The sequence below is a fragment of the Helianthus annuus genome, chromosome 3 (assembly GCF_002127325.2).
Source record: "Helianthus annuus cultivar XRQ/B chromosome 3, HanXRQr2.0-SUNRISE, whole genome shotgun sequence".
Lineage (NCBI taxonomy): Eukaryota > Viridiplantae > Streptophyta > Magnoliopsida > Asterales > Asteraceae > Helianthus > Helianthus annuus.
The window spans coordinates 174,111,952-174,184,040 of NC_035435.2; the positions used below are offsets into that span (position 1 = coordinate 174,111,952).

General features: G+C 35.7%; 2 protein-coding genes, 1 long non-coding RNA gene and 1 pseudogene across 4 annotated transcripts; 3 read left to right on the forward strand and 1 right to left on the reverse strand.

Annotated features, from left to right (window-relative positions):
* Positions 1-3,645: 3,645 nt before the first annotated feature.
* LOC110930997 (40S ribosomal protein S15-4) lies at positions 3,646-31,145 on the forward strand. Of its 2 annotated transcripts, none has more exons than XM_022174388.2 (4): positions 3,646-3,775; positions 3,855-4,003; positions 4,072-4,129; positions 30,882-31,145. In XM_022174388.2, exons 1-4 carry the CDS (start codon positions 3,773-3,775, stop codon positions 31,128-31,130), a joined length of 459 nt encoding a protein of 152 aa, XP_022030080.1. In that variant the 5' UTR covers positions 3,646-3,772; the 3' UTR covers positions 31,131-31,145. The 2 variants fall into 2 exon arrangements, with proteins under 2 accessions (XP_022030080.1, XP_022030078.1); XM_022174386.2 differs by lacking the exon at positions 30,882-31,145 and adding an exon at positions 5,977-6,432.
* On the forward strand, positions 8,704-9,515 carry LOC110930998 (40S ribosomal protein S15-4). The gene is made up of 3 exons (XM_022174389.2): positions 8,704-9,061; positions 9,143-9,291; positions 9,362-9,515. The coding sequence occupies exons 1-3, from the start codon at positions 9,059-9,061 to the stop codon at positions 9,456-9,458; spliced, it is 249 nt and encodes an 82-aa protein (XP_022030081.1). The 5' UTR covers positions 8,704-9,058; the 3' UTR covers positions 9,459-9,515.
* Positions 31,146-41,570: 10,425 nt separating the features above from the next.
* Positions 41,571-41,949, forward strand: LOC110928374. The gene is made up of 2 exons (XR_002586326.2): positions 41,571-41,633; positions 41,715-41,949. It is a non-coding gene; the product is annotated as an uncharacterized LOC110928374 (long non-coding RNA).
* A 10,693-nt stretch (positions 41,950-52,642) lies between these two features.
* LOC110928372 lies at positions 52,643-56,271 on the reverse strand (annotated as a pseudogene).
* Between the last annotated feature and the right edge of the window lie 15,818 nt (positions 56,272-72,089).

Consider the following 72,089-nt stretch of genomic DNA (forward strand, 5'->3'; position numbering starts at 1 on the left):
GTCATCTTGAAGCTTGATTGGATGGTTGGTGAATGATGAAGGTTGGTGATGGATGGTGATGGTGGAAGGATTAGGGTTTGTGGAATGATTGAGTGTGTAGATGGTGATGATGATTCTTAATGATCTTTAATGATGATGATGATGATAGATGGAATTGGAGATGTAATGGTTGGTGAATTAGGCTCCAAGATGAAGTTTCAAACTCAATTCCCCGTGTAACCCCCGTATTCAATGCTAGAAAACCAATCAAATTCGAGATTAACCCCCAAAACTTCACAATACGCGTTGCTGATTTTGACAAGCCGTCGCCGACGGCCCTCAACCCGTCGGCGACGGGTTTTGGTTTTGTCTCCTGCTCCGACGGCCTAAATACCTGGATACGGAAAACATGTGCCTACGGGCTTGTCTGGAAGGCGTCGCCGACGGTCTGGACCCCGTCGGCGACGGGCTCTCCTTTGTGGATTCTCTATTTTTCGCTCCCGACTCTCACGGTTGATCCATGACGCGTTCTGGTGCTTCGGTTTTCGACCCGGTGACCTGTAAAGCTCCCGAAAAGCTCCTTAAACTCCATCAAACCTGCACAACACATTCTTGATTAAAAGTAGGCTATTCGAAACTAAAACTTACGTAAAAACGTCAAGTTACACAATAACGAGCGCCGGTTTACAACCACGTATCACATCCCCACACTTGTCTTTTGCTTGCCCTCAAGCAAATCTGTATTTCACTTTCACGTGGGTCGAACAACGGATACACATCCCATTCTCGAGACAGAGGTTAAGGTCTATTGTCATACAAAAGTTCAAACTCTTTACAAATTTCACATATTTACCGGTTAAGTGAACAATCACATATACTAATGGTTATCCAAGACTAACCCGCCCGTAAAACTAACAACTCATGCATATCCCTCACAATGTGCTCTCCACTCGACTTAAAATTTGCTAACGTGTATAATGTATTAGCATTTCAACAATCAATCGCTCAAAACCGATTAGAACACGTACCCGTATAGGCTTGCAACTCAATCATTCTCCACTACCGAACACAAATACTAAGCACAAGTCAAAAGGTCTTTGAAGGGTTGTAACGGGGCTAGGCTAAGGGTAGGGAATAGGACATTTTAAAGTGGCTATGGCGATGAAAATTCGATTTTTATTACAAACCACTAAATTAAACAAAACTAAATATAAACATCAACTATGGGCAATAATCTTTCACCCTTTTATTCGACAACTACTAACACTTCTTTTTGTGTATTTCTTCAACAATTTTCAATTCTTTTTCATAATATTTTCTGTTTTTCTCTTTTTTTTTCTCTTTTTTTTTCAATGCAAACAATCAAGTATAACTATACAAATGCGATTCCTATAATCGAATTTTCATCACACGGGTTTAGAAAGAAAAGGTTTAAGGTTTATGGGCTATAGGGTGGCCAAACGAAAGGTTTAGGCTCAAAACGGGCGACTAGGGAGTTTGTTCGGGTAAGGATAGCAAAATGGTTTTAAGAGAAAAGGTTTACCTAATGCCTTAATCATTCTCGTGCTTGTATTTGGTCTATAGTCTCAAACGTATCAAAAGTTGCAATTTCTACAATACGCGACTAATGGTCCACTCAAACAAAGAAACATGTAAATGTAAATCTATGATATATAAGTGGCTCAAACCTCACGTATAAGGGTATGATATGTGATATGCATAAATTGCTAGTTTCTTAGGCGAATTATTCCCAAATAACAACCCGCTAAATACCCGTTATGCTTATTAATTTGAACTTGACCATGACAAAAGACCAAATGGTTTGTGACATCCCTCGTTGACTTGGTTACTTGTGCTTTTGAGATTGCTTTGAAAACAAGACATTTTTGAAATTTTTTTTGAAATTTTCCCCCATCCCCACACTTGAGGTAAACATTGTCCTCAATGTGTAGTGTTTAAATGAACGGGTCAAAATCGAAAATTTTTACTACTCCCCCATCCCCACACTTGAAGTACATATTGTCCTCAATGTGTAAGAACTAGAGTTTTAGAAATGCACAAGGGATGTGACATGACTAACCTTCCCAACCTTTCACCCCGGAAATTAAAATACACATTACAATCCACTTATTCTAAACTACCAATCAAAGTAAAAAGAAACACATGCACCTGATTTTTATCGCTTGATGCTCATATCCTTCATCTCTTCATAAAAATGGTTGTCCCGCGAACCCGTTATACCTACAAATTCTAATCCTTGTGTAGAAGCATGCTTCTCACAACCATCAAAATTTGTTAGTTACTTAGTTCTACCCTTTTTATGAAAATGGTTGTCCCGCGAACACATTAAGGCTGATCCTGTCAGAGTAGAACCGAAACGACTTAAAACTTCAAAAAAGGATGATTTTAAAACTTCAAAATACAAACGACTTTAAAAAAGGATGATTTTAAAAAACAAATGGTTTAAAAATGAACAATTTTAAAAACCATAGATGGTTTAAACAAAATGTAAAATAACAAATTATTTTTTAAAACGACTTTTATTAAAATAAACGGTTAATGAAAACACATATTTATTTGTATATTTAAAACGTATTTTGTTAAATAGTAATCGTAATTTTAAAGCGGGAGCAAAATTGTGAATTTATTTTTAAGTTGGGGTAAAAACATAATTTTAAAGTGATGACAAAATCGTAATTTTAAAGCGGGATAAAATCGTAAATTTGTTAGGGCAATAGGGGAGTGTCAGACAGCTGCCTGGCACTATTTCTTTTGCCGCCTATTTGACCGAATCATTGAAAAAGACTATTACCACATAGAGAATGTAGATGTAGTAAATTTATATAATATGAAAGAGAAAGGTCGGTGGCCACAGTGCCACCAACCTAACTCTAAATACTTTCACACATGCAAGTGTCCTCTATGGGCCCACAACCTACACCATCGCATAGCCACTCCACATTCAAGAAACCTTCATGGCTTCAAGTTTGACAAAATCACCCCTTAACTTTTTTAAATATACAACATTCACTGCTCAAATTTCTAACTTAATAAAAATGACCCTCTTATTTTCCAACTTGACAAAAAAGACCTCCCTACATTCTAACTTCTCTTTAACCCTCAAACTTTTAACATGTAACCCATTCTACCCCCAAACGTTGCTATAATGTCAGAGGTAACCCTCTAAACTTTGAAAATGTCATTTTGACCCCCTCAAGTTTCTAAAGTTTCAAACTTACCCTAAAACTAATTTCTTAAGTTTTTATTTTTATGGACATTTCGGTATAAAATTCGAGTTCGTCTACGCATTAGCGTAATTTTTGTCTGAAAATGAGTCGGGTCAATTATAAAATGTTTTTTATGTATGTTTTGAGTTGGACTACGATTTGACATAAATTCTATTTGGAAAAAAATCAGGTCAAATGTAATACATTTTGATTCGAATGTATAAATCTGAGTTATCATACGATTTGACGTAAATTTAGTTCGGAAACAAGTCTGCTTGATTGTAGTATGTATGTATGTTATCATTTCGCGTAAGACGCCGCCGCAACGCGCGGCAGGTAAAAGAACTAGTAAATAAATAAATAAATAAATAAGGATGTGTGGCATGCCATTGTGGTATGAGCAACTTTCTAAGCCCAAACGATACTAAAAATTAGGCCCAACAACCAACTGTGATCCAAACCCAAAGCCCTCCTACTACACAAGGAATCGATCTTCCATCAAAACCCAAACGATAGATCGTCCTGAAACCCTAGCCTCTGTTCCTAAACAACAACCAAACCACACTATGGTTGATCTAATTTCTTTTCTCTGTTTGAATTTGTTTGTTTTATTGTTATGAATCTGAGCGTAATGTTATGTTGTTGCAGGCGGAAGTTGAAGTTGACGTTGCGGCAGCCGGAGCACCGAAGAAGAGGACGTTTAAGAAGTTCTCGTTCAGAGGAGTGGATTTGGATGCTCTGCTTGATATGTCTACTGATGAGCTTGTTAAGCTCTTCACTGCTCGTGCTCGCAGAAGGTTTGTTATTCTTTTTAGTGAAATTGTTTTGGATTTGTTTTTTTTTAATTGAGTTTGTGGATTGATAGGTTTCAGAGAGGTTTGAAGAGGAAACCTATGGCTTTGATTAAGAAGCTTCGCAAAGCTGTATGTTTCTTTTATTATTTTACGTTGGAATTGTGTGTATATTACTGTCATTTATATGTTTTGCCAGATATTATTATCATCCTCAACTAGGTTACAAATAGGAAATATTAAATAGTTACTAGTTTGTAGTGAAGCTTTAGGAATTATAAAATGATATTTTGAGTTAACTTATAGATAGGGATGGGTAAACCCGACACTTTTGGGACTAGTTTTTTTGTGGGTTTGGGATTCAATGACATGCTCGTTTACCTGACCCGATTACCGATAAAGTGTACCCGATTGTATACCCGATATAATTTCTTTAATATATTTAAGTATGTATATATATACGATACATTCATTTTTTATACATATAGGTATTTTATTCCGTATACATTTTAGTTATTTGATTTATTGTTATAGTAATAATAATACTAAATGTAACTGATTAGTAGTTTACCTGATGGATTTTTTTAAATTAACGGGTATACCCGATACCCAATGGGTATATACCCGCTAGAAACCTGACGTGTTTGGGGTTGGGATTAACTAAACCCGACCCATTGCCATCCATGCTTATAGAATATGAATGGGCGAAATGGGAGAAGCGGGAAAACTACACTTGGGCTCGCATAATTGTGACATGTGACGCATCCGATCTCTTATTTATTAGATATAACTTCGTTTTAGATTATATACAATATACAATTTCGGGAACATTTTTTCATTGGCAAATTAAAGTTTGAAAAATGATTTATTTATGCTTATCTTCCTTAAGCGGTACACAAAATCGGATTATGTGGGCAAGTTAATTAGTAGTGGATTTTGTAAGCTATTGGTTTACCCTGAAAAACTTAGCATTGAATATCATCTATGTTGTCAAAAGCTCTTTAGATGCTCAGGCACAGCCCAGCGCACTAACTGGGCTGCGCCTAGGGCTGCAAACGAACTGAACTTTCAGCGAACAGTTCATGAACCGTTCGGCGGGAAGTTCGTTTGTGTTCGTTCATTTAATAAATGAACGAACACGAACAAAAAATTTCGTTCGTTTAGTTAAATGAACGAACATGAACAAAGGCCGTGTTCGTTCATTTGTGTTCGTGAACGTTCAGTAACGTGTTCGTTTGTGTATAGGAATATATATATTATTTAATTACCCAACTTATATTATATTATATTTTATGGCCTAACTTATATTTTATTGGTTATTTGTTAGATATTTCATTATCACGTAAGGTCCACCAAATGTTTTATTGGTTATATGTTAAGCTACTCAAGTTTGGATAATTAGCTTGGTATACTTTGGGTGGATCTACTTAGTGTTTTTTTGATATGATCATCTTCGAAAGTAAATATATGTTCGTTTGTGTTTGTTTATGTTCATTAACGTTTGTTTGTGTTCGTTGCGTCCGTGTGCGTTCATGAACGTTCGTTTGTGTTCGGTACCTAAATTAACAAACGAACACAAACGAACACGAACAAGTTCATTTCCTTAACAAACGAACACGAACAAAAAATCTCGTTCGGTAAGTGTTCGTGAACACATGAAATCCTTAACAAACGAACACGAACAAGGCCGTGTTCGTGTTCGTTCGGTTCGTTTGCAGCCCTAGCTGCGCCCTTAAATGTGAGCTTTCAGCCGCTGCTTCAGGGCATTTTCCAGCCAAAATGGTGAAAAAAAATCCCTGTATAATGCTGGAATCAACCTAAAACATGTATAAAACTCTTAAAAATGGTGTTTCATAAATGATTTGATTTTTTTTTATTGTTTAATTCAAACACCTTTTTTCATATAATGTTATTCTTGTTTGATTGTAAACTGATGTTTTTATGCTGTAAATTCTGAAACTCAAATGAAATTTGGATAGAAACGCGAGGCACCAGCTGGTGAGAAGCCAGAGCTTGTGAAGACTCACTTGAGAAACATGATCATCGTTCCAGAAATGATCGGGAGCGTTGTGGGTGTCTACAATGGCAAGACTTTTAACCAGATCGAAATCAAGCCTGAGATGATCGGTCACTATCTTGCGGAATTTTCTATTTCATATAAGCCTGTCAAGCACGGTAGACCCGGTATTGGTGCCACCCACTCTTCCAGGTTTATTCCATTGAAGTGAGGCTATGATTTTTCTCTTTTAACTGTGTTCCGAATGTTAAATGTTTTTGTTCGCTTTTTTTTTTAAATTGCTTGTTATACCTTCTTTCAGTGTTTTTAAGTTTATGTTCTGTTATAACTTCTCAAGTTCCGGTGGATCCCAACATTCGGACCGACCGCTCTTATAGCAAGACTGAAACACATTAGATCTTTTTAGTTTTTTGCTTCATCGTGGTATGTCTGAAAGTGTATAAACAGTAGTGAATAATTATTACTCCACAATCGTCATAAAAATTCTTGAATGGTGATGTGAGCCTCTGCCTAAATCCCCGTCATTTGCCATTTGACTAGGGATGGCAATCAAACCTGAACCCGATAGGTAAACCCGAAATCCGACACATTTGGGACGGGTTTGGGGTCGGTTAATCGGGTTTGGGACGGGTTTGGGAATAGTTTTTATTTTTTTCGCGGGTTTGGGACGGGTTTGGGATTTAGTTATATACCCGTTTACCCGATCCAATTACCCGATACAGTGTACCCGTTTACCCGATTGTATACTCGATATACATTCTTTTTATATTATTAATATGTATATATATGATACATCCATTTTTTACACATATAGGTATTCTATTCTGTATACATTGTAGTTATTTGATATATATTTTTATAATAACAATACAAAACCGGTTAGTAGTTATCCGATAGATACCCAATGGGTTTTGAGATGAGTATACCTAACGAGTGATCTTTTTTAATTAACGGGTTTACCCGAAACCCGCGGGTGTATCCGATACCTGATGAGTATTTACCCGATATAAACCCGACGGGTTTTGGGACGGGTTTGGGGCAAGCTTATCTAATCGGGTTTGGGTTTGAGATTACCTAAACCCGTCCCAAACCCGACCCATTGTCATCCCTACATTTGACTTGATGATGATACTTACAAAATCTTACTCAAGTTTATACGGGAACTGTTTTATTTGTTTTTTTTAAGCTTGGTTTTTAACTTGTAATAACACTTGTAATTTTTTTTTTTTTTTGCAAACTTAATGTCTCTTCTTGTAGTCTTCTTGTATCACGTATGTTCCTAGATCACATATTGTATCAGTTATGCTCCTACATCACGTATAAAGATGTTTGAAGGTGCATCTTCTTTGTTGATTGTTCTTTAATGTTATTCTGATTATGTGTAAGGTTGAAAAAGACATCTAATCCATCAGCCACATATACGGCAGTCAGTGTCATCAATTAAAGCAGCCAGTTTGACAATAAGACCACCCGTAGTGGTGAACTTTTTGGGCATTTTTTGGTTCAAAAACGCCCCACAACGGTGTGTTCTCCCCCTCTGGACGTTGTTTAACAAAAAAAGGGCTGGAGCATTTTAAAATCAACGCCAGAGAGAACTTGATTTGGCCAATGACCGTTGGTAACAGTTAGGGCTGTAAACGAGCCGAGTCGAGCCGAGCTCGACCCGGCTCGAGCTCGGCTCGAACTTAATTCGAGCTGGCTCGGCTCGAGCTCGAATTTCAAATCGAGCTGAGATTTGAGGCTCGAGCTCGACTCGATTAAAATTCGAGCTAGCTCGGCTCGACTCGATCTAGCTCGAATTAACAAAGAACCACAAAATTCACTACTTAAAAATCCCTAAAAATGAATCTTTTTATAGACTAAGGGCCATAATTGCAATTATATTTAACCAAATGGCTAAATATGCAAGTATAAATAGATAACTCACTTTGTACATTTTCTTTACTTTCTTTTATAGATGAGATACTCCTTTAGTTTTTATCTCCTGAGCGATGTGGGACCCAAAAATGAAGGATGTAAACCTTATCGAGCTGGCTCACGAGCTCGCGAGCCGAGCCAGGCCAAGCTCGAGCTCGGCTCGTTTACAAACCGAGCCGAGCCGAGCTGGCTCGTTTACAACCGAGCCGCTTTCGAGCCGAGCTCTTTTCGAACTTTTTTCGAGCGAGTTTCGAGCGAGCTGCGAGCCACGAGTTTTTTGAACACCCCTAGTAACAGTCATGATTACAACGCCTATATTCGTTTTTTTTATTTAACTTTTATATAAATGCTATCACCCTCATCCATTTTATACAAACCACAATAAAAAAAAATCTTTCACCCACAACTTCAAATATCAAATTTTTTTTATACAACTTTCACCCATTTTATAAAAAATGGATTCCCCACCTCCTCGTCGTCCATTGCAAATTATTACTACAAATTTTTTTTAGCGGATGAGGGTAACTCCACCAATGAGGAGGTCGAGCAAGAGGCGGTTACGAGTGCGTGCGAATTAACAACTCGTTATATGAAACATTGTAGCCAGCCTTAACAGAAAACTTAAGAGCATTTATTTAGAACAATACTACATAACCCTACTATCATTTGATTCAACACCTTCATACACATTAATTAATTATTAATATTAAACTATATATCAGAGCAAGCTAAAGCTCTCCACCGCAATGTTAGGAAAAAACTATGAAAATGCCCTTCATAACAAAGGATTGCAAACCTTCACTAGTGGGTCCGAAAAGAAAACAGGATGAGTAAACTTCTTGGTTTTAATTTGGTGTGAACCAGCTGGGTCGTGATTCAACACGAAAACTGAGATAACAAATCAAATACTTTCTTTATTACTGACAGGCCCAACAATACACCATTGGTGAATTCATAATTCGTAAGGCACCATTTGCATAAGCCCAACTACAATAAAAACTAACACCAGGCCCAACAATACTTGTCCAAACCCTAAGCCCTCTTTATATAAGAAACAAACAAACCCTAGCTAGCCTTCTTATTTGTTTCAGATCAGCAGCAACATCAGTTTCTTCAACAAATCTACAATGGTAATCCTATTCCCGTTACAATGTATCGATTTCTTTACACCAATTCAATCTAATCCTTATTATCATCTTCTGTTGTTGCAGGCGGATGTTGAAGTTGATGTTGCGGCAGCCGGAGCACCGAAGAAGAGAATGTTTAAGAAGTTTTCGTTCAGAGGAGTGGATTTGGATGCTCTGCTTGATATGTCTACTGATGAGCTTGTCAAGCTTTTCACTGCTCGTGCTCGCAGAAGGTTTGTTTTCAATTTTGTAAAATGATTGTTAATTTAAATTTATTTAATTATCTATTTTGTGGTTTTATAGGTTTCAGAGAGGTTTGAATAGGAAGCCTATGGCTTTGATCAAGAAGCTCCGCAAAGCTGTATGTTTCCTTTACTATTTTACAATGAAGTTATTTTAATTATCTATTTTGTTACTAATTAGTAATAACCACCCCCGCGTTGCGGCAAGGGCATGTATAAATTCTTTCGTAACACATCAATTGTAGCAACTCCAATTCTTTCGTAACATATCAATTGTAGCAACTCTAATCAATTAGGCCATAGAACACACTATTTTACATGTATCTGTAAAAAAGACTTTAAACCCTAAAACCAATCAATGAAAAGTATAGAGAAGTAAATTTAATAAGATTGTCTGCATATTTGCAATGCATTTAACAATTAGCTATATTCAATGAATTCAACGGCTAGATTGTTGTTTGTCTTCCACCGTATAATATAATCCACTCCAATTCACTTGCTAAATCTAAAAGTAAATTTGGATCAAGATATAATGATCCATCCTTGGTTGGTCACCACCGAAGATTGAAGTGGTGTGGACCTGGATTGTGTTGTGTATCGTTTGATTAGATTTTGTGGAAGTCCACTCAACATTCTTAGTTCAATGCTCTGAAGGATAAATTATCATTGAAGTATTTTTTTTTCAATGCATTGAGAACCAATTTTTCCTTTTCAATTCATTGAGAAACTCCTACATTTGCAACTATATTTTTTATTTATGCGAAATCATCATCAAATTATCTTGATTTTCTCAAATCACCGCCACTCGTGATTGCCACCACCACCCTCTCACGAATTTCGGTGAACCGCTTCATTCACCGGCAACTCCTCTTTTGCTATCATACGCTGTTTCCGATGACGTCAACCCATTATTATCATTCACCTTTTGATGTGCACCCGTTTAAATACACCCATTTAATAAACGCCATACCTAACCATCTAAATCTATACTAATTGTTTTATAGAAAGGTTCAAAGAAACATGTAAAACTACTCATAATTCTATACATTTGATAATTTAATAACCAATTATCTACTTATTTATAACAATACAGTTTACTTGCAAATAAGATTTGAGTTCAACCAAACGGCATTTTTAGTACCATTCGACTTGAAGCGAATCGGTTACCAATATTCTACCTTTTATTTTTATTTTTAAGTGCAATAATTTGTTTAAAAAAACCTCACTCAACCCCACCGGGTACGGTGGTTCTTGGATCTATAGAGTCCTATTTCCATAAAAATATATAAAAGTTCTATATACCCAAAAAAAAAAACAAACAGCAAATCACTGTTATAATTGAGTAAATGTGCAAGCAAGATCTTAACAAAATACAATACCAAATGATCAATCTTGTAACAAAATATAATACCAAAAGAGGGGAAAGGAAAATCATGAAAGTAGTCATAACTCATAAGGGTAAGCATCAAATACAAACCACCGTGGTTGAAAACACATATTCATCTAAAGATGATTTTTTTATAAAGATGAAACCCTTATGATTGACTGCCAGTGGGTTTACAAAGGTTGAAAATTTAAGATAAAATTTCAAGATTCACATAAATCTTGAATCTTGAAGTGGTTTACGGAGGTTCTCCTGCGTTGACGCCGGCAGAGAAGCGGCGGTGGGTGGTGGCAGATAGTGTAAAACGCAGAAGAAAGAGGTGGCGCCACCATCGGTGGTGGCCGGTTCCGACAGCAAGTCGCTGGAAAACCCTCAATACCACCACCTACTCTCTACTATGTCTATCTCCCACACCATCACTCCCACTGCCTTAACACCCCAACCGCCATCACCACAACCATAACCACCGCCATGCACCAGCGGTTAATGTACCTTTATAACATGGTGCCACTGTGGTGATGGCTAAGAAATGGTGTGTAAAACGGTGGTGACTTTTTGGAAAGAGAAAGAGCATATAGTGTTGGAAAGAAAAGTGTGAAAATAATAATGGATGTCAGGTTTTAAACAAATACAACCATCACAATAATACCAGTCCATGGTTTTGTATAAACCACCATACAATACTTAAAGCATTAGGTACAACTATGAATGCAACAATATCTTGCAAATTGATATTATATAAATATGCTTTAGATTATATACAATCACATGATTTTGCCCTGTTACTAATATGTTCTGCATTTTGTTTTATTTGAAACTGTTTATGACTAGTTTTATTGTTTGTGTTATTGTTTGTAATTACAAGATGCGATTTATGTATGAATCGTAGAGGCTATGGCCGAATTGGTGAAGTAGGATTGCTTAGGAACAAACCCTAAGTAGAGATTTATAGTAAAATTGCTATGATTAGGTGTTTGGATGGATTACCACACCTAGCTAAGTGGGTTTTTATAATATGATGATGTTAGAGTCTAACTTGTGATTCGAATCATCATATTGGATAGTAAAGACAAGGTACTTAAACAATTTACAAGTTTGAATACTTGTTCTAAAACCTTCAATTTGCTACTTTTATATATAGAGAGTGAGTGAAGCAGATTGAAGAGAAATCCATTTTAAAAGGAATGTGGATGGATGTGGTTTTCTCACTTGATTCCTCATCTTTATCACTTTTAGAGTTTGAATTGGTTAAGTGGCTGCAAAATTTTTGAATATTTAATTTTCAGTAACTTGAGTATATGAAATGTGACAACCTGTACTTTCAAGAGTCTTATACTAGTTCTTTCAAACTTTATGTTACGTTGCATTCTAGTGTGCGTGATTGGAATGAATGTTTTAATTTGGATGTTTTAATATGTTTAATGAATGTGTAAACTGTTATGCGTTGGATGATGCTTTGTGTTGTGAACTTGGTCGCATAACATTCTTCGGGCCGCACACCCTTTTGTTGTTGTGGACTAGTCCACGGCCCAAATGAAACCCGAGAACTCGGTTCGGCCCAAACTTAGAGAATACACACATGATTTGTGTGTAGATCCCTATCATTACCATAATACTAGACATAATTACAAACCCTAGCTCTTATTCTCTCTCAATCGACCCGACGGCAGCCCCTCTCTTCTTCCATTCGAAGCTTTCTCATCCTACACGTCACTGATTCATCCTACGTTACGGTTAGTGTTCTATCTTGGTTGTTTGTTAAGATTTGGTACATGATAATTGTGTTTGTATGTGTGTTCTTGCTTGATTTGTGGAATAATAGTATGTTAGCGAAAAATCTTGATAACTGTTGGAATGGATTAGGATATAATCGGTGATCATTATTATGAATGAATGGATTTGTGGGTTGGTGAATCGGAAAGAACTAGGGTCGCACGATGGATAGGATTTATTGTAACCTTCATGTTAATTGACATAGTTTTAGTAACGATTATGTCATAGTCACGGGTTATGTTAATTTATGAACATGTTGATTATTATGATCATGGTGATCTTGGTAATTGTTGTTAGTTGGCAAAGGAATGTTTAGTGTTCATGCAAATCTTTGGAAAGTTATGTATAGAAACAGTTCTTGATTATCCATGATTGATTGTGTAACTGAATCCCATTATGGCTGAATACATAACCGACCGCACACACACTCGTGGTGGAGTAGCACAGTGCATTGGGTCACATTCCGGGATGGACTGAATGGTGTTGGGCATGGGATTCATCTGGTCGCACACTTGGTTGGGCCACGGATCAGGATTGGGTCGCACACTAGTAGTGCTGGATCGCACACCCACTTGAATGGGCCGAGAGGTTGTAACACCTTGAAAATTCATGTCCAATATTGTATCGACACGTGTCATGGACTTAAAACGTGTAAAGGATTGAATTAGAGGGACTAAAGTTGACAAACAGGGAATCTATGTGTGTAAAAGGATTCAAATGGTCAACAATGAATAAATATGTCTTTCAATAACCCTACATGATGTTTGTACCCTTAAACGAATAAATCATGGATCATACGAAGCTAATTGTGAAAGAAAGTGAGGAATTACAAACTACAAGGGCTAAATGTGTCAACATGTTTAAACTATACCTCTGAGTGATCTTTTAGCGGACCCGAAGCTTTGTAATGATAAATTATACTCACAAGAATGTGTGATAAAAATTTCACGAGGTTTCGATAAAGTATGAGAAAGTTATGACAATATTCGTATACGAGGGGTTAAAAGCGTCAACGTTGAAATTTAAGACTTTTCGGTAAACGTATGAGTAACCGGGGACTAAACATAGTTGGTTTATAACTTGGAGTCCTTAAAAGTCAAGTTTGGGGGGTTAAAAGTGCAAGAAATGAGCTTAAAACCATGTTTGGAAGGACCAGGGGCTAAATTGTAAATAGTTGAAACTTGTGAAATCTGACCTGCGCCTCAATCCAGCCGCGTAAGCCATCTATGGAACCTTACGCGGGCCGCCTAAGGTGCCCAGATGTAGAAAAACTGCACAGGTGTCTGTTTCAGCAAGTTAAGGCCTAGGGACACTTGTAATCATCTGGAAACAATCCTAGACTTGTTTGGCATGATCTTGATGATCCAAGAAACCTATATAAGGCCATGAAGTTGTAATCTTCAATTGCTCATTCACTTACAACTTCACAACTCACTTCTTGGAGGTTCCTGGAGCTCAAGCATCTTTCCTAGTGATCATTAGTTGTGCTTAGGACTATTGTAAGTATGCTTAACCTCCTTTAATTCAGTTTTGCTTAGTTTATTAGCGTTTAGTCAAACCGTCGTAATTAAGGTTTGACTTCGTCATTAATCTTAATTGCTCCAGTCAAATTTCACTATGAAAGTACCTATGAGTTGGTAATTATGTGGGCATTAAACCCCTAAAAGGTCACCCTCTGATTCCCACTCTAATTAGGTCAATTGTCGAGTCAAACTTGATTATAAAAAGTCAACAGAAAGCTAATTTTCAAATAAATGCATAATTAGCAATGTAGAAGCTATGAAACCTGTTTTGACATTAATATAACTTGGTAATTAATGTAAGAACATGTCTAAACATGTTCAACTCGACAACTTTTAGTTTAAGCTCGGTTCGGGACCGAAAGTCGCATAGTTTGACTTATGCTTTAACTTTCAGTTCTGATCCGTTTGAGCATGATTTAGGAATGCCTTAGAGCTTTATTAGGACCAAGTTACCTATAAGTATAACCCTCTGAGATCATACAACTTGGTTCATTAGTTATCCGATTCATATGCATGATTCCGTTAAATGCTTAAATGTTGACTATTATGCCCTTTTGACCTTAAAATATGATTTTTGACAAAGTGAAAGAATAGAAACCTTCACTACTGATTTATAAACTTGTCCCTAAAATTTGACATCAGTTTGAGGTCTAGATTAGGAGTTATGCCCATTAGCGTAATTAAGAAGCTTTTTAGTGAATAAACCGCATAATTAGCATATAGCCTATCTAAACTCAATTTTTGATATCAAACTTTTTACCCGCTGATGTTATATAATATTTTGGGATTTTTGAAGATTTTTATTTATTTTTAGGCTGAGCATAACATAGAGTTCTAAGCTTATTTCGGTAATTGCCGGTTTTGCCCTTTTGGGCTATAAAATGAGTTTTACAAATCCTTTTGACCCCAAACCTTTTTCTACTGATCTAATATGATAAATAAAGTATCTTGAGCCTTCTGGAATAATAAAATTTTTTGCTTTCCTTTGAAAACCCGGAAATGGCTCCAAATCGCCTTTTTAAGCGTTTTTAACGCGTAGTATGTATTAAAACCATTTTATAAGTATAAGGTTTGATGCTTCTGATATTTTTAGTAAATATTTACATTCTAACAGTAAACAAAGGTCTTAAGCTCAGATTTCCGATTTTGACCTTTTAGGCTTATGTGAAATTACCAAAATGCCCTTAAGATGCATAGTTTGGTTATAAAGGATAGATTTCACATATAAGTTATAACCTATTGATATAACTTAGTAAATTAAGTATAATCACTGATTATATCAGACCTGTAACTCAGTTTGGTATTTAAAACCTTTTATAATTTTTAAAATGACCAAAATGCCCTTATGAGGCGTAATTTGAGTTTAAATTCATTTTGGGCATAATAGAAGATATCCTACTGATGTCACAACATATTTAAGGCATATTAACTTGTTGAACATGTTCATGACTCTTATGGTTACCCGTTACGCATGTTTCGCGTTCGGATCGGCTTATGTAACTAGTTTGCATATATTAGCCGAAACGGGTCAAACCATATCGTTTTTGTCTCAAAATCCAGAATGTGATTAAGTTACCCATATTAAACAAGTATTCAAGCTTGTCGGGTCAAAACCACATTCTAAACCGGTCTTCGCTTTATCATGCGTTTGAGCCGTGTCTTCCTTTTGAAAACTAACCGGTCTAAGTCTAAGCTTAATTAAAGACCCGTTAGGATTCTAATAGGTTATTAAAAACCTTCGTTCCAGATTAGGAGCCCAGTAAAAGCTACGTGCACTTGCTGTATTTGATTTATACTTTGCTCAGGTAAATACCCTTAACTTATTTTCCCTATACGGGCTTGGGATACGGTACTATAAAAGTACCGCTTGGTCGGGTTTGTGTAGTCATTAAATCGGATTGTGATTGATGTATTTGCATGACCCATTTGATATGTATTATTTGGTGTATGGCCCTTGGGGGTTAAATGACCATGTCCCGGATATCCTTGGCATCATTCAAAGAAATGGCCACGACCTAAGCACGGGGTGTAGGCGTACACCTGACAGATGCATTATGTAAAAACTGGTATCCCACTATAAGGAATCGACCTTGTGGGCATTATACCTGTGGCGTGTCAGTTAACTTAAGTCCGGCCCTACAAACCGGCCCTAATGGACGACAAATGAGTAAAACTGTATACAAGATTATTTTGAATAATTGTCCCAAGTTATAAAATATTTTTGCCGAAGTGCATTCAAATCAATTTTTAAACTCTTTTCAAAATGAGTCAGTTAAGTTGTATTTACCAGTGCAAACTGACGTATTTTCCAAAAAGGCTAAGTGCAGGTACTAGACGAAATAGGTTGGCTACTCCAGGCATCATTACTCAAGTCTCGCAAGCTTTAGATGTCAAAGTCTGTTGAACAATTTTCCTTTTTATTTCGATCCGTCTGTGGATCTGTTTCGTCTGTTTTGTGATACTTAAACATTACAATTTATTCAGTTGAAATAAATCTATATCTTTTGCTTCCGCTGTGCATTTATATGTTGTGTTGTTTGACTATGATGATATCAATTACGTCACGATACTCCCCACCGGTGACACGTGGAAAATAGGGGTGTGACAGGTTGGTATCAGAGCCAACACTGAGTAAATTAAACACTAGCCTTTTTATGTTTAATCTCAGTTACACAATTGCACATTCTTGAGTCTAGACAAGAACTTAGGACTAATCCTAATTTGTTTTGTTTTTTTTATTTGCTTCCTTTCTTATTTTCCTGATTTGCCCTTGCATGGGTAAATCATTTCGGTTAGAAGTCCCGTTTAGGGCAACCATGCACTTGTTTAAAATTTTAAAGGAATGGTTAGATTTAAAAACATTCCTATTGTAAGATCTACCATTGTGATAAAATGGCAAAATCTAAAAAGGACAAGACCTAGCTCAAGTGTCGTTCTAAGACAGGGCCAAGATGGTAGTTCCTCAATTAGATTCAGATCCTTGTTAACATCTCAATTTAGGATTGCTCTGCGTTTAATATTAAAAGAATCTTAAAGGTAAAACTTAGCCTAAATGTCGTTGCAGACATGGTCAAGATGGTAAAACCTAGCCTAATTGTCATTGCAGACATGGTCAAGATGGTAAAACCTAGCGTAATTGTCATTTGCAGACATGGCCAAGATAGTACAACCTATTCAAAAGATTCAAAACCTTGTTAACATCAGAAAGCATATTAATATGCTTGACAAAGTGTGATTCGATAAAATCACATAAGTCATTATTAAAATGGGTTATTCTAAATTCCCTTATTTATATAATCATCCCTTAAGGATGACGTGCCCACGGGCTATAATTAACGTCCTCTGGGACTAAAGACAGTGGTAGCCTACAACTCCCTGTCTAGAAAAGGTAATGAACTTTGATTCAAACCTTACATACCCCGATTCTGTAAGAATCCTGGTTTATAAATTAAACTTGTCTACGTGACTAGGCCTTTTGTGCTATTATTTATAATTTAGGGTTATGATAAAAATTCTGAATAATTAACTAAAATGGGTATTATAAACCATGGTTAATAAATCGTCTAAAACGATGAAAACTGTATAAACTTCTATATAAACCTTGCCCTTGTTTTCTTTTATGTAGCAATTAAAGCTACATGGCTAGGTCGGAGGAAGTGAACAGTCATCCCCTGGAAAACCACGATGATGATGATAGGGTTAATATAACCAAAGGAGAGCTCCGTAACCTGATTAATACAGCTGTATCTAAAGCTGTAGAGGAGCAATTCAAGGAATATAGTGGAACTCATAGTAGAACCTCTTCGGTACCCCACTCTAAATCTGTTCCTAAAACCCATTCGGAAGCTCATAGCAAGATACCCTCCAAGAAGGATGGGCCTAAGAAAGAGGATTTTGAACATTCCTCAAACCAACACAGTGTTCCACGTAAGAGAATAGTGTTCGATGATGAGCCACGTGCCAAGTCTTGTACTTATAAGTACTTTGTTTCCTGCAAACCCCGGGATTTCACTGGGGAGAAAGGAGCAATTGATTGTATGACCTGGTTAGATGAAATGGACACTGTTGTTGATATCAACGGTTGTGCTGAAAGGGATATGGTGAAGTATGTATCCCAATCGTTCAAAGGAGAGGCACTGGCATGGTGGAAATCTCTCATTCAAGCTGTTGGGAAGATCCCGCTCTACAATATGTCATGGGAGCAGTTTGTTGTTCTCATTAAGGAGAATTATTGTCCACAGCATGAAGTGGAAAGGATTGAATCAGACTTCCTATCGTTGGTCATGAGGAACCTAGATTGCCAAGCTTTTCTTACAAGTTTTAACACCATGTCTAGGCTGGTTCCTTACCTGGTGACACCAGAACCCAAAAGGATTGCTCGCTTCATTGGGGGTTTAGCCCCAGAAATCAAAGCCAGTGTTAAGGCTTCAAGACCTGCTACTTTTAGATCAGCAGCTGATCTATCTCTATCCCTCACCTTAGATGCGGTCAGACTAAGATCGCTCAAGAACTCTGAAGAGAGTAAGAGGAAGCGTGAGGAGGATAACTCACGAGGGTCAGAGAAGAAGCATAAGGGAAACAATGAATCCAGGAAGTTTGGGTCTGGAAAGAATAGTCAGCGAACTGAAGAAAAGCCAAAATGCACAACTTGCCAAAAACGCCACTTTGGAAAGTGCAGGCTTGAGACCAAGTCTCAATCAGGACCACCTGCATGTGGGTTGTGCAAGTCTAAAGAGCACAAGACTGTTGACTGTAAGAGGATTAAAGATGCTACCTGCTACGGCTGTAACGAGAAAGGGCACATTAAGACTAACTGCCCTAAATACGCCAAGAAACCTGAGGAAGCCAAGAAGACCAATGCTAGGGTCTTCCAAATGAACGCGCAGGAGGCAATTCTGGACGACAATGTGATCACTGGTACTTTCCTCATAAATGACGTATATGCTAGAGTACTGTTTGATTATGGCGCTGATAAGTCGTTCATAGATAACAAGTTTTGTAAGTTGCTGAATTTACCTGTTAAAACCTTAAATGTGAAATATGAGGTGGAGTTAGCCGATGGAACCTTAGAAACCGCCTCAACCATGTTAGATGGATGTGTTATATCTTTTAGGAACCACTCTTTTCCTCTGTCCTTGCTTCCCTTGAAGTTAGCCGGATTTGATATAGTATTGGGCATGGATTGGTTATCGCATAACCAAGCCCAGATCATCTGCAACAAGAAGCAAGTGGTGATTAAGATTCCGTCTGGTGAGTCACTTACCATTCAAGGAGATACCCAACATGGATTGCCTGAGCAAGTGTCTATGCTCAAGGCATCTAGATGTTTGAAGAAGGGTTGTGTTATTTATATGGCACAAGTAACGGTCGACAAGCAGAAGCCCAAGATTGAAGATATTCCAGTCATCTCTGAATACCCTGAAGTCTTTCCTGAAGAACTACCTGGTTTACCACCAGATAGGCAAGTAGAATTCAGAATTGATATCATCCCCGGAGCAGCACCTGTTGCTAGAGTGCCTTATAGGTTGGCACCAATAGAAATGAAGGAATTGAGGACGCAGCTAGACGATTTGCTAGCCAAAGGTTTTATTAGACCTAGTTCGTCTCCATGGGGAGCGCCAATTTTGTTCGTCAATAAGAAGGATGGATCAATGCGTCTATGCATTGATTATCGTGAGCTTAATAAGGTTACTATCAAGAATAGGTATCCTTTGCCCAGGATCGACGATCTGCTCGATCAGCTACAAGGGGCAAGCTACTTCTCTAAGATTGATTTAAGGTCAGGCTATCATCAATTGAAGGTTAAATATGAAGACGTACACAAGACCGCGTTTAGGACTCGCTATGGTCATTATGAGTTCTTAGTGATGCCTTTTGGGCTCACTAACGCACCTGCCGCATTCATGGATCTCATGAATCGTGTATGCAAGCCTTATTTGGATAAATTTGTCATCGTCTTCATCGATGACATTCTCATCTACTCAAAGAGTCAAGCGGACCACGAGAAGCATCTTCGTTGTATTCTGAAACTACTTCAGCAGGAAAAGCTCTATGCCAAATTTTCAAAGTGTGAATTTTGGCTTCGCGAAGTCCAATTCCTTGGACATATTGTTAGTGAGCGTGGTATCCAAGTGGATCCCGCTAAGGTTGAAGCTGTCATGAATTGGCAAGAGCCAAAGACGCCTATAGAGATTCGTAGTTTCCTAGGTTTGGCTGGATACTATAGGCGATTTATTGAAAATTTTTCAAGGATTGCTGCGCCCTTAACTTCGTTGACACGTAAGAATATTAAGTTTGATTGGGGCCTTAAGCAGTAGGAATCCTTTGACATTCTTAAACAAAGGTTGAGCAATGCACCTGTGTTGACATTGCCTGATGGAATAGAGGAGTTTGTAGTATATTGTGATGCATCACACATCGGGATGGGGTGTGTGCTTATGCAGAAAGGCAAGGTTATTGCCTATGCTTCACGTCAGTTGAAGGTGCACGAAAGGAATTACACCACCCATGACTTGGAGCTGGGTGCCGTTGTATTTGCACTGAAGCTTTGGAGGCATTATTTGTATGGAACTAAGTGTGTGATCTATTCTGATCACAAGAGCCTTCAACATTTGTTTAATCAGAAGGAATTGAATATGAGGCAGCGACGATGGATGGAAACCTTAAATGATTATGATTGTGAAATAAGATACCATCCAGGCAAGGCAAACGTGGTTGCTGATGCCTTAACCAGGAAGGAAAGGGTAAAGCCCATAAGAATCAATGCCAAGAGCATTGAGATAAAGAATAATTTGAATAAAAGATTGTTAGCTGCGCAGAAGGAAGTTGTGTTAGAAGCTAACTATCCTGATGAGAAGCTAGGAGTAACTGAGGAGCAGTTATCCTATGGTAAGGACGGAATTCTAAGGTTAAATGGACGAATATGGGTTCCTGTTTATGGAGGACTTCGGGATGTTATCCTCCAGGAAGCCCACAGTTCCAAATATTCCGTTCATCCTGGAGCTGATAAGATGTACCAGGATTTAAAGGCAAATTATTGGTGGATAGGCTTGAAGAAGTCTATAGCTGCCTATGTGGCTAAATGCTTGACGTGCGCTCAAGTTAAAGCTGAACATCAGAAGCCGTCAGGTTTACTACAACAGCCTGAAATTCCCACCTGGAAATGGGAAATGGTGACGATGGATTTCATCACCAAGGTGCCAAAGACTAAGAAAGGAAAAGATACTATTTGGGTGATAGTAGATAGACTGACTAAGTCAGCACATTTCCTACCCATTAAGGAAACTTACAGTTCTGACATGTTAGCCCAGTTGTATGTTGATAAGATTGTATCTCTGCATGGAGTACCAGTGGCTATTATATCTGACAGAGATACCAGATACACGTCACATTTTTGGAAAAGTTTCCAATAGTCTTTGGGCACGCATTTAATTTTAGTACGGCTTACCATCCTCAGACGGATGGGCAGAGTGAGCGTACTATCCAAACCCTGGAAGACATGATGCGTGCGTGTGTGATTGATCTAGGTGGTAGTTGGGATAAGCACCTGCCACTGATCGAGTTCTCCTATAATAATAGCTACCATACGAGCATTCAGGCTGCACCTTTTGAGGCGTTATATGGTAGAAAGTGCAGAACGCCTATTTGTTGGGCAGAAGTAGGAGAAACTCAATTATCAGGACCTGACATAGTCTTTGAAACGACGGACAAGATTGTCCAGATTTGTGATCGCCTAAAAGCAGCCAGGGATAGGCAGAAGAGTTATGCTGATAAAAGGCGAAAACCTTTGAAGTTGGAGGTTGGAGATAAGGTTCTGCTTAAAGTATCACCCTGGAAAAGGGTAATGCGATTTGGCAAGAAAGGCAAGTTAAGCCCGAGGTATATAGGACCATTCGAGATCATCGAATGTGTAAGAACAGTGGCTTATAAGTTAACTTACCTGAAGAGCTCAGTGGTATTCACAATGTGTTCCACGTCTGCAATCTGAAGAAATGTCTAGCTGATGAATCACTAGTCATACCACACGCAGATGTGCATATAGATGAGAGCTTGAAATTTGTGGAAAAACCTGTATCGATTGAGGATCGGCAGGTAAAGAAGCTTCGAAGGATGTATGTACCTATTGTAAAGGTCAAATGGGATGCCCGTAGAGGTCCCGAATACACGTGGGAGTTAGAGTCCATATTGTCGTCCCACCAGGGGTCGTAATATGGGTCTAAGGGGTTTGGTGCAGGTACCCTAGGTATTTTTTCCGGATTGAAATCATGTATTTCTACTTGGTTTTCAGAGTTTTCTATCTCCATTGGTTGGTCAGGAACTGGTGGTTGTGGTTGGGTGCTAATATTTGCTCCAGGTTAGGGTCAGCTACAGTGGTTGCTAAGATGTGGATATTGGCTATTCCCCTATTGAGCATGTCCTGGGCATAGGCATCGGTTTCTCTTTTGCCTGCTGCTAGTGCTCTATGTTCTTATAACTTTTTTCATACGCTTTCTACGCTCGTGTGCTCCCCTACTGAACCATCTCTTCGTTTTCTGAGGAAATGGCTCTTCAGATTGAGCCTTAAATACGGATATTCCTTCTTCCGTATCAGCAGAGTACCCCGAGAGGGCAGGCTGAGAAGAGGCACCTTCGCTGCTAGGCGAACCAGACAGTTGACGGAACGCGTCAGATGGTCCTTGGTCGCTCATACTGTAAACTAACAAATAGTCAAATAACACATAACAAGAAAATACAATTATGCACGTATTTCCGTAATTTATTTCCTAACAGATTGAATTTTGGTGTCAGCAGAACACTTCTGTGGCTGAATCAGTGGCTTAGCTCTGATACCACCTTCTATCGCAACCCCCGCCCCCTAACAGTCCCGGGAAGGGGCGGTCGCGGCAAGTTCTGGTGGTATCTGTATTTTCTCCATTTTGGCAGCGGAATTTTCATCAGGATCATAGTTAGGAAATATTTTATCAGAGTAAAATACCACATTTTCATAATATTAAACACATGTGGTAAAACCCAAGTTTTCAGTACACATATTTTCATTGGAATAAATCCTATTTTTATTTAATAAAAACATCTACTTCTTTTAGGTAACTTTATTGCCACTTTTCCAAGCCTTCAGTGCTGTCCAGCTGGCTTCTATTTGGCTTTTATATTTTGTTACCTGAAACGCGATTAAAAACATTTTGTCAGTGGGAAATACTGGTGAGTGAATCCCAGTTCAATCAAGTTTTAATAAAAACCATTGTACAGTATTGAGGGCGGTCGCGCAATTACATTTGTTTCCAAGTCATATCAATTAACACCCACGGTACTGTCGTTCCGACTTATGGTCATGTTACTTCTCGCAAGGCAGTAACAAATTTTGTATACAAAACCCCAAATTTACCGACGATAATTGTATCCTTACAAATACTCAATAACTGCTTAATATATAATTAATTAAGTGAGGTTTTGTAAAAAACACTTAATAAAAAGGAGATTACACACAAAAAGGAGTATATAAAAAGAGGATTACTCACATTGCTGTCTTAGATTATCCTTTAGGGTTTCCTAGTGACAATCTATAAATTACACAAATGCACACGTGTTAGTATAATAACCCATTTTAACATTAGTAATACCCTCCCCGAGATGGCATTCCAACGACTACGTCGGGCAGAACCACGACAGCCGTTACGGAACCTTAGATCAATCGGGCAGAGTGTCACACCCCGATTTCCACGTGTCTCACCGGTGGGCCCGGTGAGGGATTACCGTGACGTAGTTGGCAACAATATAGTCAAACCACACAATATATGAATGCAGAGCGGAAGCATAAAGATAAATATATTTCAACCATCGTTTGTAATATCAATGTGTTACGGATAGTCGAAATGTATCCACAGGGGATCAGATAAAATATAAGTGTTGTTCAACAGACATAGACATCTTAAGCTTGCGAGACTCTTTATTGATGCTAAGGAGAAATATCCAGCCAATTACGCTTAGAACCTGCATTTAATCTTTTTAGGGAAAATACGTCAGTTTACACTGGTAAATACATTCAACCGACACTTTTGTAAAATGTTTAATAAAATTGATTTGAATGCACAAGGCACAAACTCTTTATAACTTGGGATAATTTATGATTAAATCTTGTAAAAGAATTACATGTCACTATGCGTTCGGTCGCCCGGGTCGTGCCGGGTTAAAGGTTAATAGACACGCCACTAAGCATAAAGCCGTGGCGGGAAAACCAACGGTTATACCTTTAATAATATAGACACATTACGGGTGTACGCCTACACCCGTGTGTCGGGGTCGTGGCCATTTCGTAAAATGATGCCAAGGATATCCGGGACATGGTCATTAAGCTCCCAAAGGCGTAAAGCCAACAAAACAAGTTTTTAAACGGGTCACATTGATAATACCCAACTACTAATGAGTTGGGGTCAATTGCCCGACCAAGCGGTATTTTAAATACCGTAACCCAAGCCCGTATAATGGAAAATAAGTTAAAAGTATTTACCTGAGCAAGTATAAATCCTTAATAAACAATGCAAGTTTCTTTTACTGGTCTCCTATTCTGGAACGAAGGTTTAAATCAACCTATTAGAATCCTAACGGGTCTTTAATTTAGCCTTAGCTTAGACCGGTCAGTTTTAAAGGATATTTACGGTTTAATCGCGTGAAAGGCGAAAACCGGGAATGGAATGGAATGCGATTCAGACCCGACAAGTTTAAAGACTTGTTTTATATGGGTAATATAATCACACTCTGGATTTTGAGGTCAAAACAGTAAGGTTTGACCCGTTTCGGCTAGTTTATGTAAACTAGTTACATAAGCCGAACCGTGCACGCAAAAGGCGTAACGGGTAACCGTAAGAGTCCTACACAAATTTCCTAAGTCAATATGCTTTAAAGAAGTTGTGGTATCAGTAGGATACCTTCCATAATGCCCGTAACGAGTTTTAAACCAATATGTGCCCCGTAGGGGTATTTCGGTCATTTTAAGACTCATAAAAGAGGTTTCTGAGTTCTACAGGAAATCTGAGTTTTCCGATCAGTTTATAAAGTCCAAAATACTCTATTTATTATTTAAAATCAGTAGCAACTGGAATCGGGTCAAAATACTTTGTAGAACTCAAGTTATGTTCGAAAAGGGTATATTTGGTATTTACCGAACCGATGCCATAACCGTAGGTTATGAGCAGGTTAAAAATCATTAAAAATCTTTAAAAATCTCCAAATATTATTTTACATCAGTGGGTAAAAGGGTTGGTGCCGAAATCTGGGTTTAGATAGGCGTTATGCTAATTGCGCCATTTAATTACTAAAGTTTTCGTAAATGCGCTATTTAGCATAACTCCCATTCTAGACCTCGGATTGACGTGAAATTTTAGGGACATGCTTAGAAATCAGTAACTAAGATTATTGTCCTTTCACATGTCCAAAATTCTCGTTTTAAAGTGAAAAGGGCGTTACGGTCAACTTTTAAGCATTTAACGGAAACGTGTTAAAGACTTGGACAAACAACGAACCGGTCACAGAGGGTTATACCATCATGTAACCTGGTCCTAAGAGAGTCCTAACGCATATCTAAATCATACCATAACGGGTCAGAACTGAAGTCAAAGCAAAAGTCAAAGTTTTGCGACTTTCGGTTCCGAACCGGGTCAAAACAGTAAATGGTCGGATTAAACAAGCTTAGACCGGTTAATATACTTATTATCATGTTATATGAGTGTTAAAACAGATTACACGCCATCTACATTACTGATTATGCTTAAAATCGCAAAATAACATTCTGTTGACTTTTTCTAAGCAAGTTTGACTCGACATTCGGACTAGTTAGAGTGGGAATCAGAGGGTGCCCTTTTAGGGGTTTAATGCCCACATGATTACCAACATATAACTACTTTTGATTCGACAAACCACTGGACCATTTGTGATTTATCGCCAAGTCAACCGTTAATTACGACGGATTGACTTTTAGGCTAAAACTAAGCAAGAACTAAGCCACAAAGGGTTAGGCATACTTACAGAAGCTTGGTGCATGACCAGAGATGTTAGAAGAATTCTCTTGAGCTCCAGAAGTGGTCAAGAAAGCAAGTTTGAGGTGTGTTTCAATTGTGTGCATTACATTGCCTTTTATAGTGAAAAATGGAGCATAAGATCATCACAACTAAGTCTATCATTGCTCATGGATGATCAGCAGCTGTCCCTGAGTGTTGGGGGACATGTAGGGGGCGCCCATGCTTCAATTAATGCATCCAAGGTCGGTTACAAGCTCAAACAGTGAATCTGTGATGTTTTCTGCATCTGGCACCTTGACGCGGCCCGCATTAAGGATCAGGCAACTTGTACGCAGGCCGCCTGAATCCTTATGTCAGACACCGGATCTTTATATGGCGCGCGGCCCGCATTAGCTCACTCGTTTCTTTAACGCGGCCCGCCTGAGGCTTGATTTCCGAGATTTTCAAATCTTTTGTCATGATTAGCCTGACCTTTCGGTTTTGAAGGGGTAACTTTGCGGTTTGGACCTCGATTATTTACGAATAAGGGCCTTGTGACTTTTACCCGCGCCGTTAAGTCCCCGGTTAGTTTAATTAGTATTCGAAAAGCCTTATCTTTCATTGTTGACGCTTCTAACCCCTTGCATACGGAATTGATCATAACTTTCTCGTTTTAAAACGGAACTTCGCGAAGCTTATATCTTATATTCTAGTGAGCGTAATTTACTGTTACAAAGCCTCGGGTATGTTAAAGGGTCACTCAGAGGTATCACTTAAACATGTTGACACAATTAACCCCTGTAGTTTGTAATCTCTCACTTCCTTCCGCATTTCTTTCCGTACGATCCATGATTTATCCGTTTGAAGGTACGAGCATCATTTAGGGTTACTGTACAGTGTATTTATCCCTCGTTGACATTTTTAACCCTCGAATTTACATACTTTCCATGTTTGTCAACTTTAGTCCTTTATTCAGTATTTAATACCACGTGCAAACTCAAGACACGTGTCAATACATTATTGGACGCAAAATTTCGAGGTGTTACACAGAGTATCTAATACGTATCCAGGGGTTTTGATACTTACAACGGAGCATAACCTCGTTATTTAGGGGGGTATTAGACCCGAGTATAATGTATACTATTCAGAATTGAGAGAGCGATTTCGAATTTGAGCGACGGAAACTGAAGGCCCCGAGCTCCCATTATATAGGTGCTGATTTTGGGTTTTTCGCGGCCCGCGTAAAACGAGACCAGGGCCTACGTGGCCCGCGTAGTAGGTGGCCTAGGTCGTAGGTGATCCGGGTCACTTAGTAGGTTTAACACGCGTTGCCACGTGTCACCACCGGGTGAGGTCGCGTTTATCGATCGCTCGCGGCCCGCGTAAGACGTAGCCTAAGGCTACGCGGCCCGCGACAAGGTGAATTTTCTTGTTTTTATTTTATTTTAAATGCTAGATCACATTTTGGGCTTGGTTTTCACATACAGGGTGTATTTTAAGACATACTGGGATATTTTAAAATATATTGGGGTGTCGAAAATATTTCGTGGGTGTTGGTTTAATTTAGGTTTGTTATAGTTGTGACAAAAGAAACTTGTGTATTAAAAACAAAAAAAAAAGATTATTACAGACACACACCTGGTGTGTGCGTGGAACAAACATGGGAAGAAGAAAAAGGGGAGCTAACCCTAGTTCTTCAAGAATCTTCAAATTGAAGGGTCATTTGGGGCTTGATTTCATGAATGAACATGAATTAATGACCACCAAGTCAAGGTGATCGTAAGGTATGTCGAATTTTTGACATTGATGAAGTTGTGAAAATTGATTAACTTTACAAGATGCGATTTATGTATGAATCGTTGAGGCTATGGCCGAATTGGTGAAGTAGGATTGCTTAGGAACAAACCCTAAGTATAGATTTATAGTAAAATTGCTATGATTAGGTGTTTGGATGGATTATCACACCTAGCTAAGTGGGTTTTTATAATATGATGATGTTAGAGTCTAACTTGTGATTAGAATCATCATATTGGATAGTAAAGGCAAGGTACTTAAACAATTTACAAGTTTGAGTACTTGTTCTAAAACCTGCAATTTGCTACTGTTATATATAACGAGTGAGTGAAGCAGATTGAAGAGAGATCCATTTTAAAAGGAATGTGGATGGATGTGGTTTTCTCACTTGATTCCTCATCTTTATCAGTATTAGAGTTTGAATTGGTTAAGTGGCTTCAAAATTTTTGAATATTTAATTTTCAGTAAACTTGAGTATATGAAATCTAAAATTTGCACATTGATGCCTATTTTAGACTAGATTTTTGCCAAGCACATTCTACATGAGTGAGAATTTTGAACTGGTAAAGGTTTTGATTTTATCATAAACTCATTTGTGGGTGACACACAATTTACTATTTTAGACTAGATTTTTACCAAGCACATTCTACACGAGTGAGAATTTTGAACTAGTAAAAAAAGCAACAGGTTTTGATTTTATCATAAACTCATTTGTGGGTGACACACAATTTACTAAAAGAAATCTAACAATTCAAGAACCACAAAACCTCTTTAAAAAAAATAAAACCCAGAAAGCAAATCGAATACAAAACAAACAGAAATTATACATCTAGCTTTGTTGATACGGCCAGAAACCTGTAAACACACATAATATCTTTGTAGTTTTTCATTATATGCAAACTTAAATGTCTCCTCTTGGAGTTCTTGTATTACTTATGCTCCTACATCACATATAAAGATAAAGATGTTTAAAGGGCATCTTTAAGATGTTAAAAGTTAAGTCACTTGTATCACTAACCCATTCGTATTGTTGAGATGCTTATTTAATTGCGTCGTGTTTTTTAACCGGTTAATCATGCAAAAGGTTTCGTTTTGTGTAATTAATCATGTTCGTGTTATCAATGTTTAAAATGACAGATTTAGTTAAACCTCATGTCTGCGTCCAATAGTTGTGTTAAACTTTTAATGTCAATTATGACCCAATTAACATAACACGACACATTTTGACAGCTTTGGTTCATAGCCATAATTTATAATTTTAACTATTTATAGTTTATCAAAGATAGACATATTTTGGTTATACTTAATTAACATGGTCATAATTGGTAAACATAGTCATACTTTGTCAACCAATGTTAAAGATAACCCTAAAATGTTAAACATACTAACATAGTCTTAATTAAACTGGATTTTCCAAAGTCTGGTGAGCAGTTGGTTTTCCAATTGAAAAACAACATTGTTGAACTAAGACCAACTATACTAAAAAAATAAAACCAGGCCCAACTACACTAAAAAATAAAACCAGGCCCAACAATACTTGCCCAAACCCTAAGCCCTCTTTATATACAACAATACCCAAACAAACAAACCGTAGCCTTCTTATTTCTTTCAGATCAGCAGCAGCAGCAGTAATTTCTTCAACAACTCTACAATGGTAATCCTATTCCCCGTTGCAATGCTATCGATTTCTTTCCACCAATTCAATCTAATCCTTATCATCTTCTGTTGTTGTTGTTGCAGGCGGATGTTGAAGTTGACGTTGTGGCAGCCGGAGCACCGAAGAAGAGAACGTTTAAGAAGTTTTCATTCAGAGGAGTGGATTTGGATGCTCTGCTTGATATGTCTACTGATGAGCTTGTCAAGCTCTTCACTACTCGTGCTCGCAGAAGGTTTGTTTTCATTTGAATCGATTTGTTTTTTAATTGAATTTGTGGTTTGATAGGTTTTAGAGAGGTTTGAAGAGGAAGCCTATGGCTTTGATCAAGAAGCTCCGCAAAGCTGTATGTTTCCTTTACTATTTTACGATGAAGTTACTTTAATTATCTATTATGTTGCTAATATGTTTTAGATTATATACAATCACATGATTATGCTTTGTTACTAATATGTTCTGCATTTTGTTTTATTTGAAACTGTTTACGACTAGTTTTATTGTTTGTAATTACTATAGGAAACGTTCCTTGTTTACAAGTTTAAGTTAGAAATTTGATTTGATTTTGTTTATTTTCTATTTGTTGAGATATGCATAAATTCTTTTAGTGTGACAAAAACAATTGTTAATTTTTAGGTTATTAGGTTTTTGGCTTTGAAAGTTGTGATATATTGGTCATTTCGGTCCCCTAGTAAAATATCGGTGTCGATATTGACCGAGATAACCGATGTATCATCGATATTTGACCACTGTAACCGATATATATCATTGAATTATTAGTGTTAAATTGCAATATACATAAATTCTCCATTATACTAAAATTACTGATATCTCACCGAGATTAACTAAATCTCAGTTATTGGTCCTTGACCGATATCTGATATTTTACCGCATTAATTACATACACATCGGCTTTTAATGATCTGAATTGGCTAAGTTGTTTTCTGTTGTTTTTGTTTTATTTAAACACTTTGTGTAATGTTTCTTCTTTGATTGAAAACTTGTGTTTTTTGGTAGAAGACTGCAAATATTTGTATTCTCAACAATCATGTTTATAGTTGCTGAAAATGTTATCTTGAAAATTAGAATTGAATTATAAAGTTCTAAATTGTTTAGGTAGTTTTGTTGTATTCTGTTTGTTTTAAACAACTTGTTTCGTCTATTGGGTTTTTTGTTAAAATCCATTACTAAGTTTCTTTAAAGCATTTCGGCAACTGTTAACATGAAAAGTTTGCTTTGTTTGTGAACATTCATGTTAACGGTTGCTGAATTGTGAAGTATTGATTTCTAATGTTTTGAATAGTTTTTTTGTAGTTTTATATTTTCTGTTTAATTTAAACTTCTGTATCTATCTCATGTTTTTTGTTTGATTCAAACTTGTGTTCTTTGTTCTTCAAGACTGCAAATATTTGTGTTGATGGCATTTATTTTTACTATCTTTGAAATGTAAATGTTTATTTAAACAGAAATGTGAGGCACCAGCCGGTGAGAAGCCAGAGCTAGTGAAGACTCACTTGAGGAACAGGATCATTGTTCCAGAAATGATCGGGAGTGTTGTGGGTGTTTACAACGGAAAGACATTCAACCATATTGAAATCAAGCCATTAATGATTTGCCACTACCTTGCTGAATTCTCTATTTCATACAGGCCTGTGAAGCACGGTAGACCCGGTATTGGTGCTACCCACTCCTCCAGGTTTATTCCATTTAAGTGAGATCTTTTTTTGGACAAGTCTGTCTATGTTAACCATGTTTGGTACCAAAGACTAATTATTTTTGTTCTCTAAATCTGTTAGTTTGTTCTCATTTCACAAATTTAAGACATGTTTTTAAGGATCTTTTTTCAAACTGTTTGTGATACCCTGTTTTAGTATTTAAGTTATTTTTTATCTGCTTCAGTCTATTAAGTTCCAGTTTATGGATGTCAACAATTTTTGAGGTTAGCGTGAACAACAACCTTTGCTTCACTATTCTCGTTGTCAAATGATTATGCTAGCATTTTATAGTTTGTTCTACAGCTCTTTTTGAAAGATGGATGGTTTCTGCAGTTCATTAGAATATGCACTGAAGATCTGTAAGGTCTTAACTATAAGCCGGGTTGGGGTATGTGTCTTGAAAGATTTTCGAATGCAAAGATTTACACACGGTCATCCTCCAAGCCAGGTGGGGGGGTATCTACATAACCTCATACGGGACCCTATGACCGAATCTATAAGGCCGCCGTCAAACGCTACCTTGGATTGAACATGTGACCTATACAAGCTCTGATAGCTATTCTTGACCCTCTTACAATTATTATTCATCAATACACACACACACACACCTTCCAGTTAGATCGAGTAACATGTTGATATTATCTAACCAAAACTGTTTGTTGCCTGATCACTACCAACATCACGAATCCTAACTCATAACCAATTGAATCTATGGAATCTAACCCAAGACAATCTGGTGTTCATGAATTTCAACAAGTGCAAATCACTGTGCAACTTTACACATAACAGTTTGAAACGTACATAATTATCCACATATCACGAAACCGATCACCAACATAATAATTAATCCTAATGCAATTAACATGAAATCAATCATCAATCATACACTTCGATCTCAGAGATTCACACATAAACAGAAACATTCAATCGGAATTAAAGCAAGTGTGATTATACTCTCCGAATAAATCAAGATGGAGTTGAGGAAGTCTTCGAGATGAGGGGGGTTTGCCACTGCCGCCGCGTTTCAAAGAGGAGTAGGGTTTCTTTATTTTGAGTTTTTTGTTAAGCTGTCATATAATACGTACACTAAATAATATAGGTTTTGGGGCGGTTAACCTCTTTGGCCGAAATGGGTTCAAGCCCACACAATTGGGCTGTCGAACTCATATGGTAAAGTTGTTTTAATCTAGTTAGTATTTTATTGGCTACACGAGTGTGGGGTGCGGCCCAATACAATCGCGTACTTATTTAACAGAATCATACAAGCACTGAACATGTACCACTTAGAAGAGAATTAACGAGGAGTTAAGATCACCAGATTAAACGTTACAAACCTTGAAAGTTCGGGTTGTCACACGAGTAAAAGATGATCTACGAGATCACCATAACCTTCGGGTTATGAACAATGTAAAGGTTTACGGGACCAAAATGACCACTGGGTCACAAATAGAAAGAAACGAACTATTGGGGCCTCACCAAAAGGAGTGAAAGCCTAAGGAAATAGCTTACGAGGCTAAGTGAAAGAACCTACGGGTCACTTGGGTAAAGCGTGGGAACTAGTGATGGTTTCCCGCATTAAATAATAACAGAAAGGAATAAGTACTTGGACGTAAATTCCTTGGTACGAGTAAATGACATAAGACAAAGAGAAAACGTTAAACTGAAAGCAACGTTTTAACAAACATAAGTAGTTTGAGATTGAGAAAAAACGGTTTAGACATTAACACCTATTTCGAATCCGACCTAAATAAGTTTGTGTGGGTTGGGGTGTTCAACCCTAAAACGGGTTTGTACACCTCTAGTTTATATATACTATACAATTTACATGGAGGGGAATAGTGTCACGGAGCGGCCTGGCACTTTTCTATTGGTCCAGCTAAACTACAATTTGCCCTGTTTAAATTTACAGTTTTGCCATTAGTTTTGTTTTTTTTCTCTTCTACCCAAATTACAATTTTGCTCTGAGTTCAAATTTACACTTTTATCAATTTACAACTAGCGGAATCTTAGACTAGTATCTATATATATTCTAAAGTTTAGTTATATGTTCTATTTTAAAACCAAAATTCATGGTTGTTTTAAATGCATCATCCTATAAAAATCCTATTAATTGCATTTAATTTATATTAAATAAATAAGAGATAAGATAAAAAATAAACTATATATATTCTAAAGTTTAGTTATATGTTCTATTTTAAAACCAAAATTCATGGTTGTTTTAAATGCATCATCCTATAAAAATCCTATTAATTGCATTTAATTTATATTAAATAAATAAGAGATAAGATAAAAAATAAAATAAAATAATTATATATCAATAATCATTAAAATTAATATCATCAATAACACATTATACTGAATAATATATTATAGATAAAGGTAGATTAGTTTAAAGTTAACTTTGATCTTAATTTGTTTTAATAATTGGTTTAAAGATAATTATTCCAAACTTATGATTATTCTATAAAATGATCTTTGACAAGGTAACCATAAATTTAAATTTCGAAGTAACTAATATATTAAAAGTAGCTCAAATATAATTCGTAATAAAAACACAACAATATATTTTCAAAGAAAACATATAATAAAAAAAATAGGTAAAGGGATCCAAATGATATCAAATATTAAGAACTTATCCATGATATTAGTATCAGAATTTAATAGATTAAGATAAAATTTAAACCGAAAGATCATAAGTATCATAAAAATATCATTAAATTAAAGTTAAAAAGTAAAGAAAAGAATTATTATTATAATATTAAAATAATAAAAATATATAAACAACTATATATATTATTAAAATATTAACATTACTATTTGTACCGATACCAAACAAGACCGTACCGGTATTTTCGATACCAGTACCGGTTGACACCAAGCTTATCCCACCCCGTGATACTAAAAAATCATTAAATTAAAGTTAAACAGTAAAAAAAGGAATTATTATTATAATATTAAAATAATAAAAGTATTAAAATAACTATATATATATATATATATATTCTAATATATTATTAACAAGATTTTGGCTAAATTAATTAGATTATTATAAATAATAATAATAATTTACAAATAAAACAGCACAATTTGCAACAAAGCAATGCATGAAACACCATATTAACATATAGTACAGTACATTAATGCTAGAACCTAATCTATACTATATTATAAAGCATTTCATAAGGATACTAACCAAATTTAAGTAATTACAATCTTTTATACTTATGGTACAACAACTTAATGATGTTAGTAAGGGGTGAAATGGTCTTTCTACATTAATATCTATACTATATAATAAAAGAAACATATTTTGGGACACTTGTCATTCTCTCATTTAATTGATTAAAATTAATAATAATAATAATAATAATAATAATAATATTTAATCTAAATTAATACAAATTTTTATTATTAATAAAATTTAATCAAATCTAAAATTGACCCCTACATATTCAAATAATTAGAACCAAAACCCAAGGACCCTTTAAAGCTTCGATAAAGATAAAATAAAAGAATGAAGAAAAAAAAATACCTTGACGGTTACATAAGATGCAAGTGAACAAATAAATTTTATATATTAAATAATAAAATAATATATCTTTAAAAACCTCATATAATAAAAGAAACCTGTTTTGGGACACTTGTCATTCTAGAAACCTGTTTTGGGACACTTATCATTCTCTCATTTAATTGATTAAAATTAATAATAATAATAATAATAATAATAATAATAATAATAATTAATCTAAATTAATACAAATTTTTATTATTAATAAAATTTAATCAAATCTAAAATTGACCCCTACATATTCAAATAATTAGAACCAAAACCCAAGGACCCTTTAAAGCTTCGATAAAGATAAAATAAAAGAATGAAGAAAAAAAAATACCTTGACGGTTACATAAGATGCAAGTGAACAAATAAATTTTATATATTAAATAATAAAATAATGTATCTTTAAAAACCTCATATAATAAAAGAAACCTATTTTGGGACACTTGTCATTCTCTCATTTAATTGATTAAAATTATTAATAATAATAATAATATTTAATCTAAATTAATACAAATTTTTATTATTAATAAAATTTAATCAAATCTAAAATTGACCCCTACATATTCAAATAATTAGAACCAAAATCCGTTTATCAAAAAGTAAAAAATAAAAAATGATAATCAGTTTCTAAAAGCACACCCAAGGACCCTAAAGTGGTTTCTTTTATTATAGCAGATAGATTTTTATTATCAATAATATTTAATCAAATCTAATAAGAATTCATACGAATTCCAAAGTTGATATTAACTTTCAAATAATTAAAAAAAATCCACCTAACATCACAAATGTTTCTTTAAATTCGATTAATTAATTTGTTCAACAATCACTATTATCTTTATCATTCAGTACGGTTAACCGATTTATCATCATACAACCTCCCACCTATTCAATCATATGATTTTTCAATCTTTTATTAACTAAATAAATAAAGATTAATATTCAATCTTATCCTACTTTAAATATAAAAAAATCCGTTAGTTCAGATTAATATTTAATTTTATCCTACTTTAAATATAAAAAAATCCGTTAGTTTTTTTAGGTATATTTTTTTATTATTTGGTATACAAAATCATATTTATTCAACTCATGTAATACACGGGGGTTTTTAAAAATATAACTTTTTTTATTATTTGGTAAACAATATTACATTTATTCAACCCGTGTAATACAATGGTTTTAAGGATATAATTTTTTTTTATTATTTGGTATATAATATTACATTTATTCAACCTGTATAATACATATGGTTCTTATAGATATAACTTATTTTATTATTTAATATATAAAATTACATTTCTTCAACCCGTGCAATAAAGGAGGCTTTTAAAAAAATAATGTTTTATTATTTGGTATATAAAATTCATTTATTCAACCCGTGTAATACACGGGGTTCTAACCTAGTTAAAAAATAAAAAAAATAATTATTTTTAAAACCAAAATTCATGGTTGTTTTAAATGCATCATCCTATAAAAATCCTATTAATTGCATTTAATTTATATTAAATAAATAAGAGATAAGATAAAAAATAAACTATATATATTCTAAAGTTTAGTTATATGTTCTATTTTAAAACCAAAATTCATGGTTGTTTTAAATGCATCATCCTATAAAAATCCTATTAATTGCATTTAATTTATATTAAATAAATAAGAGATAAGATAAAAAATAAAATAAAATAATTATATATCAATAATCATTAAAATTAATATCATCAATAACACATTATACTGAATAATATATTATAGATAAAGGTAGATTAGTTTAAAGTTAACTTTGATCTTAATTTGTTTTAATAATTGGTTTAAAGATAATTATTCCAAACTTATGATTATTCTATAAAATGATCTTTGACAAGGTAACCATAAATTTAAATTTCGAAGTAACTAATATATTAAAAGTAGCTCAAATATAATTCGTAATAAAAACACAACAATATATTTTCAAAGAAAACATATAATAAAAAAATAGGTAAAGGGATCCAAATGATATCAAATATTAAGAACTTATCCATGATATTAGTATCAGAATTTAATAGATTAAGATAAAATTTAAACCGAAAGATCATAAGTATCATAAAAATATCATTAAATTAAAGTTAAAAAGTAAAGAAAAGAATTATTATTATAATATTAAAATAATAAAAATATATAAACAACTATATATATTATTAAAATATTAACATTACTATTTGTACCGATACCAAACAAGACCGTACCGGTATTTTCGATACCAGTACCGGTTGACACCAAGCTTATCCCACCCCGTGATACTAAAAAATCATTAAATTAAAGTTAAACAGTAAAAAAAGGAATTATTATTATAATATTAAAATAATAAAAGTATTAAAATAACTATATATATATATATATATATTCTAATATATTATTAACAAGATTTTGGCTAAATTAATTAGATTATTATAAATAATAATAATAATTTACAAATAAAACAGCACAATTTGCAACAAAGCAATGCATGAAACACCATATTAACATATAGTACAGTACATTAATGCTAGAACCTAATCTATACTATATTATAAAGCATTTCATAAGGATACTAACCAAATTTAAGTAATTACAATCTTTTATACTTATGGTACAACAACTTAATGATGTTAGTAAGGGGTGAAATGGTCTTTCTACATTAATATCTATACTATATAATAAAAGAAACATATTTTGGGACACTTGTCATTCTCTCATTTAATTGATTAAAATTAATAATAATAATAATAATAATAATAATAATAATAATATTTAATCTAAATTAATACAAATTTTTATTATTAATAAAATTTAATCAAATCTAAAATTGACCCCTACATATTCAAATAATTAGAACCAAAACCCAAGGACCCTTTAAAGCTTCGATAAAGATAAAATAAAAGAATGAAGAAAAAAAAATACCTTGACGGTTACATAAGATGCAAGTGAACAAATAAATTTTATATATTAAATAATAAAATAATATATCTTTAAAAACCTCATATAATAAAAGAAACCTGTTTTGGGACACTTGTCATTCTAGAAACCTGTTTTGGGACACTTATCATTCTCTCATTTAATTGATTAAAATTAATAATAATAATAATAATAATAATAATAATAATTAATCTAAATTAATACAAATTTTTATTATTAATAAAATTTAATCAAATCTAAAATTGACCCCTACATATTCAAATAATTAGAACCAAAACCCAAGGACCCTTTAAAGCTTCGATAAAGATAAAATAAAAGAATGAAGAAAAAAAAATACCTTGACGGTTACATAAGATGCAAGTGAACAAATAAATTTTATATATTAAATAATAAAATAATGTATCTTTAAAAACCTCATATAATAAAAGAAACCTATTTTGGGACACTTGTCATTCTCTCATTTAATTGATTAAAATTATTAATAATAATAATAATATTTAATCTAAATTAATACAAATTTTTATTATTAATAAAATTTAATCAAATCTAAAATTGACCCCTACATATTCAAATAATTAGAACCAAAATCCGTTTATCAAAAAGTAAAAAATAAAAAATGATAATCAGTTTCTAAAAGCACACCCAAGGACCCTAAAGTGGTTTCTTTTATTATAGCAGATAGATTTTTATTATCAATAATATTTAATCAAATCTAATAAGAATTCATACGAATTCCAAAGTTGATATTAACTTTCAAATAATTAAAAAAAATCCACCTAACATCACAAATGTTTCTTTAAATTCGATTAATTAATTTGTTCAACAATCACTATTATCTTTATCATTCAGTACGGTTAACCGATTTATCATCATACAACCTCCCACCTATTCAATCATATGATTTTTCAATCTTTTATTAACTAAATAAATAAAGATTAATATTCAATCTTATCCTACTTTAAATATAAAAAAATCCGTTAGTTCAGATTAATATTTAATTTTATCCTACTTTAAATATAAAAAAATCCGTTAGTTTTTTTAGGTATATTTTTTTATTATTTGGTATACAAAATCATATTTATTCAACTCATGTAATACACGGGGGTTTTTAAAAATATAACTTTTTTTATTATTTGGTAAACAATATTACATTTATTCAACCCGTGTAATACAATGGTTTTAAGGATATAATTTTTTTTTATTATTTGGTATATAATATTACATTTATTCAACCTGTATAATACATATGGTTCTTATAGATATAACTTATTTTATTATTTAATATATAAAATTACATTTCTTCAACCCGTGCAATAAAGGAGGCTTTTAAAAAAATAATGTTTTATTATTTGGTATATAAAATTCATTTATTCAACCCGTGTAATACACGGGGTTCTAACCTAGTTAAAAAATAAAAAAAATAATTATCTATATCTATATCTATCTATCTATACTATATTATAAGGATACCAACCAAATTTAAGTAATTACAATCTTTTATACTTATGGTACAACAACTTAATGATGTTAGTAAGGGGTGAAATGGTCTTTCTACATTAATATTAAAAAATAAAAAAAATAATTAAATGAGAATATAATCACAATTAATTATAATAATACAATAATAAGTTCGGTTCTTAAATGCAATTAATAAACGAAACCTATTGGGATAAACCGCAAAAGCACTCCAAAGGTCCAATTTCAATCAATATGTAATAAATTTGACCGATTAAGGAATCTCCTATCATTGCTAGAAATTCACCATTTCACTCAACATCAACTCCTTTGTCTACTATTGTGCGAGTTAGAGTCGAAAAGAAAGAGATAAGTTGATATGAAATTTATTTATCTTGGTGGAAAGGTATGTTCTTTTATACCCATTTCAACATTTATTCGAAAAAACTTTGGTTTGTTTCTTAAAATATTCAAATGGGATAACAGTTTTCTTTTACATAATCTATGAGTTTATATTGATGTTTTATTATGTTTTTGGTGATTTAGTGGTTTTTTTTTTTCAAATTATGATTTTATATTACATATAAAGTATACACACAGGTTACTGGATACAAAAAGACAGACACTTCATACTTCATCAAGGTACCGTTGCATGACTATAGTATCTGGAACCATTTACCAATGTATTTTATATTAAATAAATAAGAGATAAGATAAAAAAATAAAATAAAATAATTATATATCAATAATCATTAAAATTAATATCATCAATAACACATTATACTAAATAATATATTATAGATAAAGGTAGATTAGTTTAAAGTTAACTTTGATCTTAATTTGTTTTAATAATTGGTTTAAAGATAATTATTCCAAACTTATGATTATTCTATAAAATGATCTTTGACAAGGTAACCATAAATTTAAATTTCGAAGTAACTAATATATTAAAAGTAGCTCAAATATAATTCGTAATAAAAACACAACAATATATTTTCAAAGAAAACATATAATAAAAAAATAGGTAAAGGGATCCAAATGATATCAAATATTAAGAACTTATCCATGATATTAGTATAAGAATTTAATAGATTAAGATAAAATTTAAACCGAAAGATCATAAGTATCATAAAAATATCATTAAATTAAAGTTAAAAAGTAAAGAAAAGAATTATTATTATAATATTAAAATAATAAAAATATATAAAAAACTATATATATTATTAAAATATTAAAATTACTATTTGTACCGATACCAAACAAGACCGTACCGGTATTTTCGATACCAGTACCGGTTGACACCAAGCTTATCCCACCCCGTGATACTAAAAAATCATTAAATTAAAGTTAAACAGTAAAAAAAGGAATTATTATTATAATATTAAAATAATAAAAGTATTAAAATAACTATATATATATATATTCTAATATATTATTAACAAGATTTTGGCTAAATTAATTAGATTATTATGAATAATAATAATAATTTACAAATAAAACAACACAATTTGCAACAAAGCAATGCATGAAACACCATATTAACATATAGTACAGTACATTAATGCTAGAACCTAATCTGTACTATATTATAAAGCATTTCATAAGGATACCAACCAAATTTAAGTAATTACAATCTTTTATACTTATGGTACAACAACTTAATGATGTTAGTAAGGGGTGAAATGGTCTTTCTACATTAATATTAAAAAAATAAATAATTATCTATATGTATATCTATCTATCTATACTATATTATAAAGCATTTCATAAGGATACCAACCAAATTTAAGTAATTACAATCTTTTATACTTATGGTACAACAACTTAATGATGTTAGTAAGGGGTGAAATGGTCTTTCTACATTAATATTAAAAAATAAAAAAATAATTAAATGAGAATATAATCACAATTAATTATAATAATACAATAATAAGTTCGGTTCTTAAATGCAATTAGTAAACGAAACCTATTGGGATAAACCGCAAAAGCACTCCAAAGGTCCAATTTCAATCAATATGTAATAAATTTGACCGATTAAGGAATCTCCTATCATTGCTATAAATTCACCATTTCACTCAACATCAACTCCTTTGTCTACTATTGTGCGAGTTAGAGTCGAAAAGAAAGAGATAAGTTGATATGAAATTTATTTATCTTGGTGGAAAGGTGTGTTCTTTTATACCCATTTCAACATTTATTCGAAAAAACTTTGGTTTGTTTCTTAAAATATTCAAATGGGATAACAGTTTTCTTTTACATAATCTATGAGTTTATATTGATGTTTTATTATGTTTTTGGTGATTTAGTGGTTTTTTTTTCAAATTATGATTTTATATTACATATAAAGTATACACACAGGTTATTGGATACAAAAAGACAGACACTTCATACTTCATCAAGGTACCCTTGCATGACTATAGTATCTGGAACCATTTACCAATGTATTGTTTAATTGTTCATAAATTTATAGCCTTTTTCCTTTTTGCAGCTTCATGTATATGGAGGTGTAAAAGGGTGGGTACGAGAAAAGTTATTCATTTGGAGATAGACATTTATTTGGCCTATTGGTATTTCCTTTTTTAATTTCTACTTTACATTTTTTTTAAACATATGATGCTTTTGTGTGATTTAATTGATACTATATATAGGCAATATAGATGCAGAGGAAATATTTGAGGAGGTATTGTTTGACAGGATTGGGCAGCAAACTTTAAGGGCTCGGATGTTTTCAACCCGCGCAAAAGATTTAAATTGATTGCGTTTATCTATACTATCGTATAAAGCATTTCACAAGGGTTCCAACCAAATTTAAATAATTGCAACATATTATGCTTATAGTACAACAACTCAATGAAGTTAGTAAAGGGAATTAGTCTTTCTACATGAGTATAAATTGATAAATACAATTAAATTGATAACTTTATAAATTAAGTATTGTTAAATACTTGATAAAGAATTAAATCATTTGACTTAGTTGAACATCATCACCTTCCTCATATTTACATTGCTTTTCCATTTCAAGTTCTCCGTAACCGATTACTTGATTGAATTTTATAATTAAGTCATTATTATTTGGTTTAGTAATTGCTAAACATCATATAAATAAGGTTACAACCTTTTTTGCAATTTTATCAGATAGTTGATGAACATCATATGAAATAAAAATAAAAATAATAATAATAATAATAATTAAATATAAAAAAACTTAATCAACGTTATTATGAATTTAATTATAACTATAAATGGTTTTAAAACTTAAAAGATGCTAACCAATTAGAAACGAAAATTACTAAAAGGTAATTTCATGGGGTATTATTATCTATCATACCTAATAATTGCAACAATAATGATTAAATAATGAACTTAATTACAGATGGTTTAAAACTCAAAAGAATGCTCTTTGCATCTTACCTCAAGTCTCATGGAATAAGGTTCAAATGATAACCATTGCATAATTAGGAACCACTTTTTAGCCCTTGGATCGTATTTTGATGGTTGAGACCTTTAAGTGCAATATCTATATCTCTAAGATGAAGATAATGTATGGTAATGAAGATTTGGAGCAGCAAGAGGTAAAAACAGCCCGAATTTTTCCTTTTATAAATTCGATTCGATTCGTGAGTGTTAGTGTGTGTGTTTATATTGATTAGGGTTTCATCAAATGCAATGTGAGGGTTTCCAATCGGTGTTTATACAAATAATATAGAACCCAATTTTTATGTATGTGTATGTAGTGTGTAGTATGGGGTCTTGCTTACCTCATTCAAGGAATAACAATGAAAGACAGGGGTCATTGATTTCGAAAAACTCCGCCCCTTTGTTCGCCTTCTTCCTGATTTTAAGTTACGGTGAGTCAATTTCCTTTTTTCTGATTCTAATCGATTAAGAACTATACATGATTAACCAACGAATTGTGGTAGATTTTATGTTTCTATTGCAGTATTTGGATTGAATTGACTGTTGCAATTTAATAATCGTCAGTTATAGTTCGTTTTTTGAATATAGAGAAACACTGACTTATTTAAGGTGCTTGATTTGGGTGAATAGTAGCAATATAAACTGCTATTGTAATTTGGTGTGATATTCAATTCAATATCAGCAACCTAATCAAATTGTTCCCTAAACATAGAGTAAATGTGTTCACCAGCAAGGTAATAATATGTACTAATTTTCAATTATAAGAGACTTCTAATAAGGAAATATAGCTATTAGGTTATGTCAAGGTAAGCATAGTTTATAAAGAATATGTTGCAGAATAAAGTTAATACAACATTTTAGTAATAAATAATAAACTGCTTTCTTATCTATAAAAGGGAACAAAACCTGCAATTTGACTTTTAGATGTCAAAACTGAATTTATATGTATATGTGTATGTAGTATAATATATATATATTTAACATCTATTTTACACCATCTAAAACAATGAAAAAGAAAAAATAAAAATAAAAAAATTTGAAAACTGTGACGTCTTTTGAAGAGGGTTGAGAAACCACACGTCCATAGAATTGAAGTTTTGTGAGACCACATGTGGTGGGGCGCAAACCTCTCTCAAAGCGTCTTAAAAACGCGGGGGAACACTGTACCCTCGGGCGTTTTGGGCATTTTTTTGACTGGTAGTGCTACCACAAAGCGCCGAACGAGGAGTGGACTTTGGTCAAAATAACCATGGTCAAACGGCTAACTTTAAAAAAAACCGGTTTTTGTTTTAAAAATCTATACTATATTCGCACTTTCGTACCATGTCACGCACTATCTATATCAGTCGTCGTTCCAGGAAAAAACAATAACTATTATGCATGTCGTGCATCGCACGGGTGTTCCCCCTAGTATACTAATACAAAAAAGTTAATACTATTATTTAAGATTAAACAATGTTATTTTCAATAAATGGGTATAATGTTTATCCCATTTATTGTAATGCATTTATCTATTATGTTTGATTTCAATTTTTAAAACAAATTAAAAAAAAACGCCTATACCAAAGGTTTTGCCGTTTTGGCTTGACGATTAGCTGAAAAAAACAAACCAAATGGCCATTAATAACGAAACCAAATAGTTTTAAATTCCCTTTAACCATAATTTTGATTTCAATGACGATGAAGACTCAAAACCAAACAATGGAAAAATTTTGCGTTTCCCAACGTATCACGCGAACAACCCACTAGTAGATATGCATATATCCTTTTTACACTTTCACTTACTTTTTTTCCATATATTCCAAATTCAGTGTTTAAAACTAATTTTTTTTCTATTTACTTGATGTGATAGGGAGAAAGGGCAGTGTAAGGTGACTGGTCGGATGGCCATCCGATCGGATGGTCATCCGGTCGAATGGTCCTTCGATCGGATGGGAGATACGAGTTAGTTTTCGACTTTTCGTTTCGTGCGTTGAGTGTTTCAATGCGTTGCGAGTAAGCGATGTGATAGTATCAAACATTAGTTACACAAATAACCTAACTAACACATAACCTCAAGTACAACTTAACTTTCGAGTCCGCGATGAGATTGCGACGTGATAGAATTGCGATTGCGTTTTAGAATAATCACCAAAACAATCAAACATATAAACATGCACAAGTAACACATAATGTACACACACGTAAAACAATATCCAGAACCTGTAATTTAGGATGTGATGCGATAGCGATGTGATAGCATTAAGTTGATTAGCGTTTTTGTTAACTTTATCGCATTGTTACTTCCTATAATCACAAATCATAAAACATTTATCGTTCATTAACACTTGTCAATTAACGAGTTCGAGAGTACAAGTAGTAATTAAGTAAGGAAATAATAGATCCAATTAGCAATCTTTTCTTCCTTTGACTTTGACTTCAAAAAGTCGGATTGTTATACCCTGGATCTTGAACTTGATCATATCATGTCTCCTTCCTCTTCATGTTGAGCTCGTATGCTCTCAGCTTCCCCACAACCTCTTCAAGTTCTTTTGTGTTATAATCTGCCCCCCTTTGATCATGAGAGTATAGATATCCCACTTTGCAGGTAATGCATCAAGCAGCTTGTCATTGATCTCAATGTCCGTATAGCTCTCTATGTCATAGTTGTCCATTTCTGACATTAGATGGTAGTATCTCGTGATGATATCTTCAAGTAACTCATTTCTCATACACTTGAAGATAGCAATTTGCTTCTTCAGTAGATCCACTTTGTTCTTTTTGACATCTTCATTTCCTTGATACCACTTTTCTAGTGCATCCCACATTTCCTTAGAAGTAGTGTACTTCTTGAAGGTATGTTTGATGCCATCTGGTAAAGACATATTGATAGCAGCTAAGGCTTTCTTTTCAGCCTCATACATCTTCTTATCAGCATCTTGCATGTTCACATAGGCGGTGACATGTTGTCTGCCTTCGAAATCGTGTGTTGGGTCCGTGTACCCATCTTCAATACAGATCCACATGCGTGTGTCCTGATATTCAGAGAAGGATTGAAACCTGTCCTTCCATGTCAGATAGTTCTCCACTTTCATCATCTTAGGCAGTTTGTTTGTCGTACCAACCTCATGCCCCATCCTCAAAAGTTCATTCAAATTTGTCATGTTCGACATTTTAATGTAACAGACTGGTAAAACCGTACAAAAAGTGTCCGAAAACTGTGATTACCAAACAACACTGTTAGATTCACTCGAAAAACGAATCCAAAGATATATAATGTCAAAAACGTTTTCTAGGATTTTCGTGCCTAAAAATACGTGGAGTCCAATGGTGCAAACGGTTTACTGAGATGAGCTACGGATCGTTTTTTATCTGCAAAACAGTGAATTTTTATGGACGCTTGCCGAGAAAAATTCTAGCCCTTAATTACACTACCAAAATCGCTAGTAAGCCAAGCCAACTTCGCTGCTCAAATTCTCTGATTAATTTCGCTAGTTATTAAAATCGCTGGTTAATTTCGCTGATTAATTACGCCGGTCAATAATTTCACAAATACGACGTCTAGTAACTTCGCCGATCACCGTGATAATGTCGCTGAGGACAATTAACACAGTTACCAAAGTCGCCCTTGGATTTTACGCCGGTCAGTCAATTTCACAGGTCCAGATTGCGAAATTGTTAGATACTTCAGTAAATTCGGAAATTCAATCTTTTCAAAATTTAAAAGATCCCTATCTCTTCTCAACAGAATCCTGCAAAATCAAACAACCAAATCAGTACAATTTTTTGAAAATATACGAAGAACACGAATAACAAATCTTCGAATCTTCAAGATTTTCAGCCAAATATTCTTCAAAAAATCAAACAAAACTGTCCCGAAAACCTGCAAATCAGCAAAATTAAACACGCATATTGATCAAAACACAACAAAAAATGCACAAATATATCAGAAAATCAAAAATTTCAAAAACCCTAGTTTTTCGGTTTCAAAAATTTTCGAAAATTTTCCTGTTTCTATAGAACACAATTCTGAACTGAGCTTCTTCAAGAGCCTAACGCTCTGATACCAATTTTCGAAAATTTTCCTATTTCTGATACCAATTGTCAATCCAACCTAGAGTGCGGAATCCTCTAGATCAGATTAGCACAGAAACGAGTAGAAACAACAATTACTATCAAACGGGTTTTTATTGATTATCTATCACAACGATTACAATCAATTAAAACCCTAACTTCGTCCGAGCTCTAATGCTATTAAGAATTCTCTCTCAAAAACTGTTTTGGCTGATTAGCCTAAACCCTAATGCAAATCCTTGTTTATATAACACAAGGTTGCAACTTGGGCTAGGGTTTCCTACATGGGCTACGAATTGGTCTAAGCCCAATTCGTCCCATACACCCAATATGTGTGGGTTTGGTTTAGCCCAAATACTATTAATTGACTAATACAAAGCTAAACCCGCTAATCGTTTATCGTTTTACTAATTACAAGATATCCAAAGACCAAATCTAAAAGATGTTGTCACAAATATGCACCAACACGAGCGACACTTGCGTCTTATCCTTCAGCTTTTACGCACTGAACGTCTTTACGTCAAGTTCTCTAAATGTGAATTTTGGTTGAACAAAGTTCAATTTCTTGGTCACACCGTCAACGAACTTGGTATTCACGTTGGCCCTGCGAAGATTGAAGCGGTAAAGAACTGGATTGCTCCTAAGTCTCTGTCTGAAATTCGTTCGTTCCTTGGTCTAGCTAGTTATTATCGTTGTTTCATTTCTAACTTCTTGAAAATCGTCGTTCCTCTTACTTCCTTGACTCAAAAATATAAACCTTTTGTTTGGGGTCCTGAACAAGAGGAGTCTTTTCAAACGCTCAAGGACATACTTTGCAATGCTCCTATCCTTTCTCTTCCCGATGGTAACGACGATTTCGTCGTGTATTGCGATGCTTCAAACCCAGGCCTCGGTTGTGTCCTCATGCAACGAGACAAGGTTATCGCTTACACGTCAAGGCAACTCAAAATACATGAGAAAACTACACTACGCACGACCTTGAACTTGGCGCGGTTGTTTTTTCCCTGAAGATCTGGCGACACTACCTTTATAGTACTAAATGTGTGGTCTTCACCGACCATAAGAGCCATCAACACATCTTCAACCAAAAGGAACTGAACATGCATCAACGTCGTTGGGTAGAGTTGTTAAACGACTACGACTGCGAAATTCGCTACCATCCATGTAAGGTGAATGTAGTGGCCGATGCTCTTAGTCGTAAAACTCATGTTAAGAGTATTCGTTGTCTCCAACTCATCAACGATCTTCAAAACCGCATTCGTGAAGCTCAATACGCATCAGTTAACGAGAGTAACCTCTACAACGAGATGCAATGTGGTGCTGAAGAGACTCTTGTGTCTAAATCCGATGGTATTCTATATCATCTCAATCGCATCTGGATTCCTAATCATGATAACCTTCAAAACTTTCTGATGAAGGAGGCACACAAATCGAGGTATTCTATTCACCCTGGAGCTAATAAGACGTACCACGATATGTGTACGTCCTATTGGTGGCCTGGAATGAAAAAACGATATCGCCACCTTCGTTTCGAAATGTCTCACTTGTTCAATGGCTAAAGCCGAACACCAATGTCTCTCTGGCTTGCTCGAACAACCAGAAATTCCTGTCTGGAAATGGGAGAGCATTGCGATGGACTTTATCACCAAACTTCCTTGTACTTCATCTGGTCATGACAGTATTTGGGTGATCATTGACCGATTGACCAAATCCGCTCACTTTCTCCCTGTTCGTGAAGATTACAAATTCGAGAGATTGGCACGTATCTACACGGATGAAATCAGTTCTTGTCATGGTATCCCCATTAACATCATTTCTGATCGTGATGGTCGTTTTATGTCCTGTCTTTGGCAAACTTTTTCAATCCGCTATGGGTACTCTTCTTAACCTTAGCACCGCTTTTCATCCTCAGTCTGACGGGAAAACCGAGCGTATTTTGGTGGCAACTGGGATATGCACTTGCCTTTGATCGAAATCTCATACAACAACAGTTATCACGCGAGTATTCAAATGGCACCTTTCGAGGCCTTGTATGGTCGTAAGTGTCGTTCGCCTATTTATTGGCACGAGATCGGAGAAGCTCAAATCACCGGCCCCGAGCTAATACAAGAGACGACATACAAGATTTTACACGTTCGAGACAACTTGCTGAAAGCCAGAAGCCGACAAAAGAGTTACGCTGACAAGCGTCGCAAACCCTTGGAATTTGAAGTAGGTGACTTTGTACTTCTCAAGGTATCCCCTTGGAAGGGCGTAGTTCAGAAAGGGAAACTTGCACCTCGTTACGTAGGTCCTTTCAAGATTCTCGAAAGGATTGGAAAAGTTGCGTATTAATTGGACCTACCTCAAGAACTCAACAATGTGCATCCTACATTTCACGTTTCAAACTTAAAAAAATGTCTAGCTGAAAAAGGACTTCAAGTTCCACTCGAAGATCCTCAAATCAACGAGACTTTGCACTTAATGGAGAAACCCGTCGAAATCATGGATCGAGGAGTCAAGCAACTTAGGCGCAGTCGAATTCCTATCGTCAAAGTTCGATGGGAAGGAAAATGGGGCGCCAAGTTTACTAGGAACTCGAAAGTGATATGAAGGCTAGGTATCCGCATCTGTTCGTTGCATCTCCCTAAATTTCGGGAGGAAATTTCCTAAAGGAAGGGAGACTGTAACGCCCTTTTTTCAAACTTTCTTTAATTAGAAAGCTTGTCTCGTATTTCTATTTTTGGAAACTTGTATTCCTTGTAATTGTCTTTTCGTTGTATCGTTGTAAAATCCGAGACTTGAATCATAATAAAATTCCTTTATTTCTTACAAATTATACTTTACATATTCATACCTGCTTATACATATTATCTTATTCGTAAATTCTTGTAATCGTGTGATAACTTGCAATACACATCATACATGCACAATTTATACGTTTTACACTCATGTTTATACACCCTTAGACACTTACGATGCTTAATCATGATTCCTATTCTTATATTATACTTAATTATATGTGCTTATACTTAAAACCACCTTATACTTTGCTTCTTGTACCTAAAATACCCTTAAAACATAACACATGAAACATAAGGGACCTAAATCGTCAAAAAATCAAACAATTGGCCAGCCACATGGCTGTCGCGCCCCGCGGCCTCCCTCTCCTATTCCCCTCCAACAATTCATTGAAACCAAAAATTTGTGTGTTTCACATTATGCGTTTCTGTAAATCACACAAACAAGCATGCCTTGAACGAGTATGAGATCCTGGAACAACATACTCTTGTGTGGCAGCCTGGTTTGATAAGCATAATCGATTTCGGAGAACGTGTATGAGATCTGTCGGCCCTATTGTTGGATCAGTGACTCTATGGAAGATGTGATTAAGGCCCATTGTTTACCGTGGAATGCATCCTTATTTCTGTAAATCGCACAAACATCGTATCTCTCCGGAACCGGCAATGTGACTCTTCTACTCTCAAACAAAAACGGTCCACCTTGTGGCAACATCTCTCCGGCACCGGCAATGCGACTCTTCTACTCTCCGGCACAGACATGCATCAGGAAAAAAGCATATAAAGAACCTTCAAAAGTTAGAGAATATATAGACTTCAAAAGTTAAACATATTTTTATTAGCTAGTATACTTGCAAGTTGCAAACAAGAATATGCGTTGACTTATTCGTGTGACAGTCAACAAGCGTATCATCATTGTGGAGAACAACCTCGTTTAATAGCAAGATAAGAAGGATGAGATATCGGTAGTTAGCTCGAAGAAGTTTCTCTCGATCATTCAACACGTGTAATCAAGAGGTCGGTCTCAGGTGGGCATAAGATCCGTGGGCCCTATTGTCGGATCTGTGACTCCATGGAAGATGTGATTAAGGTAAGCATGCCATAAAGTTGCATCTGATTTTTAAAACATTTCCCACTGACATATTTTATTACAAATTGGGAACCATATATTCGTGTGTAAAAGCTCGGAAAGATGTCCGAATAGAGATTTGAATATCCCCTTGGTAGTTCTTACCATATGACACATGATAAAAGCGCTTTTCTAGACAATCTCGAATTATGTTCCATTTTAGGGTTTATTCATTACCTATAACAATGTCGATAAACGTTGATCGGAACACGCCGCTTAAATCTCAGTTGTGTCTCATCGCATTATGACAATACTGACAGGGGTGCTGGTCTTTTCTCCCATTGTGCAAACTTGAAGAATCTCACCATAACACATTGTAGACTGGTGGGCTTGAATGGTTTTAATATATTTCATCTTGGGCTATCTAGTCTAACACTTGAAAATGGATATGATCGTGTCAAGATCTTTATCTATTATGTCATCGACCAACTGCTCGAAATCTCTTTCGTTTCTTAACTCTTGAAGTGTCAAGATCTTTATCTATCATGTCATCGACCAACTGCTCAAAATCCCTTTCGTTTCTCGGGTTCGCATTCTACACAACACACCAAAAAATAAACTTTAAAAATTCAGTGCCTTGATATGCATTGTATAGGCCTATACGATACGTATCAAGCCCGCCGCCAGACATAACCTGCACCTGTCAGTCTGCCATGTCTTTTACTTTATTCAATACGCATCGTATAGGTCTATACGATGCGTATTGAATTGGAAAAGTGTGCGGATAAACGAGGGGGTGTGCCATTAGAAAACCCCCATAATATAACTAGATGCAGATAATTTTCTTGTTTATTATTTATGTGTATGTGTGTGTATAATTTTATTTATTTCATTAAAATTGCCATTTTACAATCACTCTTACGTTAACCACACACCAGCCCTAATAAAGGTTGTATAACATTTAACAAGGTGATTTTTTGTCACACTAGTTGTATGAGACGGTTAAGTTGGCTATACAACCAGTGGCGGATTCAGTATATTTTTTCAGGAAGTTCCTTATACTAGATTCTTGGTACTTTTCATTAATTTATTTTCAAATCATACAAGGTTTACACAAAATTTATCCATTTTTTTCTAAATCGAAGGACCCCCTGGATCCGCCACTGTATACGACCCATACGAGAGAGTGTTTCACCCATACTATACGGTTCATATGAAAGTACGGCATGGACAGGGAAATGAATGAGTAATGATTGATGTGACAGTGATATGATTCACACAACACGAATAATATGTTTTCGACTTTCAATACTGCCTTTATCACATGATCCTATGATGAGACATGTGCCATGATGTCCATTGGGGTGGTGTACGAATATAAATATGATTTATTAAACAAACTCGAACTAATCATCCAAAATTATTAAACTCAAGCTGGTCATTTAGAAGATAAGTAAACAAACAAACTTTATCTCGTTTGAATACTTAATAGTCAGGGGCGTAGCCACCACTAAGTTTTTGTTCAAGCTCCGCCACTGTCAACAACAATGACTTTAGACCATATAATTATGGCAGGATTTAGATTTAACGATACGCTATACATATTTAAGAGATAAACTATCTATCCATACGGTAATGTTTTGGTGATAAAACCATCTACTAATACTGCATTTTCTTTTTACATAATCGTTTGTACTTCTTAACTTAAACGCATAAATTCGTGTTATAAATGTGATCATTCCCTAGTTAAGAGTTGAATTTTGATGTCATATACAATATACTATTTTTGATTCATAAATGGGCCGAGTTTAGAGGGTGTGAGTTAGCAGTAATAAAAAAAAATTACCTTTTTTGTGTCCTTTGTACTTCCAAAATCATTAGTATATTATAAATAATTATATAATACATAGAGTAAATTAATAAACAGTTGGTAAGGTTAAACTATAAGTTTTAAGTTTGTTGTACAATTTTAGACATTTTCAATATTAAACGTTAAAATATTGTTAAAACAACACATAGTTGCAAACATATGCTTATACTTTCTTATTTTTCTCATACCTCTCCTGAATGAGAGAAGTTCTTAGACTTTTCACTCCGTTAACTCCTCTTCTCAACTCGGGAACAATTATTTCTATATGGCATAGATCATCAAGGCACGAATAATTGTGCTTCTTAGAATGCGGCCTTTCAGGATATGATTACAATGTTTCAATTGTTATTGATCAATGAAATCAAAAAGGAAGTTGATTGTGTGCGTGATGCCTAGCTAAAAGGAAATATGATTCAACAGGTGGCACGCTACCTTATGCATCGGTGGCACATTCGCTCTAGACAACTCAAGATGTACAGCCATGGGTGAAACCATATAAGTAGAACTTCCAAGAACTTGAAGATCAAATCATCAAACTATGATTAAAGTGAAATGGAAAAAATAGTTTAAAAAGAGCTGTAGAACAAACTATGAAATGTAGCATAATCTGCTGAAAACAAGAATAGGGAGGCAAATGTTATTTTTCATGATAACCTCAATAAATGAGGCCATCGATACACTAGAACTTAATAGATTGAAGCAAATAAAAAAAAACTTAAAAACTAAAACAAGGTATCACAAGCAGTTTAAAAAAGATGCTTAAAAACATATCATGTCTTAAATTTGTAAAATGAAAACAAACAGTTTAAAATAAAGAGTCTTTGATACCAAACATGGTTAACACAGACAGAATAAACCAAAAACGATCTCACTTCAATGGAATAAACCTTGAAGAGTGGGTAGCACCAATACCGGGTCTACCGTGCTTCACAGGCTTGTATGAAATTGAGAACTCAGCAAGGTAGTGGTCGATCATTTCTGGCTTGATTTCAATCTGGTTGAATGTATTGCCATTGTAAACACCGGCAACACTCCCGGTCATTTCTGGAACGATGATCATGTTTCTCAAGTGGGTCTTCACTAGCTCTGGCTTCTCACCGGCTGGTGCCTAACGTTTCTGTACAAATAACATTAACATTCAGCAAATGTATAACATAAATACCAACAACACAAATATTTTCCGTATTGAAGAACAAATAAACACAAATTCTCAACCATACATGTCACGACCCCCGACCCACCCTGGACGGAATCGGGTGCCGTGAACAGTCCAGTGGTACCGGTGATTATTTTTAGAAAACATTGCAGCGGAAATTTCATCAGGACCGTGAGTTAGGAAAAATGTCAGAGTTTAGAAACACTGGATTTTATTTAAATAGATGGAATAAATTCCATGTTTTACAAAGGTAGCTTTTAATAAAAACAATATTTCTTAATTTGATTTAATTAATAAAATAAGCCACTTCTTGATGCCTTCGGTGCCGGATCCAATTCTTACTTCGATATACTGTAATTACCTGAAATGCGTTTTAAAAAGGTTTTGTCAGCGGGAAATACTGAGTGAGTTCATTCAGGTTTTATGCAAAAACAGATTTGTTATAATTCACAGTATTAAGAGCGATTACAATGTTTCTATCAACCAATTATCAAGAATGGGTATTTGTCACTCGACCGGATCTGTGACTGTGGTCATACCACTATTGGGTCCCGTCGCCCCAAATAGTGACGGCTTACTCACACAGAGTAATAATCACTCACATAGAGTAATACTCACTCACCTAGAGTGATAAAAATAGTAATGTGCACAATACCCCACATACCAGCTGTAATTTGGTGATTACAAAGACTTAATCCCTGTAATTATAACCTTTGAAAATAATTTGAGGTATTGTAATACTTACTCACAAACTGTGAGAAAACAATTAAAAAGGAGAATGACTCACATTATAAGCATGCAGTATTTGAATTAACAAGCTTCATGATTCAGATCTTTCTGAGAATTAGCATCTACTTTGATTGTAAGTGTATGGGGTAAAGTTTCGTCTATTGGTAAGCCTTGATATATTGCATATTTATACAGGCAGAGCTTAGCCTATTGATTTAGCTTTGTAACCTAGTGCCCACAACTAGGTAGGTAACTCAATACAGCAGTTACGTCAATTCACGAGATTAAACCCTCACAACGATTAATAAGTGCAATACTTAATAATTCAACGGATTCACAACGAATAACAGAGCATAGTCCGAATTCGAACAGCACTCAAATATTCAAGTCGAAATCAAGATGAATAATCAAAGTACAAGCTCAATTTGAGCAGCACTCGGACAATCGTTGGATAGTTATAATCGATCGGACGTTGAATCGTAATAGCGATCGAGTTATTACCCTGATTGCGGCAGCGTTTCGTGATCGGTGTGTGTTGTGTGGTAAACGAACGATATCTCTGTGTATATTTTGAGTTTTTACGTCGAATTAACGGCAAACTTCAAGTGTCACTGCCCCCTATTTATAGCTGAAAAATGTCCTCCCTCGCGTGTCACGACAGGGAAACCTGGTCCTGGCGCGTGGCGCGAGAGGTCACTTTTAATATGAGGTAGCCACGCGTCTCAGTAGCTTGGGTGAGTCGACGGTTCGTTAAAATTCAATTTCTATCGAAAACAGTTTGGATAATACTAACTAGGAAATACCCCCCCTGAGTTTTAGGGGCCCTGATCCTGATTCCGATTGTTCTGAAAATTTTAGGGGTCATGCAGTATCACTTAGGGGTCTTTAATTAGGGTTTCCTATTGGACAAAATATAATAAGAAATAATAGTTTTGATGAGAGTTGTTACAATACAAGAAGCATGATATATTAACAGGATATATGTAAATTAAAGAGAATATAACAAAACTACCTAAGCAGTTCAAAACATTAAAATTCAATGATAACTTTCTATTAACATTTCGACTATTGTAATCATATTTGTTACCAATATAATAATCGCAGCCTTCAAAAGCATGCAAACAAACAAACACAAGTTTTCAAAAAGAGACAGATTAATTACAAGATGTTTACCAAAAAAAATAACAAAACTACATAAACAAGCCGGAACATTATAATTCAATGCAAAGTTGATCAAAGCACATTTCAAAACGTGCAAACATGATGGTAACCAAAACAATTATATGCAGTTTCCAGAACAAGCAAGCAAACACAAGTTCATAATGTTCAAAGTCTAAATATAAAAAAGTGTTTAAATATAAAAAAATACAACAAAACCTAATAAGCCAATTCAAATTCATAATACTCATGACAAAGTTTCTTAGAACATTCAATGAACATATGAAAGATAAAAAACAGAAGTAAATCAATTTTCTAGTTTTAAATTGACAATTAGAATAGGTTTCTATGGTAAGTATAAACAATATAACTAGTCCTAAACAAACTCAAAAAATAAAATGCAGAACCCTAGCTTCAAATAATTCTATATAATCTAAAACAAATTAGTATCAAAACAAATACATTTCATTATAAAATGATAAAAAAAAATATACAGCTTTGCGGAGCTTCTTGATTAAAGCCATAGGCTTCCTCTTCAAACCTCCCTGAAACCTATAAAACCACAAATTCAATTAAAAAAACAAAACAAATCGATTCAAATTCACAATCATTTTACAAAAACAATAACAAACCTTATGCGAGCAGTGAAGAGCTTAACAAGCTCATCAGTAGACATATCAAGAAGAGCATCCAAATCCACTCCTCTGAATGAAAACTTCTTAAACGTTCTCTTCTTCGGTGCTCCGACTGCCGCAACGTCAACTTCAACATCCGCCTACAACAACAACAGAAGATGATAAGGATTAGATTGAATTGGTGGAAAGAAATCGATAGCATTGTAACGGGGAATAGGATTACCATTGTAGAGTTATTGAAGAAACTGCTACTGCTGCTGATCTTAAACAAATAAGAAGGCTAGCTAGGGTTTGTTTGTTTCGTATATAAAGAGGGCTTAGGGTTTGGACAAGTATTGTTGGGCCTGGTGTAGTTGGGCTTATGAAAATGGTGCCTTACGAATTAATTCACCAATGGTGTACTGTTGGGCCTTGTATCATATGCTCTTGCATATTTCAGTAATAAAGAAGGTAATTGATTTGTTATCTCAGCTTTCGAGTTGAATCAAATTAAAACCAAGAAGTTTACTCATCTTGTTTTTGGACCCACTGCTAGTGAAGGTTTGTGAAATCCTTTGCAATGCAAAGGTATTACCTTTTTGTTATGAAGGGCATTTTCGTAGTTTAGCTTGCTCTCATATATAGTTTAATATTAATTAATGTGCATAAAGGTGTTGAATCAAATGATAGTAGGGTTATGTAGTATATGTGGCTGATGGATTAGATGTCTTTTTCAACCTTACACTTCTAAGAATTTTAAAAATATTTGTACTCAGAACATGGTTGTGAACTTGTGACACCTTAGCAATTATCAAAATTTAGGAAAAAGTTATGGCTACCAAGAAAATGTCCAGGATAATTAATTCTTTAATAGGGTTCCGCAATAGACTTTTTAATAAATGTTCTTAAGTTTTCTCTGATAGGATTAATTCACTTCTACTGGTATCGGTCAACGTCAGTTTCAGGTTGACCGGTTGAATGGATGACCAACATGAATTATATATCTGTTGATGCAACAAACACGGGACCAAGGATGGTAGCTAAGCTGGTTAGGCAAAAGGGCTGAAGGGTTCAGTTTTGCCTAACGCAGGTCGCGGGGTCCCTCCACGTTTGCAAAACGTGGAAGGAGGTTCACTAGTATGTTCTTGTTATTTGCTTTGAGGTTCTTTCTCTGAGGCCAGCTCGAATCCAGAAAAGAAAGCAAATAGAATGGAAGTAATGAAGAGTTATTTGGAAGTGACAAAGAACTCTTTGAATGACAAGAGATTAAGGAATCTCTGTGCTTTTGGAATGTCTTTGAAGTGTTCAGGAGCTGTCCTCTTATAGTGGAAGACTCCTCCTGAAGTGGCATAAACTATACTAGCGAGACCTGTTTGCATATGGAGGGTTTCCCCTTTTGGGGTTGAAGGCTTTGGACCCCTGGTTAATAGAGTGTGCCTGTGCAGACCTGCTCTGACTTTGTGAGTTGGTGAGCATGGGTTGGTGAGACTAGTCCTTGGACATGACTTATTACTGTTTCTCGATTTCCTCATTTTACAGCTTTTCATCCGATGAACCTTTCAACCTTTTAAGCTCTTTGCATATTAATCATTTTGTTTATCCTTGGGCTACCCCCGTCGTCAGCCCCCCAAGTCAGAGGTTTTTGGGGTAGTATACTCAAAGACTTCTGACTTTTATGCATGTCTTTTAAAGGCTTCAAGGGTTCGTTGCTTGGAGGCTTGAAAGGTTTGAGGCAGTTACTTTTTTGAATTTTGAATTTGAAACGATTTGACAGTTGATTTGATTGACATGTGTCAGGCGGCGGTTTTGCAGGGATTATTTATTTACCTTTATTACCCTTACTTTAACATCATATTTATTTTGTGTTTGGAAAATTTCTTCACTTTACTCTCAATCATTCACAGTTTCCTTCCTCAGGTTAGTTTCTCTTCTTCATTTTCGTTTTTGCTTTGTTCAATCATGGGTGCCCTTAAGGATTTAGCGAGGTCATTTTCTCGAATGACACAAGAGGAAGTAGACCTGTTTTGCCTTGAATATGGTATTGATAAAAAGTTTAATCCAACCGCCCCTGCTTGCGATGTTTCTATTGACAAACCAATTCCTGGTTCGATTGCTTTGTATTGTCGCCATTTTCAATGGTCCAATCTTCGTTACCCTTTTCCGTTTTTTGTTCTAAACTTGCTTGAGTATTACCGAGTGTCTTTTGGGCAAGTTCACCCAAAAGGAATGGCTAGGGTTTTGCACTTTGAAGTGCTCTGTCGTGCTCTTGGCTATGATCCCTCTCTGTTGCTTTTCCGGAGGTTTTTTCGTTTAGCCAAAAATGGCGATTGGTTTACTTTTGAGACGACAAAGGTTGATACTTGTCTCATTTCGTCCATGGTTACAACCCTTGGATCTTGGAAGGATACCTTTTTCTGGGTTTCTGAATCTATCGTTCCTTTCAAAATGGTATGGAGGCGTCCGGATGCTGTTCTAAATGATCCGGAGCCTTCTGAGTCTGAATTGAATGATGCCTTTCTTTCAGCCATTCGGGGGTGCCCTTCGAGGGTTCGTCCCTTTCCCGAACATTTGTTAGTGCTTTTAGGGGTTAGTAATATTTGGGCAAAAGCCGATCGGGATCCGGTGTTAATGAGAAATGGCCTTGGTATGCATTTTCCCCCTTATGCCTTTTTACTTTACTTTGTTTGTGACTTATTTTTCTTTATTTGTTTTTTGCCAGTTATGTCTGCTTTGGACTTTATCAAGAGTGACGACACGTCTGATGTTGTTTTTGAGGATGCCCCGACTGTTCCGGGTGAGAATGTTGTGGTGAGAACTTCCGAGCAAAGGTTTGAGGGCACGGGTTATGTTAATGTTGCCAATGTTAAGGGTTTTACCAAGTCTACTGCCCCCAAGTCTTCAAGTCGCCGATCTTCTCGTCGTTTGTTGAAAGCTGGGCCTCAATCCACTTCCACTGAGCCAGTGGATTTGACTGATGATATTGAGGTTTCGGAGGATCAGGTTGAAGCGGGTGTTGAACAAGATAAGGAGTTGGTTGTTCATGGCAAGAAGGTTCGAGGTAAGAAGGTTATTCCTGTTCAAGAATCTTCAAGCAGGGATGTTGGAGGGTTGGACCCTGAAGGTGTTTATGTGCCTGCTTGGCAAGTGAAGAATGATGATACCTTTAAGGATGCTGCCGTTTGTGAGGATGCTCTTAGTCATCTTGCTCCTCCCTCTGTTCGTGAAACCATTGCTGAGATGGACGATGACTTTATGTTATCTCGCATGGTTTTAACCACCTGTAACCTTGCTGCCATGCTTCCCCAAGGGATTACTCGCTTTCGCCAAAGGATGCGGGAGTATGAGGATTTTTCTAAAAAGAAGGACAAGATGAAATCCTCCCTAGCATCAATGAAGAAGGAAGTGGCTGGGTTTGCAGAGAAGGAGGCAGCGTGGAAGAAGGAGGTTGATGGTTTGAAGAAGATGCATGATATCGAAATGGGTGACCTGAGGAAGAGCTTTGAAGCTAATTTGTTGAAGTTGAAGGCTGATCGAGAGGCCCTAACTGTCCAGCAGCAGGCTTTTCGTGAAGAAAAGGAAGGGTTGAAAGCTTCAGTTGGTCAGGTGACTGCGGACAATCAATGGTTGATCGAGCATGGTTTCCAGCAGGTTGTTACCTACCTTTTGCATTCCAAGGAATTTAACTCTGCCCTTGGTGATGTTTACACAAAGTTGCTAAACCTGGGGAAGCATCAAGGCCTTACCGCTGGATATAAACTTCATGAATCTGGACAACCTTTGGAGAAGTCACCCATGTTTCGCCCCGAGGCTTCTGATATCTTCAAGGCTTCTGTTGAGCAGATGGAGAGGCTAACCTACCCTTACATTCATGAGGTATCCTCTTGCTTTGGTAAGCCTTTGTCTGTTTTACAGGGATTGAAGCCTGAGGGGTTGAATGAGAAAGTTTGTGTTGAGGTATTGGGTTCCTTGTCAAGGAAGAGGTCCTACTCTGGGGATAGCGATGATACCCTTTCCAGTCTGCCTGAAGCTTCGAAGGATGCTGGTTTAGAGACCTCTGCGGTTGGTGGTGAAGAAGGTGCTAAGATGAAGAAGACTAAGAAAGCCAAGAAGTCTAAAGCTGAAGGTTCCAAGCCTTCTGTTAACTGATATTTATTCGTAGCTTTCTTAGCAAACACTTTAATGTCTGTAATGTTTTAAACAATATTAGGTTTTTGGGAACCCTTAAGGTTCCTGTGGTTGGTTGGGCCTGTATGGCCATTGAACACTAGTTTTATTTGCAAGTCACTAGGGCTTGCTTTGACTATCTTCTGAAGGTCTTTTATGGCCTTCCTAACTATGACATGATGGTTGTTGTTGGTGTTATGTTTGCTCCATTTGCTTGGTTTGCCTTGTGAGGTTTCAACCCTTCAGGCTTTTTGTAGTTGTTAGTGGGTTGAAGCCTTTAACCTTTCAAGCCTGTTTTCTGTTGGCTTGAAATTTGGGTAGCTTTTGGTTTGGTTTGCATGTTTAGTTGATAAGTTCGTTTATCTTTTATCCTTTGTTTTTATTTTCTTGTCTTGTCTTTGTTTACTTTGTCTTTATGTTTTTTACACTTTAAAGGGTTCAGTGCTGCAGTCACTTTACCTTAGTGTTTATCATCAAGACGTAGTATCTATCCTTTTCTTTATTTCGTTGTAATTTGTTTGATTTCGTAAGTCTATTTATTGAGTACATTTTTTTAGACTTAAGGAACGATTGGTGTAGGCTGTTCAAACCTGTCTATGAGACATTGTTGTTTTTCTTTGATAAGTCTCATGGAGTTGTATTGATCTAGGAACTCACCCCTTATATAGGTCCATTCAACCCTTGAACCTATTGAGCGATATGGCCTGGGAGCTCATCCCCTTACATGGCCCTTGCCATGGAGTTTTTTGCTAGGTTCTCAACCTGATATTAGGATAGAAAGACAAGTTTGATAAAGTAACTTCATTCATTCAAGCAACATTTGCTTTTACAAAAGGTTTTTGTTTTGCTACAAACCAAACTTTCTAAACATAGAATTTTCTTAAGGTTTTTCCGTTCCAGTGCCTTGGGAGCCTTTTGCCTTCTAGATCTCCCAGCTTGTAGGACCCTCCTTTGTGTGCTTCGAGGATGGTGTATGGACCTTCCCATTTCGGGCCTAGTTTCCCTTGATTTTCTTTTTTGCTTGCTTCGTTGTTTCTGAGGACTAGATCCCCTGGCCTGAATCGTTCGTTCTTGACCTTCTTGTTGTAGTAGCTTTCCATCCTTTGCTTGTATTTGGCTTCTTGTATTGCTGCTTGATCCCGGGCCTCCTCTAGGAGTTGTAAGTTCAACATGGTCTCTTGTGTGTTTACCTCGGGATCCATGTTGACAATTCGTTGGGTTACAACTCCTATTTCAGCGGGGATTACGGCTTCGGATCCGAATACCAAGCTGTAAGGTGTCTTTCTGTGACTTGCTTTTTCTGTTGTTCTGATTGCCCATAGAACGCTAGGCAATTCTTCCAGCCAATTACTTTCATATCTCCCCAATCTTGTTTTGATGCCTTCCACTATGCTTCTGTTGGTCCTTTCAACCTGACCATTTGACTGCGGGTAAGCCACTGAGCTGAAGATTTGGTTGATCCTGTACTCCTTGCACCAAAGGCTGAAGGGTTTCTCAGCGAATTGTTTCCCATTATCGGTGACAATTACCCCTGGCAGCCCATAGCGGCATATGATATTCTCCCAAACAAAGTCTATGATTTGCTTTCCTGTGATCTTGGCAAGGGGTTTGACCTCTGGCCATTTGCTGAAGTAATCAATTGCTACCAACAAGAATTTTACTCCCCCTTTGCTTGGAGGGAATGGTCCAACAATGTCCATTCCCCATTTATGGAATGGCCATGCTGAGGTTATGGGGACCAAGTCATGTTTGGGACTTTTTGGTATTGGGGAGTGGATTTGACAGGCATCACATTTCTTCAATTGCTCGACGGTGTCACGATGCATTGAAGGCCAGAAATATCCCAAGTTCATGAGCTTTGCGACCACCGACCTAGCTCCAAAATGAGCTCCGCATATTCCTTCATGCACTTCCTTAACCAAATACTTGCTTTGTTCAGGGCCTACACACCTTAGCAATGGTGCAAGGTAACCTTTTTTATAGAGAGTTTCTCCTTGCAACACATATTGTCTTGCTTTGATCTTTACCCTTTCAGCTTCCGTTTGATCATTAGGCAGTTCATTGTTTTGAAGGAATTTTTTGATGGGAGTCATCCAATTTGGATCTTCCTCGGTGACCACATCTTGTACTTCCAATTCATCAATCGACCGGGCCTTCAACACTTCAACCAACACCTTTTTCGTGAGGTGGGCAAATGTGAGAGATGCCAATTTGCTCAAGGCATCGGCCTTTTTGTTTTGGGATCTCGGAATCTGTTTGATGTTGCATGCCTGGAAGGTGTTCATTAACTCCTTAGATTTTTCTTTGTATTTTCTCATGTTTGGCTCCTTGGCGACATAGCTGTCATTAACTTGGCTTGATACTAGTAGTGAATCAGTGAACACTTCAAGCTTTTTGACTTTCATTTCTTTGGCCAGCCGTAGACCGGCGATCAGTGCTTCGTATTCAGCCTCGTTGTTGGTGGTCTGAAAATTAAAACGGAGAGCATACGTGAATTCCAGCCCCTCAGGGTTGATCAAGACTAAACCAGCTCCTGACCCTTCAACGCTTGAAGCCCCGTCAGTGAATAATTTCCAGGCTTCAGGGTTGGAGGGTTCAGCGGTTGTGGTGTTCACTTCTTCAATTGTTTGGCTTGGGACTTCGACTAGGAAATCAGCCAAGACCTGAGCTTTGATGGCTTTTCGTGGGACGTAGGTGATGTTATGTTCACCTAGTTCCACTGCCCATTTTGCCAATCTTCCTGAGTTCTCAGGTTTTTCAAGCACATTCTTGACAGGTTGGTCAGTGACCACTTGTATAGGATGTGCTTGGAAGTATCTTCTAAGCCTTCTGGCTGTTTGGACCAGAGCTAGAGCGAGTTTTTCAAAGGGAGGATATTTTGTTTCAGCTAGTTTTAGAGTCTTGCTGAAAAAATAAACGGGTACCTGAGCCTTGTCTCTTTCAATAGTGAGAACTGCACTGATGGCTTCGTCGGCAACTGAAAGGTACACCGATATGAGCTCCCCGGTTTCTGGTGCTGCGATATCAGGTAGGGAAGCTAAGTGCTGTTTCATTTGATTGAAAGCTTCTTCAGCTTCATCGGTCCATCTGAAATCTTTTTTATCTGAGCAGTTCTTGAGCGTTTTGTAGAATGGTAGAGATCTTTCGGCCAGTTTTGAGGTAAAACGCTTCAAGGCTGCAAGCTTCCCGTTCAAGCTTTCAACCTCCTTCTTGGTTCTTGGTGGTTTAGCTTCAAGGACAGCTTTTACCTTGTTAGGGTTGGCTTTGATACTTTGCTTTCCAACGATGTGGCCCAGGAATTTTCCTTCATCAAACCCAAACGAGCATTTTTCCGGGTTAAGCTTCATGTTGATCTTTCTAAGGTTTTTGAAGGTTTCTTGGATATCGTCAAGCATTTGGTATTCCGTTTTGCTTTTGATCACCAGGTCATCGACATATGCCTCCATGTTTCTACCAATTTGGCTTTCAAAGGCCTTGTCGACGAGTCGTTGGTAGGTGGCACCCGCATTCTTGAGGCCAAAAGGCATCTTTTGGTAACAAAAAATGCCTTTGTCGGTGTGGAAAGCTGTTTTTTCTTCATCCTCCTTCTTCATGAGAATTTGGTGATAACCTTTGTATGCATCGAGAAAACATTTAAACGGATACCCTGTGAGAGAATCAACCTTGAGATCAATTTCCGGGAGCGGGTAGCAATCCTTGGGACAAGCCTTGTTAAGATCTTTAAAATCTATGCACATTCTCCAAGAGTTGTCGGGTTTTCTGACCATAACAGGATTTGCAATCCATGATTGGTACTTGACTTCTCGGAGGATGCCAGCTGATACAAGTTTTTCGACCTCCTGGCAAGCTGCCAGGCTTCTCTCGGGTGCCAAGCTTCTTTTCTTTTGAACCACCGGCTTTACATTGGGTGGTATTCTTAACTCGTGTTCAGCAATGCTTCGAGGGATCCCAGTCATATCTTCGGGAGACCAGGCGAATACATCGCTGTGATGTTTCAGCAACTTTTCAAGGTATGAAAGGGTCTCTTGAGAAAGGTTGGGGTTGACCCTTATTCGTTGCTAGGGGTATTTAGGGTTGATGACTAACCCTTGCTTGTCTTTCTCACCATTCGAACTTTCCCCTTCGATTAGATAAGCTTCCTGAGAGGGTTGAAGGGTTGCAATTCCTCTTTCAGTGGGAAATTTGACAGTGCCATGGCCAACAGACACTGCCATGTAGAATGCACATTGTCCGGGCCTCCCTATGATTACGTCATAGTTGGAAGGGATGTTGATAACCACGAAGGTTAGTGATCGGGTTCTTTCCTTTGATCCCTCCTTAAGACAGACATCAAGGGTTATTTGCCCCAAAGGCTTCAGGGTTACATCGGCGATACCTTTTATGGAGGTCCCGGAGGGTTGAAGCCTTGAACGTTCCTCATCACTTAATTGGTTGAAAAATTTCTCAAACATAATTTCAGTGGCTGCCCCCGTGTCTATGTATGCTTTACACGTTTGTAAAGTGCCTATGGTGGCTTCAACCACAAGGGGACCAGGGAGTGGGTCCTTCCTTGTTGGGGGGAAGCAGACACACTGAAGCTCCCAATCTTCCAATCGTCGCTTCTTGTAAGGGACCTTTTCGTCAGAATATACCATGTTTACTTCCTTCCCTTTGCCTTCAGCCATCTTGTCTCGAACCCCTTTTACCAAATGGGCGAGTTCTCCTGACTTAACAGCCTCTTCAATTCTCTTTTTCAGTTGGAAGCAGTCATTGGTGTGATGTCCCTTTTCTTCATGGAATTCACAGAACTGAGTGGAGTTCTCATTTTTTCGACTCTTGGGAAGAGGTCTGGGAGGTCTAAAGTTTTGCTTGACTTCTTCCGTCGCCAGGATTTCTTGAGGGGTTTTGGTGAGGGGAGTGAAACTCATTCCTTTATCTCTGCTTGAAGGGTTTCGCCCTTCAACCCTTCGAGGGTCTGAACCCTTTGAGCGTCTGTCGTAAGAGTTAAAGTTTCCTCTCTTTCTGGCTGGGCTACTGCTTCGCCAGCCAGGACCCCTTTTTCTTTGTTCTTTGATATCCACAGCTTCCTCTCCCCGAATGTGAGCCTCGGCTCTTTCAAGGGCTTCTTCCAAGGTTTTGGGCAGAGATTTATTGAAATCTCGTGTGAGATACTTGGAGGTTATGGCGTTAAACCGGCAACCCTCATTTTCTCATCAGCCCCCACATAGGTTAGCCCTTCTTTCTTGTATCGTTCAATGAATGCCCGTAGGCTTTCATCATCGCGTTGTTTTATCTGAAAGATCACTGTTGCGTCTTTGACGTATCTCCTTTGTTGGGAGAAGTTTGCCAGAAAACCTCTGCTGAGATCGTCGAAGCTTCGAATGCTTTGAGCGGGTAGGTCGTTGAACCAGATTCTGGCGGACCCAACAAGAGTCTGCATGAACATTAGACAGCATTCAGCATTCGTCCATTTTTCTATTCGAGCAGCTCCAGTGAAGATCTGAAGATGATCTTCGGGATCTTCAGTCCCATCATACGTTCTGATGTGAGCTGGCATCTTGATTTTAGACTGAAAATCATAATCAGCTATCTGTCTAGAAAAGCATGAAAGGTTACTTGGCTTGTAAGGTTTAGCCAGGTCTTCTTCGTGTCTCGTACCTACGTTGTTGTTATTGCCATGGTTTCCCTGGGTGGCAAGCACTTGATTGATAAAGTGTTGCCAGGGGAAGTTGGCCATCATCTGAGACATCATGTTGGGTATGAAATTGAAACCTTGAAGGCTTCCCGGACCAACTGAGCAACTTACCCCAAGAGGGGTGCTGGCAACAGCACTTCGTGCTAAAGGGAGCACGGATAGGGCTTGCTCCCATGTGGTAGTTAGAGAAGTGGGACAACTGGTCACTGGGGATTGTAGGAGTTGGTCGAGTGTTAACTCGTGTCCCAGAGGAGTACCACTAACAGTTGGTTGGGAAGAGAGAATAGGATGAACAGTGGGATTTGTCATAGTGGACAGATAAGGGTGAAGGTTTGAAGGGTTGCTGGGACCGGCCTCACCTCTTGTAACGAAGGGTGGTAGAGGTGGCCCAGGAGACAACGTTGGCTCAGGTTCGTCGTAGTCTAGACGAATCCTTACCCCTTTTTCCCTTTCTCTGTTCACATGTTGGTTAAGAAGTGATCTTAGCTCAAGGAAGTTATTAGCGACCCCCTCGGGGGTAAGTTCAACACGTGCCGGAGTGTCAGACACACCAACGTTGGGAGACGGAGCTCCAGATCTGGATGGAGTTGGTGTGTTAAAGGTAAGAAACTCGGGTGTACTCCCCGGAGTTGAAAATGGCGTTGTTATTGTTGTGTGAGCTTGACCACTTCCCGGGGTAGAGGTGTTAGGGATCTGGTTTACCTCTCCCGGAGATCCACTTTCTGACATGGTGGTTTTGAATGAAAGGAGCTACACGTACCAGGTCTCTTTTGAGGAGAAACAGCGGCGTAGCCCCACGGTGGGCGCCAACTTGTTGATGCAACAAACACGGGACCAAGGATGGTAGCTAAGCTGGTTAGGCAAAAGGGCTGAAGGGTTCAGTTTTGCCTAACGCAGGTCGCGGGGTCCCTCCACGTTTGCAAAACGTGGAAGGAGGTTCACTAGTATGTTCTTGTTATTTGCTTTGAGGTTCTTTCTCCGAGGCCAGCTCGAATCCAGAAAAGAAAGCAAATAGAATGGAAGTAATGAAGAGTTATTTGGAAGTGACAAAGAACTCTTTGAATGACAAGAGATTAAGGAATCTCTGTGCTTTTGGAATGTCTTTGAAGTGTTCAGGAGCTGTCATCTTATAGTGGAAGACTCCTCCTGAAGTGGCATAAACTATACTAGCGAGACCTGTTTGCATATGGAGGGTTTCCCCTTTTGGGGTTGAAGGCTTTGGACCCCTGGTTAATAGAGTGTGCCTGTGCAGACCTGCTCTGACTTTGTGAGTTGGTGAGCATGGGTTGGTGAGACTAGTCCTTGGACATGACTTATTACTGTTTCTCGATTTCCTCATTTTACAGCTTTTCATCCGATGAACCTTTCAACCTTTTAAGCTCTTTGCATATTAATCATTTTTTTTATCCTTGGGCTACCCCCGTCGTCAATATCCAAATGTGTTATGTGTATTATAAACATGTTGAACCCATTTTGACACCTTCATAATTGTATTGGCATGTTCTAAACCCGTTTATCTAAACCATAAGTTTTTTTGATGGAATTTGGCTGGAATCACAAATTTTTGGCTGGCTGATTAGGTCCGACTAGGCCGACTAGCGATTAATGGACTGATTAACGAAAAATTACTCAGTTACTGGCCGGCTAACGATTAATCGCCGACTAGTCGCGGTTTTTACAACACTGCTTATGGGTAGCGGAACCCATTCGACATGGGATGATGATGTTTACATGACGCTTGGATACTAAGGTGAAGGCGACCTCGCCTCTACTTGATACCAAAATTTTCATCAAGAATCAAGATGGTGGTCCTGCTCGTACTCTCTCTCTCTCTCATAAGAAACAGCGGACCTCAAATATCACCAACGTAGGCACAATAATTTTGGATCCATCACAAGATTCACCAATTGAACCTACAAATTTGTCTCACACTCGCTAGAGTTCTTGAGCCTTAGCCTATAAACCTAAAATAGAAAATATCAATTCTAAAAGAATTCTTTATTCGAATAAAAAAAACTAAACAGACAATACTAGTCGAGAAAAGCAAATTGATCATATATTCATATTGCATTAGACTATATTAATAGTTATTTAATGTTTCTTAGTGTGATGACTTATGAATCACGATCAAAGTTCATGCTATTTAGTCAATGAGAAACTTAAAAACCACTTCAAGTAACATCTACCAAAACCTACCTAAAAGATGTTAAGACACTTGGACCTTAAATAGACAACGGCCAAAATTAATCTCAGATACGTAACAAGCTACTCTAAAATAAAATAAAAATATATTATTACAATATTATTATTTATTCTATTCTAATCTAAATAAAATAGTGGGGCTCATACTTAGTGGCGTAAAGAAGGTTTATGTTTTTAAATCGATAATAATTTCTTGTCTACCTCCCCAACTCTCTGCTACCCAACTATACGTTATTATTTGTTTTAATATTAGAAATTTATTATACTTTTAAATATATTATATCAAAAATGATTTATAATATTACGTTTTGTATTTATCCTTTTTAAAACTTCAATAATTTCATTTTGAAAATTCTGTTTGCAATACCGAACCTTGTCCAATCACCAATTTCAACCTTGACGAAGTTGATTGTCTAGAGTTAATTTGGAAAATTCGTACACTATATTGATTGTTGGCAATCACCAATTTCAGACTGGATATATAAGGCTAGTCGTCCAGAGTTGTTTCGAGAATTTCGTTGGCAATCGCCAATTTGACCTAGACAAATGGTTTGGAGAATCATCACAATTTTACAAATTTGGAAGAACCCAAAGTAGGTTATTAAATAAAAGGTAAATTTTATTAAGAGATTAACAAGGGTAAAATTGAATTGTTAGAATCGAATATATTTGTATTTTAAATTTTTATTGTGCATATTCGACACTAAGATATGTTTAATTTCTTATTTTTTAAATCTTCACACTAAATTATTCTATACTTTGGAATCAGAAATGGTTATCTTAAAAATATAAGAAGTATTTATCACTCATCTATATTTGTCTATTTCACTCACCATTTCATCACTGCAAGTTATTTGCCAGCCTACCTACAACCGAAAACTTTAAGTAGTTAATTGACTGCTGAAAAGAAAGTTTTGAAGGTGAAGTGTTTGACTGTTTTTCCCATTTTGGTCATTTAATTATTTTATAAAATGAATTTATGTATGTATTTACTATATGTAGTGTAAAACTTTAAAGGAATGAATTGATACATGATTTTCTAAACTACAAAAAAAAATCACTTTGAATGAGGTTTTAAAAAAGTGATTCTTAAATAGATTACTATATTGGGATAATACTTTAATGTATATAATTTACCATAATAAAGGTATTTGTTTTAGATTCTATTTATTTTTCTTTACCAAAGGGACTCTAACGTGATGGCACTAAGTATTGTAATAAGGTGTTGTCTTCTTAAGTTTTGCGGGTTTTAATTTTGTTGTTGAATATAGTGTAAATTCAAAGGTAAATATAGTGATTGTGTGAATTTATTTATGTATATAAGAGGGCTCTCTTGTTGTCTATCTAAACTTTGACCATAGTTGAAGTAATCATAGCCCATTCTTTTTTATTAAAGTGCCATCACCCATAACATGACATTCAAAACTCAATTCAAAACACATAAACCAATTGCTCAACTGTAAGCTGTACCAATAAATATTGGGGTATAGATATATAATATATTATTATATTTGGGCATCAATTGAGTTATTTGGGCATCAATTGAGTGGTGGTTAATCAGCAAAGACAAAGTGTTTAAACACATGGGTTTAGGAGAGAAGATTTTAAGTCTAAGTCCGATAGACGACATGAATTAAAAAAAGGAAAATTGGTTTTTAATAAACCAACCTTTGCCCTGTTGATAAATAATAATCTTACCTACGTAATTGGTATACAATAATCCTACCTATCAACATGTTGGTACTCAATGAACTTTCGTTAATTTTTTTTAACTGAAGTTAGTTTTTAAGTTTTATTTATTACACAAACAGTCTCTGTAGTTATAATTTACTAGTTTTAACTAGTACACATATGTATATATATAAAATTTAATTACATGGCCCTTGACGTTTTTTTTTTTTTTTGTTTTACTAAATAGTTAAAACTAGTAAATTATAACTACATGGTTGTTTGTGTAATAAATAAAACTTAAAAACTAACTTCAGTTAAAAATAATTAACGGAAGTTCATTAAGAACCAACATGTTGATAGGTAGGATTATAAGATTATTGTATACCAATTACGTAGGTATGATTATTATTTACCAACGGGACAAAGGTTGGTTTATTAAAAACCAATTTTCCTTAAAAAATGTCTTTAAAAAGAAAGATGTTGATCAGTTCTGTTAATATGTAAAGGAAAACATGTAAATAATATCTGTTACAACATACAGGCCAACAAATAATCCGGTGATTGATGCAGACATAGATGTAGACATGATTGTCAGCTTAATCTGATTCCCCTTTAGGATGTGAGTCAATGATGGTAGTACCGAGTTCTTTAGGGTTGAAGAACTCGTAGTAATGGAGAGAGAGGAGGTCGAATATGTGTGATGTTACGATTGAAAGTCTAACATAAACCTCTGTAATCATCTCCTTAAATACATCCAAGGAGAAACTTTATTAGTTAATAAGGGTAAATCGGTCCATCAACAATTTTCAACTAATATATTATAAGGTTTTAATATATCTTGATCTATAATATATAAATGATAATGATGACTAGTAGATAAAATACATATAAATACATATTTAATCTTACAAGAGATATATTTAGGCCCATGTTACACCCATCAAATTTAGAGTTTTGTTTCGGTACATTTTAGTACTAACGCATAACATACAATTTTAGTATCTTAGACGGTACCTCAACCATCATCATGTTCAGATAATCTTTCCAAACATACATATCCAAAATTATATCGTCGGATTTTAAAGTTTTTTTAGCAAAAGATGACATACAACGACTTAAAACGATTATAAAACTCCCACTATAATCCATTTGCTAGAAAGCAAGAAACCGACAAAATCAAGCACATGAAGTTTACGAATTACAATCCTTGATAGGCTTGTAAACGAACCGAACGTTCATGAACTGTTCATGAACTTGTTCGGCAGCAAGTTCGTTTATTTAATAAACGAACGAACACGAACAAAAAAATTTGTTCGTTTAATTAAATGAGCGAACATGAACACACCTTGTGTTCATTCATTTATGTTCATGAACGTTCATTTAAATTTTAGTAAATACATAAATAGTTAGATTTATATAAATATTAGGTTTTCTAACTACTTATATTAATATGACTAATTAGTATATTTATGAACTCTAATTTAAATGTGTTTTCAGATGAATTGTAATATATTAGACTTGTTTGTTCAATCATGTTAATTAATGTATGTTTATATTTATTCAAATACTAGTATTAAGCCCCTGCGTTGCAGTGGTTGTAATAAAATTGTGTTAAGTAGTAGCAATACTATACCATTGTCAGTGACCACCAACACCGGAAAAGCTCGTAAAAACAAAATAAATAAAAACGGGAAAAAATAACGCCGAGCGAAAAGCAGACGTAAAATCTTTGAATCACGCACGCTCGTTGCTGAGAAATTAAATCAAAACGTAAAACATAGAAAAAAATAACTAAGTCCACCCAGGACCCGCGTGTTGGACGAACTTGTCAAACGCAGAAAAATAGATGTGACGCGACAGGCCAATCAAACGGGAAAAAAATATACAAAAAAAATGTTGAACACCATACGCACGTTGCGGTGCGTTAACTCACAAAATTTAGAACGAAACGAAAAACTTGGGAAAGATGAAAAGTATGGTGAACTAAAATTGAAAATAAAAAAGAGTTAGGATTAAATTGAAAAGATGAAAAACTTTAGATTAAAAAAACAAAAGGTCTAAATTGCAAAATTAAAGTTATTTCTTATTTCTAAATTAATATTAATATTAAAAGAAATTTATTAAATAAATATAAATAAATCTTCTGAGGTTGAAGAAGAGGATTCTTGATAAGTAGCGGTTGCTAAATATGTTTGATGATGTTAATGACAAACAAGAGCTTCCTCTAGAAATACCTACACAAGCCAACCTCCTGTCAAAAAGAAGTAGCAAGAATGAAAAATATTAGTTAGTGTGTTTTTGATGTTCTTATAAGATTGTGTTCCACCAACAAGCAAAACAAAGAACTTTTATCCTTATATGGAAAAATTTGGCCAAGTAGAATAAAACTCAAGAGTTAATTCGATTGGATCAGATCGTATAATAATTAAAAATTGTTTTATAGTTGTTTCTTGCAGATTTTATTTT

Bases quoted from the DNA above. Each gene is read 5' to 3' on its own strand.
- LOC110930997 (XM_022174388.2), top strand. The intron at 4,004-4,071 runs GTTTGTTATTCT...GTGGATTGATAG, and splicing joins ACTGCTCGTGCTCGCAGAAG to GTTTCAGAGAGGTTTGAAGA. The intron at 4,130-30,881 runs GTATGTTTCTTT...TTATTTAAACAG, and splicing joins TTAAGAAGCTTCGCAAAGCT to AAATGTGAGGCACCAGCCGG.
- LOC110930998 (XM_022174389.2), top strand. The intron at 9,292-9,361 runs GTTTGTTTTCAA...GTGGTTTTATAG, and splicing joins ACTGCTCGTGCTCGCAGAAG to GTTTCAGAGAGGTTTGAATA.